This window comes from Mytilus galloprovincialis, chromosome 11 (assembly GCF_965363235.1).
Source record: "Mytilus galloprovincialis chromosome 11, xbMytGall1.hap1.1, whole genome shotgun sequence".
Lineage (NCBI taxonomy): Eukaryota > Metazoa > Mollusca > Bivalvia > Mytilida > Mytilidae > Mytilus > Mytilus galloprovincialis.
The window spans coordinates 8,988,029-9,053,998 of NC_134848.1; the positions used below are offsets into that span (position 1 = coordinate 8,988,029).

At 32.7% G+C, this 65,970-nt stretch overlaps 1 protein-coding gene and 1 long non-coding RNA gene across 2 annotated transcripts; both read right to left on the bottom strand.

Annotated features, from left to right (window-relative positions):
- Positions 1-7,897: 7,897 nt before the first annotated feature.
- On the bottom strand, positions 7,898-11,556 carry LOC143051608 (uncharacterized). Its single transcript, XR_012970850.1, has 3 exons — positions 11,148-11,556; positions 10,478-10,684; positions 7,898-9,008 (listed from the first exon to the last, which is right to left on the bottom strand). It is a non-coding gene; the product is annotated as an uncharacterized LOC143051608 (long non-coding RNA).
- Positions 11,557-25,835: 14,279 nt separating this feature from the next.
- On the bottom strand, positions 25,836-45,348 carry LOC143051595 (uncharacterized). Its single transcript, XM_076224486.1, has 5 exons — positions 45,307-45,348; positions 42,915-43,064; positions 42,299-42,437; positions 41,506-41,670; positions 25,836-27,674 (listed from the first exon to the last, which is right to left on the bottom strand). Exons 2-5 carry the CDS (start codon positions 43,046-43,048, stop codon positions 26,445-26,447), a joined length of 1,668 nt encoding a protein of 555 aa, XP_076080601.1. The 5' UTR covers positions 43,049-43,064; positions 45,307-45,348; the 3' UTR covers positions 25,836-26,444.
- Between the last annotated feature and the right edge of the window lie 20,622 nt (positions 45,349-65,970).

Sequence of the window (65,970 nt, forward strand, 5' to 3'; positions counted from 1 at the left end):
TACGCCAGACGTGCGCCACGTCCACACAAGACTAACCAGCAACGCTCAGATGAAAAAAATTGAAAGCCAAAACAAGTACAAAATTGAAGATCACAGAGGACCAAATGTTCCAAAAACTTGCGGCCAGTGTTATCCGCCTGGGACAAGAACATCATTATTAATAAGAATAATTCAAACTTTTGCAAATAGAAAATTTTATAAAATAACTATATAATAGTTATGCATGATTAAACCTAAGTGGTGACTAGCGACAGAATTAAAACGAATACATTACAAAAATACACAACCGTGCAAAGTGACGTCAAATTTGAATGTCGAAGACTAAAACGAGTTCCGACAATTAAGAAATAATGTGGATGAAATTCAATATTAGATTTGTATAACTTTAAGTTATCTAACATGTACTAATAACAGTGAAAATTACAATACTAATTAGAATCAAATTGTTGTAGTATTTAGATAAATAATTTTATTATACTTCACGTTAAAATGCAATATTTTGATTGGCTAATATAAGGCTGTTAATTTACTCTATCACATGGCTGAGTGGGTGACATTTTTTGTAATGTTACCCTCTCGTCCAGACCAATCAAAAATCGATATTTTAAAGGACAATGAATTGAATTTACACCAAGTAATTAAAACAAGTCTTAAGTTCTACGTTTTTGTTCAGATTTAATTATTTGACTTTCAAAGTAAAAAAAATAAAACATCTTGCTTAACTTTTGTTGTTTTGTCTACCTGTAACGTTGTTGTGTACGTGACGCCATAGGAAATACTTTTAAAATAAAATTGATCTGTAAAAGACAATAATGTATGGACATTCAGTATAATAAATTAAATAACACATAGCTGAGAGGGTGCTAGAGCAGATTGGTACCCCTCGAAAAAGCAATGTCAATGTTTTCTAGGGGTAACAATCTGCTCTATCACCCTCTCAGCTATGTGTTATTTATATAGTATTATCTAGCTATGCCGGTGTTTCTTCTGATCAACTTGTAAACCAAATATATCGTGTAAATATTGTTTATAAAATACCTCAAAACATGTGAAGTTATATAACATGTATAACCAAAATGGACATTAAAAATTCTAATGTGTCAGCAGTATATTAAAAAAAACGCATGCAGTTGGGATTGAAAATCCCTTCATAAAGGCCTATACTTATATATTTTTGCGACAATTGTTACACTGTTTTAGAAATTTAAACAAAATCTGCGTCATGGATTGGACTTGTGCTATATACTAAGGCCTACGATTTCTTTCTGTTGGTCATTCATTTCACAACAATTTTTTAACAGTTCGTAAGTTTTTCTATTTAAAGGAGTTTTAATTTTTCTTCCAAATCCAATAAGATTTTGTTTTTATTCCTTACCTTTATACTTAGCTTTATCTTATCTAGCCTAGGATCCGATCACAGGCACTTGTCTCAGATTCTCCCTGGTATACCATGATATAAACTTATTGTATTAAGGTATATAGGGGAGGGGGGAATCTGACATCAGTTGGAACCCCCTTTTTTGGACGATCAGTGCATTTGAATGGGGACATGTAGTTGCCCCCTCCCCCACACATGTAACGGTTTATTTCTTCCTCTGTGATATTTTATCATGAGGATAAGTTGTCCCGGTAATTTATTTCCAGGCATGGTATTTCACAGGTTGATTTTTTCCAGAGGAGTGAAAATCTATCTGTGTTATGCGGATAGTATGTACCGGTATATTATTTGCCGTACTATATTTCACAGAATCGTGTGAAATAGAGTCCCATTAACTACTATGTAAGTTACTCACAATCAATATATATATACCTGACTATAATTATAAAATGTTTCACAAAGGTAGACCAAATTTGCATAATTTTTCAAAGGGAGGTAATTATGAGCAATTTATATTTTAAAGATATTAAATTATAATATATTTCTGAATCTATTTTATAGTGAAATTTTTCCTTAAATCTTATTTTTTGTATATTCATTTATATAAAAAGATGACTTACAACTTGATTTAATAAGACAGATAATATTTCACAGGTAAAAACTATCCAGCTGTTAAACATGCTTTTGTTCCAATATATTGTTATGCTATGATTTATCAAATTTCCATATAAGACATATAATCAACAACTACATCTCTGTCCCCAGACAAATCTATTTATATAGTTAAAAATATCATCATAATCAAATTCTTCTATTACTGTTAACAGTAGTAATGCAACTACAGAGGCGGATTTAGGGGGGGCAGGGGGCCCGGGCCCCCCTTTTTGGGAAAAAAATTGGTTGCTTATATAGGGAATCACTGAAGCGTGACTGAAGTCACTCATCCTTTTAAAAAGAAAATTATCATAAAACATAGGGAAGAAAACCAGAAGTAATTTCAAAGATCGTAATTGTGAAAATAATATCATGATTAAATAAGGTTAGTGAAATACATGTAAAAGTGAGTTGTTTTCAGATCTCAGTACAAACATAAATTTAAAAGTAAGGTAGAAATATAGATCAGTGGCGGATCCAGAAATTTTCATAAGTGGGGGCCCACTGACTGACCTAAGAGGGGGCCCGCTCCAGTCACGCTTCAGTGATTCCCTATATAAGCAACCAATTTTTTTCCAAAAAAGGGGGCCCGGGCCCCCTGCCCCCCCCTAAATCCGCCTCTGTAGTTGCATTACTACTGTTAACAGTAATAGAAGAATTTGATTATGATGATATTTTAACTATATAAATAGATTTGTCTGGGGACAGAGATGTAGTTGTTGATTATATGTCTTATATGGAAATTTGATAAATCATAGCATAACAATATATTGGAACAAAAGCATGTTTAACAGCTGGATAGTTTTTACCTGTGAAATATTATCTGTCTTATTAAATCAAGTTGTAAGTCATCTTTTTATATAAATGAATATATAAAAAATAAGATTTAAGGAAAAATTTCACTATAAAATAGATTCAGAAATATATTATATTAATATCTTTAAAATATAAATTGCTCATAATTACCTCCCTTTGAAAAATTATGCAAATTTGGTCTACCTTTGTGAAACATTTTATAATTATAGTCAGATATATATATATTGATTGTGAGTAACTTACATAGTAGTTAATGGGACTCTATTTTACACGATTCTGTTAAATATAGTACGGCAAATAAAATACCGGTACATACTATCCGCATAACACAGATAGATTTTCACTCCTCTGGAAAAAATCAACCTGTGAAATACCATGCCTGGAAAAGAATTACCGGGACAACTTATCCTCATGATAAAATATCACAGAGGAAGAAATAAACCGTTACATGTGTGGGGGAGGGGGCAACTACATGTCCCCATTCAAATGCACTGATCGTCCAAAAAAAAGGGGGTTCCAACTGATGTCAGATTCCCCCCTCCCCTATATACCTTAATATACTAAGTTTATATCAAGGTATACCAGGGGGGATCTGAGACAAGTGCCTGTGATCGGATCCTAGGCTAGATAAGATAAAGCTAAGTATAAAGGTTAGGAATAAAAACAAAATCTTATTGGATTTGGAAGAAAAATTAAAACTCCTTTAAATAGAAAAACTTACGAACTGTTAAAAAAATGTTGTGAAATGAATGACGAACAGAAAGAAATCGTAGGCCTTAGTATATAGCACAAGTCCAATCCATGACGCAGATTTTTTTTTAAATTTCTAAAACAGTGTAACAATTGTCGCAAAAATATATAAGTATAGGCCTTTATGAAGGGATTTTCAATCCCAACTGCATGCGTTTTATTTAATATACTGCTGACACATTAGAAATTTTAATGTCCATTTTGGTTATACATGTTATATAACTTCACATGTTTTGTTGTATTTTATAAAAAATATTTACACGATATATTTGGTTTACAAGTTGATCAGAAGAAACACCGGCATAGCTAGATAATACTATATAAATAACACATAGCTGAGAGGGTGCTAGAGCAGATTGTTACCCCGAGAAAACAATGTCAACCGCGGCGAAGCCAAGGTTGACAATGCTTTTTCGAGGGGTACCAATCTGCTCTAGCACCCTCTCAGCTACGTGTTATTTAATTTATTATACTGAATGTCCATACATTATTGTCTTTTACAGATCAATTTTATTTTAAAAGTATTTCCTATGGCGTCACGTACACAACAACGTTACAGGTACTAAGACAAAACAACAAAAGTTAAGCAAGATGTTTTATTTTTTTTTACTTTGGAAGTCAAATAATTAAATCTGAGCAAAAACGTAGAACTTAGACTTGTTTTATTTACTTGGTGTAAATTCAATTCATTGTCCTTTAAAATATCGATTTTTCATTGGTCTGGACGAGAGGGTAACATTACAAAAAATGTAACCCGCTCAGCCATGTGATAGAGTAAATTAACACCCTTGTATTAGCCAATCAAAATATGGCATTTTAACGTGAAGTATAATAAAATTATTCATCTAAATACTTCTACAATTTGATTCTAATTAGTATTGTAATTTTCACTGTTATTAGTACATGTTAGATAACTTAAAGTCATACAAATCTAATATTGAATTTCATCCACATTATTTCTTAATTGTCGGAACTCGTTTTAGTCTTCGACATTCAAATTTTGACGTCACTTTGCATGGGCGTTAAACTGGCTTTGGCTAACACGGCTGTGTATTTTTGTAATGTATTGGTTTTAATTCTGTCGCTAGTCACCACTAAGGTTTAATCATGCATAACTATTATATAGTCATTTTATATAATTTTCTATTTGCAAAAGTTTGAATTATTCTTATTAATAATGATGTTCTTGTCCCAGGCGGATAACACTGGCCGCAATTTTTTGGAACATTTGGTCCTCGGTGATCTTCAACTTTGTACTTGTTTTGGCTTTCAAGTTTTTTCATCTGAGCGTTGCTGGTTAGTCTTGTGTGGACGTGACGCACGTCTGGCGTCTTAAATTTTTAACCTGGTACCTTTTGTTGGCTATCATTCGTTTGTTTACTGATCTGTCCTATATTTTCTCCAATTTATTTATTGTTGTCCTGTCATGTAATGTTGTCATTATAATGTTATAATTAACATTGCCATAAACGCGGGGGGTTGACCTGCCACAAAACCAGGTTTAAACCATATTTTTTTCTTTTTAAAATGCCCTGTAACAAGTCAGGAAAATTACCATTGTTATATTATAGTTCGTTTCTGTATCTGTTACATTTTAATGTTTTGTTTCTGTTGTGCATGTCGTAGTTCTCTTATATTTAATACGTTTCCCTCAGTTTTGGTTTGTAACCCGGATTTGCTTTTTCTCTATCGATTTATGAATTTCGAACAGCGGTATACTACTGTAGCATGCATGTCTTTATTTAATCATATACTTTGGCTTTAGATATTTCTAATAAAACAGTCATAAGGAAATCAAAATATACGCTTTGGGCATAACACCTATTAAGCGATGCCTTCGACACAGTGTAGTATTACATGTGACACACCAACACACACATTATTTCTATCGCTTTGAATATGTATTCATGATCATATCATGCAATAAGTATGATTGCGTTGCTTGTAGCTTATTTTCTCGGTTGTTTTCTTTTTTGCAGGTACCAATGGAAGCGTGTTGTATTTGTGATCAATTATCCATAAATGACAGAAGTCAAGAGCAATTGTCACATTGAGAGAAAAGGGAGCCCGAAATATTAACGAGTTTAGCAAGATGATACCAAATTTGCTAAATCTGAGAACGTAGTACACCAGGATTGTCACAGGGCCTACACAAATGCTAAGTCTGTTAAACAAAAAGAACTAGATTGCATGACTACTAAAAATCATGTTTTAAGATCACAAGAACAGTTCAACTATCAAGATAACTGTCTTTTCTATGGACACATTGCAGATGTTAAGGATAAGAGGAAAGAAACTGGTGTCTCCAGTCCTAACAAACGATTTCCAATGCATTATAGAAAAGTCTGCCGTGAGAGAAACGACGAATGGACTACACATGTATTAACCATAATTTATTATGTTGTACATGATTTGCATGCTGCAGACGCAGTTTACTATCAGCGATGCAGTGCAAATTTTCGAACAGGGAAAGCAAAAATAAAACCGGCAGACCCCAGCATCAACATGCACAAGCAGAATTCCAGAACACTGTCGAATATCTCAGACTCCTACAAACGAGGATGAACAACTAACGGTTACCTTCGTCTCAACTCGGCTGTTTCCGTACCCTCATCTAAGGAGAGTAGCGGATTCTACCGAGGATTGCCGAATGCTTACGGTAATTGAATTAGTAGAAAAAATGAAAGATTACTGCGGATATACTGCTTATTCGACTGTTCATATACAATCAATAATCACTAAGTACTTTGGAGATGATGTATTATACCAGAAATAAATGGAAAAAAATATGTTATTACACTCCGAAAAACTGCAACATCAAAAATTCATGATTTTCATCAGAAGCAAAATGCAAGTGAACCTGAACCTGAATCAGAAAAAAATGAACATTATAAAAGCAGCAGCAAGTCTACTAAAATCTGACATCAAATCAATTGATTGATTGATTGTGTGTTGCTTAAAGCCCGGTGGCAAATATTTCATGCATGTTGAGGACGACATCAAATCAAAAATAGGCACGAAAACTGAGTACCTTTCAGTTTCCGATGTTGAATACTTGGAATGAAATGAACACTACCTACCCGACATTTTACGGTTGGTTCTAACTAGTTTAAAGTACAAGAACCTGTAATCATGTAACAGTAAATATGGTTCGGTATGAAAATTTGTCCGCCGGACATTTTTCCCTAGGTAATCAAGTCCATGGCCATAATTTTACTAGGAATAAAAGTCCTAGGACAAATTCTTCTAGGAAAATAAGTCCATAGCTCGTGAAATAAGTCTGGCATTTATTTTCCTAGTAAAATTTGTCCTAATACATGTTTTTCTAGTAAAATTATGATCATGGACTTGTTTACCAAGAAAAAAATGTCTGTTACCAAATTACATTCTGGAAGCAAAAGAAAATGAACACTTTTTACCGGATAAATACAATGCAATAGATTGACTATGAATAAATACAACTTTTAACAAAATGCATTTTAATTATCAGCTGCAAATTTATATACATTTATCCTGCAATTGGGTGTCCTACTATACAGATACAGCCCTACAGATATCGCTATGCTGTATCTGTATACTATACAGATATCGCTTTAAAGCTCCACCCACTGCCGGACTGAGTATTGTATGAACCTGCGTGACCTCAGAATGTGTATTGCTGTTGCATTCCAATATGACGTACAATTGTCGATTTCAAAACTTGAATGTGTATGATTGTGTAACAAAATCAACCATGTCAATTTCAGCATGCAGGTTTAGTGAATGTCAAATCTGAAGCGTAGGACAACTCGTACACTTCTGTTTCAAATTGGACAATGTTTTGTGATTTGTTTTTACTGTTGAAATTAGTTGTTATGTTAAAATAGATAATTATTTACCTTGAGCGATGTATTATTGTTGACCATTCGAGATTCTTTTTTTGCTAACCCGTCTTCAGCTGAATATGTGATTTTCATGAATATTACTACGCGGGCCTCAAGGGATTTCAAATCGGAAATAAAACAAAATGTGAGTTTTTGTGTCTTTCAAAACTCAAAAGATATACAAAATTAATTGTAGGATAAAGACAATAACTGTTTAGTGTCTTTAAATATCAGCTGTATGTGTACTCGGCTCGAAACAGGAGTAATAGCTCGCTAAGGCTCGCATTACACCTGTTTCTTAGCCTCGTACAAATACAGCTGATATTTAAAGACACCAAACAGTTATTGTCTATATATATGTTTATTTGAAGTCAGAAAATAGATATTTTACCGGTATTCATAAATACTGGAATCACGTCTTTTTCGTTTCCTTTTTTTTCGTGATTTCCTTTATACTTAACGTTCAACTTCGGATTCTGAATTTATACTGGATTGTGACAAATTAAAATTACTTGCAACTGCATTATCATCTGTTGTTTCATCATTTTCCTCCATGAATGTGTTCTGGGTCAGAAACACACTGTCATCTTTATTCTCCGCTCCGGCATCTTCACAATCCACATCCTCCTCATCCTGTTGTGTACTGTTACCAGTCTGGTCATCACCAGTCTGCTAATCCTGTTGTGTACTGTTACCAGTCTGGTCATCCTGTTCATCATCTCCGGTGTTATCATTTTCGCTTTCTGGATTACTTATCCAAAGTTTAAAATTCTTCTGGTTGTGAGGACCGACTGTCTTAGACTGTTCATTGTTCCAAAGAACAAAGTTCTCTTTGCCTTTGTACTGTATTATTTTGTATGGACCAATATATTTCCTCTGTTCTGTAGTAGCCATACCAGCTTTCCTACGAAAAATTTTCAGCAGAACATATTGACCAATTTCATATGATTTAGTGTCAACATTATGCCGTCTGTCATATGCCTCCTTCTGCCTTTTTTGAGCTTTATCTACATTTTGTTTTAATTTTTCACCGACCTCTTGACGAACAACTTCCAGATTTGATATAATATTCTCATCACTATTTTCTACAGCTTCATCCCCTACATTTTCCACATAATTATCTAATGTCTCATTAGGCAGTACCGCCTGTCGTAAATACATGACGTAAAATGGTGTGAATTTGGTTGAATGATGGTAGGATGTTCTGTAATTAAACAAACATTTTTCAATATGTTGATCCCAATCTAGGGAGTGATCTGATATTGTCTTGTTAATCATTCCCTTCAAGGTCTGGTAAAACTTTTCCACCATTCCGTTAGCTTGTGGGTGGTATGGAGAGGTGGTAATGTGCTTAATTTTTAGTGTATCACAAATGTATGTACTAACTTGCTGTTAAATTCTCCACCTTGGTCAAATACAATCTCCCTCATGACCCCAAACCTGCAATTGTACTATATAACTTGCTTCCAACTTCAGCTGTAGATTTTGAGTATATAGGGAAAGCTTCTGGCCATTTTGATTTATAGTCCACACAGGTTAATACATACCTACAAAAGTAAGAAAAAATCAATAAAAACATATGGGAAGGAAACTTATATCTTAAATTATATAAAGTATTTAGCTATACTTAGCCACAGGTAATGTGGCATCAAAAACAAGAAATTATTTGAAGTCAACCGAATCAAGAACTCATAATTCGTCATTCCCATGTTCGTCGGACATCGAGCAAATATAAAAAAGATGCAGTATGATTGCCAATTATACAACTCTACAAGAGACCAAAATATCACAGAAATTAACAACTATAGGTCTCCTTACGGCCCTTGACAATGAAAAAAGCCCATATCGCATAGTAAGCTATAATAGGCCCCATGTACAATGAAAATGTAATGGAATTCAAAAGAGAAAAGTAATGGCATTATTTAAGTACTAACAATAATGCCTCTCACAGTACAGGGATGCCCCATCCACAACATCATTATCTATGTTCATTGGACCGTGACAATTCAGTAAAATCTCTAATTTGGCATCAAAATAAGAAAGATCATAAGATAGGTAACAAGTATTAAGTTTCAATTTGATTGGACTTCAACATCATCAATAACTACCTCGACCAAAAAATTGTATCTGAAGTGGGACAGACGAACGGACGATCGAATGGACGCAAATACCAGAATACTTAATTGGGATTTGATTGTTTAATAAAGTTTTCATACTTAGTCAGGAGGAGACGATTTTTACCCCAAGGGACTTCCCCTATATTTCTTTTTATTTGTTTTATTGACCAATGCATTAATATGTATTAATATTAATATGTATAATTAATTTTATTACTACCACTGGGTCGATGCCTCTGTTGGTGGACTATTAGTCCACAAGGGTATCATCAGCCCAGTAGCCAGTACTTCGGTACTGACACGAATATACGGATTTTTTGTGTTATTAAAATTTGCTGTTACAAAATATTAAAACTTATTATAAATTAAGGAATGTATCTCCCTCATGCAAAGCTCTGATTCCTTTCACGGATTTGGCTATACTTTTTGACCTTTTGGATTATAGCTCTTCATCTTTTATATAAGCTTTGGATTTCAAATATTTTGGCCACGAGCATCACTGAAGGGACATGTATTGTCGAAATGCGCATCTGGTGCAAGAAAATTGGTACCGTTAATTTTATTGAACATTGTTTTATAATTATAGATGTTGAATTTATCAATGTATTTATAATATTAAAGACATTGGACCATAGTCACAAGTAGATGTCTAATTCCAAAATATTAATTTATTAGTCTACGTTTATTTTGTGTCTTAAAGGGGCAATATGTACCAGAGAAAAACATGATTGTGATTTTTTTTTTGGATGGGTAAATCGGAAATAAAGTGAGATAGTCCCATAATATTTCGCATTTAGCAACCAGTTGGGTTCAAATGAATATGTAATCAGACCGTAAGGTTTTTTTTACACAACATTTTAAGATAAATACACATGTTTTAAATATAAATAATAACTTACCGATAACCATTGGCTGATATTGGTTTTTTCTTTGAATTGAGAAACGGCTCAATAAGGTCAATTCCTATTTTCTCCCAAACTCTTTCTGGTACTGGTACTGGTGTCATTTCTGAGACAGACGTCTTTGTTTTTTTATTGTTCCTTTGACACTCCTCACAGCACTTTAAATAATCTCCGACATCCTTAGTAATTGTATATCAGAAATACCTACAAAAATGATACCATTTATAGTAAATAATACTTCCATTATGAACAAGATGAATAACTAGAATTTAGTGAGGTATTAGTTGCATATTATCCATAAATGATTGATTGTTGGTTGCTTAATGTCCAGTGGCAAATATTGCATGCATGTTCTGGACGAGAGACCAACTAGGATGAAGGTCATATAAATTAGTTAGAGAATCAACAAAATGAGGACGTGATCGTGGTTATTATAATATTGATTATCTATTTATCTATCCATAGATTCTATTTGTTGGCTCTATCGTTGTATTCAAGATAATAATGTGATTTTGATTTTGAACACTGTTGTTGGAATGCTGCTTCAATAACGTATATAAGTCTAATTGAATATTTTGGCAAACAACATTTTTTTGGCAAGATGTACAATAAATATTTTCTATTCAATTAATCCTCAAATATACTGATACATATTGTTTATTCTTACCTTTCTTTTACTTTGTGGTATGTCTTGTCACGTCCAAAGTGTGATCCACAATCTACATGGCATAACCTCAACACAGATCTTAGTCTTTCTTTCGTTACAACTTGTTTCTTTCTGCTGTCTTTAATGTAGTACAGATTGTCATGGCTTCCTAACAAAAAGTTCTTTGCTTTTCTTCTTAAAATCCGTTTTTCACTATCATTCTTACCATCAACGTACTTGGTCTCTTTAAGATACAGAAAGATGTCGTCGTATTCGTCTTGTTCCATTTTGTTGAATGATTTACTTTGAAACTTGTGTATCATTTATATTGAACTTGTTAAAAGAGTTCACATAATTTTTGAATTTTTCTAGTATGAGTTCATTATCATGCAATGTGAAGGGTACTAAGTGAGCTTCAGTTATATATAAAACAATAGAATCATGACTGGTGATTTAAACATTGATTATCTTAAAAACAAAAATCTCTACTAGAAAGAATTTTATGATGAAAACTATTGAATAAACTAACCCATCTTAGTTAAGAATTGAAAGTTTTGATAATAATTTCCAATTACGGTACCATAAAGAAAGTGGACCTAATTTCCTATTAAGGAAAATTAGTCTTAGGAAATATTTTATTTTAAATCTCATTACATAACTCTTGATATTAGAACAACACTTGAAAATAACAAACATGGAAGTTTTTACCTAGGAATACAGTGAAACCTGACTAAACCGAACCCTTTCGGGACTTGATATTTTGTTCGGTTTTGGCAGGTATTCGGTTTCATCAGGTTCACAATGCATAAAATGTGATATGATTGGTCTTCAGAACAAGTTTGGATTAGACAGGTTTCCGGTTTATTCAGGGTTCGGTTTAATCAGGTTTCACTGTAATAAGGACATGGACATGATTTCCTAGAAATATTAGTCTGGTGATATTTTTTTTTCATAATATCAATATACAGTTCTAATTGTCAATTGTGTTCTCCAATTTATTTATATTGTAGTCCTGTGTTGTCATTTTGATGTTATATTTCACATGGCCATAAAAGTGCGAGGTTTGGCATGCCACAAAACCAGGTTCAACCCACCATTTTTTCCTTTAAAAATGCCCTGTACCAAGTCAGGAATATGGTCATTGTTATATTATAGTTCGTTTCTGTGTGTATTACATTATAACGTTGTGTCGTTTGTTTTCTCTTATTTTTGAGTGTAAATTCACATTGCGATAAGACGTGTCACGGTACTTGTCTATCCCAAATTCATGTATTTGGTTTTGATGTTATATATATATGTTATATTTGTTATTCTCGTGGGATTTTGTCTATATGTGTTACATTTTAGTGTTATGTCGTTGTTCTCCTCTTATATTTAATGCGTTTCCCTCGGTTTTAGTTTGTTATCCCGATTTTGTTTTTTGTCCATGGATTTTTGAGTTTTGAACAGCGGTATGCTACTGTTGCCTTTATCTAAAACAATATTAAAACAACACAAGCAATGTTAATTAACCTTTAAAAATAATTGATATGGATGTCTTCATCTAGGAATAATAATGACATAAACATGATTTCCTAGGAAAATTAGTCTGGGGACATAAATTAAAAAAATTTTAATACATAACTCTAAAACAATATTAAAACCATTTATGTAAATAAACCTTTGAAATTAAATGATATGGATGTTTTTATCTATGAATAATCATGGCATGGACATGATTTCCTAGGAAAATTTGTCTGGGAACATATTTTTTTTATATATTATTACACAACTCTTTAACAAAATCAACATATAAAAAATACATGAAAGGTACTTGAAATTATAAAAAACATGGACGTTTTGCCCTATTAATATTAATACCACGGACATGATTTCCTAGAAAAGTTAGTCTGGTTACTTACATTTTATCAAAAATATAAAAACACAACTCTTAAAAAAATGTTAATTATGTAAATGAATTATCACTGCTGGTAATCTACACACGCAGAACATTTGGTTCTGCAATGAAAACCGTGAGAGGATTTTCCGGTTGTGCTTGAGTGGAGTAATTGTCACCGCTTCAAAAGGTATGTACATTTCTAAATCTAAATTTTCTTATTCAACTGATCAAAATATTGAAAATCGGAGAATGCTATGCTGTGGTGAATACTTTAACGAAGAGATACATGTATCATTTACTGTTGTACGTAGAGTTGAACTCCTACAAAATCAGTTGCCCCACGAGAAATTGCCTAAAAAAGTGACATTTCAATTTTGAAATGGTTCTATTTACAGACCTACAAGTTTAAATTTAGTTTTTTTTTTCGTGCAATGGGTATGAATGTTGTTTTTGGCGGCGTGTGCGCTGTCCTGTGTTGATAGACGTCTTAATAATTCCAAAAACTACATTTTTTCATGAAGTCATGCGTGAGGTGATCGGTTCTGATTGAGGACATCGTGAATGCGTGAGGGGAAGTACAAACATTTTTTTTTAATCTTTGGCTTTGTGACTTTTGTTGACTCAATGAATAAATGTGATCAAATCAATGCTGATTAAAAAGCACAGATTTATCCTTATACTTTAATAGACGTAAACTGGTCACTGATTCAATGAAATCAAACTATAAATTGTTTGTTCAATTTTAGAAAATGCCATTGTTTAAAGAAAAAAGGAAAAGAGGACTGAAATTGACTCTCTACAAAGAGCCATGGAGATACAAGTTATCCCCGCCCTCGAAGTGACCTAAACCTTCTGGGAACTGTAAAAAACAGTTGAAAAAAGCTTAATGAAAATTCATGTTATACACATTTATGAAAGGAGTTATCTCCCCTAAAATAGTTTATTTAAAAAAAAAAGATGATTCTAAAAACATAAAATTTGATATTTGTTTAAATATTTTGATTTATACAATAAATCACCAAATATATATTCTTTATATGAATAAAGTCTAACTATTGAATTGCAAATCTGTCTCCAAATTTTCAGATGTGGGCAAATAATCGGTCTAGTTTTTACTTGTAGCAAGAAAACAAAATCGTTGACAACATTTTTTGTCTTTATTCTTCGTGAAACATATTATTAAACCTAGGTTCCTACAACTATTTCATAATCCAATCTCATAAACTTTTTTAAGTACACTCACATATGTGTTTTTTCATGAACAATGTAGCCAAATTTAGGTAAGCTTCAACGACTCATAGCTTGAATATAAAGATATGATGTGTACCTCCCCTCACGCATTCACGATGTCCTCAATCAGAACCGATCCCCTCACGCATGACTTCATGAAAAAATGTAGTTTTTGGAATTATTAAGACGTCTATCAACACAGGACAGCGCACACGCCGCTAAAAACAACATTCATATCCATTGCACGAAAAAAAACTAAATTTGAACTTGTAGGTCTGTAAATAGAACCATTTCAAAATTGTAATGTCACTTTTTTAGGCAATTTCTCGTGGGACAACTGATTTTGTAGGAGTTCAGCTCTACGTACAACAGTAAATGATACATGTATCTCTTCGTTAAAGTATTCACCACAGCATAGCATTCTCCGATTTTCAATATTTTGATCAGTGGAATAAGAAAATTGAGATTTAGAAATGTACATACCTTTTAAAGCGGTGACAATTACTCCACTCAAGCACAACCGGAAAATCCTCTCACGGTTTTCATTGCAGAACCAAATGTTCTGCGTGTGTAGATTACCAGCCGTGTTATATGTTTCAGATTTAAAAAAAAAAAAAAAAAAAGACATGGACATTTTTACCTAGGATTATTAATGACATGGACTTAATTTCCTAGGTAAATTAGTCTGGGGACAAAAATTACTAACATCAGACTATATTTACTAGTAAAATTTGTAACCATGGACATTTTATACTAGGAATATGGGTCCGCCTGAACATATTTTACAAGGACAAATTTATCGCTTACATATACACCTTACAATCATTCGATACGCTAAATAAAGGCAACAATGGTATACCCCTGTTCGAAATTCATAAATCGATTGAGAAAAAAAAACCAATCAGGGTTACAAACTAAAGCTAAGGGAACACATCAAATATAAAAAAAAAGCTACGACATTTACAGAAACAATAGTATACCGCTGTTCGAAATTCATAAATCAATTGAGAAAAAAACAATCCGGGCTACAAACTAAAGCTAAGGGAAACATATCAAATGTAAAATGAGAGCAACGACACAACAGAAACGAACTATAATATAATAATGGCAATTTCCTGACTTGGTACAGGACATTAAAAAAAATGATAGGTTGAAAACAGTTAATCTTTTGATTATTATATTAGAAAAACAGATCAAAACACACTGAACCATGAAAATTACATCATGGTCAGATGACACCTGCCAGTTTGGAAAAATCATTTCATACACCAACATAAAGTAGACCTACTCTTTATAGTATCTGAGATATTGCTTTTACCACAAAAAACTTAACCTTGTTCTCTGATCTATTAAATGAGGTCGAGGTCAAGGGAAAACTGTATGACGGGTAATAGGACATTGCAAGATAAGCACATGCAAAACACATTTGTAATATATATGTAGCAGAGTGTTTTTTACGATAATTTTATATATTGTAAAAATCATCTATTCAATTACTATATTTATTATAAAAGCTTAATTACATATTTTAGATATTGTATATTTAGTTTAAATCAGTACTTGCAAACCTTACTTTTATGTATTATAGTAATATTCACGTATTTTCTATGAATATTCATTAGGGATTTACTTGAATCATTGTATTTGATTGGCTGTTAATATTTCGCGGTAAAGTTTAATTTCCTTTGTTTTGTACCTGTACATTTCCACGGGACGATAGCCATGACAGTCCATTGAATTTATGTATGTTTATCTTGACCACATAGTTTACCTGTACACGACCGACACTCGGCTAACCGAGAGATTGGTCGGTTAATCTATATTGAGTATGCGGCTATATCGGCGGTTGGTCTGTTACTCGGGTTGGCTAAATTCTGTTAATCAGGTGTTATCGAGAAAATCTTTGAAAGTTCAGCATGTTTCATTGTATAACTTTCTATATATATTTTCATCATAAAAAGTATTTATGTCTAACAAAACCATTCAATGTACTGAATTCAGTGGTGTAATTATTATTTTTCTAGCTTCGATGTACGATCTATAAAATGAAAAGGCGGGTTACTCATCAATAAATTTATACACATTTTACACACATAAAATGTACACAAAATGACACATTGGTTAAATTTACTTGCATTCAATATTTTGAACATCGAAAAAAGAAAGGCATTATGTTTGTTAACCATATTGATATCATTGTGTGAAAAATCTACACGAAAATCTGTATTTTGGTGACATAAATCAATCTTTATTTAAAACCTGGTCTGTTAATGGCTCGGGTGTATAAAACCCGGTCTGTTAATTGGTCTGTTAAGAGTTATGAATGGCAATTAAAGTCTACTTTTATTGCTATATGGGATGTTATCGGATCAAATGAGTAGGCTCAAGACGAGCGGTTAAAATATACGAAAACAACACATGAGCAATGCAACATAACATATACGGAAACAACACATGAAATTGAAAATTGATAAAAATGGTTTCAAAAAGTGTAATATTAATTTAAAGTAATATTAATTTCATCCAAGAATGATAGCATATATCTTGTTGATTCTGTTTAATTGTCATGGATGACACAAATTTGTCATCTGGTCCGAGACCACAATTGTCGTCCATTGATTTTCGTTGTTCCCAAATATAGTCCCTATAGCTAGTGTTGACAGTGGGTTACTTGCCATTAATTTTTATACCCCTTCCAAATTTATTTCTCCATGTTTAATGCCTCAAATTGCAAGTAGGGGGGTGAAATTACACTGTAAAGAAATGTTGGCCCAGAATTTTAAAGGAAAGTAGTGATTTGGTCCAGCTGAAAAAGGTTTAAAATTAGCACTTCGGAAGCTGTCAAAAGATTTCAAGACGCCCTTAACATAAAATTGTTCAGATTTTGAGTTAGAGCCGATGAAGTTTTCTATAATTTTGATATAATTTGTCCCAAAAGTAGTACAACACACTGTAACAGTTTCTTTTGAGAAAGCGCACGTGGGATTTTTTTTATTTTCATTTACGTTCTAAAAGAAATGCACTACGACATAATTGTGGTCTCGGGCCATCTACATTGGTAACCAGTATGTACTTATATTGGTGACAAATTCTAGAGGTTTACATGCGGACAACTATGGTGGCAGGTTTAGTGCCATTTTGCGTTTTAGCGCTTTAGCGTTTTCGCCTATATGGCGAAAACGCGAAATTGCGAAGTCGAAAATGCGAAACCGATTTCTCTTTTTCGACTTGGCTTTTTGCGTTTTCGACTTCGCGATTTCGCCTTTTCGCGATTTCGCGATTTCGCCTTATAGAATATGAAAGGCGAAATCTCGAAAATGCGAAATTGACTTCACCGGCCACCATAGACAACTGTAGTTCTCCTCTGCACTTATGTAGAAAGGAACTCCTCTCCGTTTACTTCTTTAGAGTGATTTGTAAACAACATATGATTAAGTAATAGAAGAAAAGAAGCAATTTGATGATGCTGACGAATTAGGGTTTAACGCCCAGTGACAAATATCATGTTCATATGTGAACGAGAACACGTTATATGTACCCTGTGTTGTATTAGAAAGACACTTTCAGTCGGAATTGAGAACGTGCCACTTCGAACAGACACAAAAATTAAGGCTGATTGAAAACGTCAATAAAAAATTCATGCATATTCCAGAGGCCAATCCATATCAAGCTATATTGAAGTGACACACCCTCCAATAAAATGCAAAGAAAGTCAAAATAAAAATGCTCTTTATAGGATACTGTAGCACCGTATAGTCATTTTTGTTTACTCAGGAACATCTCATTCTTAATTTTTCAACGGGAAAATATAAAGGTAGCAAAATTATTGTCGTGGCTAAATAACTCTTAACTGACACAATTTCAATTGTGCAACCCATTAACAGACTTTATTCCCATAATTTTCACTAAAACGTGGTATTATTCACGTTATTTTACAATTATGAAATATTTACTATATCAATTTATTTTTTAGAACCACAGTACTATTTTTTGCCCTAAAAATGATATCTAAATTTGTTTGTTTCGCCTTTTATTAAAAAAAATTGCTATGCGTATAAGCATAAATACGGCATACTTGCGACGCCTTTTAGTTTTACTGAAAACTGCGCAGACTAAGAAATGTTTTTACAAGTGCAAAATGTTCTATGATAGATATCATTTTGTCAGACACTTTTCTTTTTTTGATTTGGTTCTTATAACATGCCAAAAATCTGTATATTTAATAGAGTTTAACATTAAATTAAGCGTTTTACTCTTAACAGACGTATAACCAACCCGATTAACAGACCAATCGCCCATATAGCCGCATACTCAATATAGATTAACCGACCAATCTCTCGGTTAGCCGAGTGTCGGCCGTGCTGTAAACCTTATATATTTTGGACAACATTATTATAGAATACTGTAAGTTACTTCTTTATTAACAGTATTTATATTTTTCACGTAAATGATATTCTAGTAAAGTTTCTATTTGTTTTGTAACGTTCTCCTCATAGCGCATGCATGTAACACAAGTACACGAGATGTACAAGAGAGTATTTTATTAAGCTAGAAGTATATGATTTTATAATCTACGGTTTATTTGCCACGGTAGAATTGTATTGTTAATTTGTGTACATTACTATTTGATTATTGTCATGAATTTTATAAATGACGGCTTATTAAGTGAAAGACGGAAAAGTGTTTACATTTATATAAAGTAATAGTTTTGTAGTAAATAGTTTTTATCAAGTACAAATATGAATGATTCAATGAGTAAAGAATATTTGTTACGTTGTATATTTTTATAATTAGAGTCCGAGTATTTATGTTTGTATTTTGGTTTCAGGACTCCATGTAATGTAATTATAGATTTCAAGATTTCAAGATTTATTAGGAAAACACTCAGACACATTTACAATGTGTTACAAGAGGTCATTATTGATAACATATATACATTAAATATGACAGAAACAAGTGATTAACAAATTAATACAAACAAAATTTACAGAAGAGAAGACAGTTTTCTGAAAAACATTGACAATTTCTTATATAATTCAATATTGCAAAGTGACAAAAGACCTTCCATTTTACAATGTTTGGATTATTTCTATAATACTGTGGTAAATATTTGTTTCTCAAATCTACTATCTCTGCATTTTTACAAATAAATAATACATGATACTCATCACCAATATCCTCTTTGCATAAATTACATTTTCTTTCTGATTTTGGTATATTGTACCATCTACCAGTTTCTATAGGCAATCGTAAGTTTGCAGTTCTGAATTTTGAAATCCACATTCTAGATGACTCTGGTAAATTAATAAGGTATCTTTCTATTTCAAATCTCTTTTTGAACAGTGAATAAAATTGTCCACGTGATGTGGTGTGTAAATCACTATACCATTTTTGTATGAACTGGTCACACAAAATTTGTTTTACTAAAGCCTTTTCGTATACAGCAAACTGGTTTAAAAAAATAAAGCTCATGCCTAGCTCATTAAATATAGATTCTATGTGGTTTATCCACTTGAAATTCACACCATGATTGCTTTTTAAACATAGCATTAACTTGTATAAAGTACTGCTAAGTTTATTTTCATTTAATACTAATTTACTCCAAAAAGAAATCATCCTCAATTTGACCCGAATTTCGAGTGGAGACCTCCCAAGTTCTCCATAAACCATAAATGATGCAGTTGAATTTCGAACTTTCAAAATTCTCTTACAGAATTTCAAGTGGATTTGTTCAATAATTTTAAGGTTTTCAAAACCCTACACTTCTGAACCGTACAATAAAATTGGTTCAATCATAGAATCAAACATTTTTAATTGTATATCTATAGGTATTGATTCATTACGAAATAGTTTGTAAATGCAATATAACGCTTTTTGTGCTTGCTCAACAAGTTTTTTCCTTGTGTTAATAAATGCTCCATTATATTTGAAAATAACCCCTAGGTATGAATATGTATCAACAATTTCAAGGTTACAATCTTGCAAAGTAAAAATAAAATTCTGTCTCGTTTTTCTTTTACAAAAAATCATAACTTTTTTAATTGTTTTATTAACATTAACCTGTAGTTTCCATATTTCACAATATGATTGAAAAATGTCTAGAGCTCTTTGCATACAATCCATACTTTCAGACAGAATGACAGTGTCATCTGCATATAAAATAACAAATAATTTATAAAAAATGTGCAACTCACTTTCGAGCTTCTCTTTAATAATATTAAGAGGTTCACCGTCTAACTGGCTGAAATAACTTTCTAGATCATTAAGAAATATAGAAAAAAGAAACGGTGATAAATTTTTCCCCTGCCTTACACCAGTAAGACAAGGGAAAAATTCAGACTGGTCACCATTATACTGAACGCAAGATTTAATATCATGGTACATGTTAAAGATAACCTTAAAACATTTACTTTTAATCTCACAATTTTGTAATTTTGTCCATAGCCCCGATCGCCAGACAGTGTCGAACGCCTTCCGAAAGTCGACAAAAGTACAATAAAGCTTCTTGTCAAACGAAAAATATAACTCAATTAGAGTATGCAATACAAAAATGTTGTCAACTGTTGAATATCCTTTCCTGAAACCAGCTTGGTTTTCGGAAATGAGACTCAACTCGTTAGCAAAAATATTTAATCTAGAATTTATAACAGACGTTAATAATTTCCCTAGGCAACTGATAAGTGTGATTGCCCTGAAATTATCAGGGTCAGACGAGTTACCCTTGTTTTTAAAAACAGGTTTTATAATTCCACTGGTCCAGCTTTCTGGAATAATACCAGTATCTAACACTACATTAAAAAGCTCACAATATATAGAAATTAACAATGGAGTTGAATATTTCAAATATTCATTTAAAATTTTATCTGTACCTGGAGCTTTGTTATTTTTCAGCTCCTTTATTGCATCAGATATTTCTAACTCTGTTATTTTTCCATTTAATAATTCATCACATACAGGATTTTCACAAATACTATCAATATTCAAACTAAAATCTCCCTCATCATCTTTACTTGCATTTAAATTTTTAAAATATTCAAAAAAAGTGTCAATCTCTACCTGTGGGTTATCTTTTCTTTTACTTGAACATTTGTGAAGTGTATTCCAAAATGCTTTTGTGTTTGTTTTTGATAGTGATCGAAGCTCGTTTGCGCAATTTTCTTGGTATTTTTTATAACTCTTATTAAGGAGTTGTCGGTATTCTTTAGCCTTCATATTCATCAGTGTTTTGTTATCAGCAGTCTTATTTTTTTTGTATTTCCTTCTTGCTCTGTGAAACTCATCACGCATAATCTTGCATTCTTTTTTAAACCATGGTTTGTTTTGAGTTGATCTTTGGCGCTGTTTGCCCGTTGGTCCAAATGCAGTTGAAGCCGTATCTAAGAGTACATTTCCGAGTTCACTAATTAGGTCATTGACCTGTAGTGGTGTAACGGATTCCGTTTGAAAATTTTCGAGGGTGTGTTTGATTAAATTCAATGCATCCGTGTCATCGCTGAGTACCTGTGTAAACTCGTGTGCCTTGTTTGTGTTCCATCGAACGTAAGTGTTGTTTTTCTTATTTTGTTGATCAGTGTAATTTTTGTGTGTAATGCATAAAGAAAAATGCATCTGATTATGAACATCAGATAGTGTAGGGTCAAAGTCAAATATTTCAAATTCCATAACTAGGTCAAACATATCAGGTGACAAAATAAGGTAATCAACAAGACTTGCGTCTTTGCAAGTGTTTTTTCCAATAAATTTATCCTGATGCAATCTGCCATTTGCAAAACATAATGAACATCGTTTGCATAACTCTATTAATTTTCTGCCGTAATTGTTAACAATAATTTTGTCCTCATTATACCTTTCAAGGGGAATACCCTTTTTAATAAAGTTATTTACACACAATGTATTTTCATTCATAATTTCAGATGCATTAACAATATCTAACATATCGAACAGATTCTCGTCTATTTCTACAATATCACTCATATGTCCTGTTCTTGAGTTAAAATCACTAACAAGAGCAATATTATTTATATCATGAGAAAAAAATAGAAGTTCTTCTTCTATCTCAGTGAATGCTTCTTCTCAAGAATACTTCGAATTTTCAGGAGGGATGTAAATACATCCAAATAGAAATTTATTGCTCATCAAAGTTTTAGTACAATTTTATGAAAATTCCACCCACTGAACAAATTCTGAGTCTGACTTCAAAAATTTCAGGCAGTCAGAAAGTGATTTTTTAAATACAACGACTATACCCTCTGACTTTTTCACAAATTTTGTTCTATTTTTTGCAAAGTAGCTGTAACCATCTGGTAATTTTAACTCGTCAAACTCATCAATTTTAGTTTCAACAAATATCAGAATATCATAATTTTTAATCAATACATCAAAATCTGGATTTAAAAGTTTTGATTTGATACCACATACATTTAAAAAGGTTATTTTCAAAGTATTATGAATGTCAGTTAAATGACCGTAATCAATGTCTGATGCGTTGTCCTAATAATCTCCATCATTATTGGGTAACGGTTGACCTGGAATTGTACGCGGGGCTTCACAACGGGCGTCAAGGTTGTATACTTCACCATCTACCAGGAGTTTATCGTACACTAGCTTTGCGTGTCGTCTTTGCCTTTTGAATTCCTTCATTTTCGGAATGAGTTTTTTACGCCTCTCATTTATTTCACGCGGGTATTGCTGGTATATAGAAAATTGTGGTTTGTTCTTTAATTTACTCGCAGCTGCTCTGTTAACACGTTCATGGTCACTGAATCTATTAAAACGGGCAATAATGCTTCGTTCCTTGCCGTCAGACCGCTCACCAAGTCTGTGCAAATTTTGGAATTGTATATCTCCAACATTAGGAATTTCCATTTCTTCCAAAAGAAAAGACCTCAATACATCTTCTGTATTTTCCTCATAGCCATCTTGATTTCGTATACCACCAAAAGTTAAGTTGTACTTCATGGAATGAGATTGTAGTTCTAGAAATTTTTCTTTCAACTCGAAATTTTCACTTTCCAATTTTCTGTTTGATCTTTCAAGATTCCTCACTCTATCTTCGATCTGATGATGATGATTTTCTTGTTTACTTATTGTTTGTAAGTGTTTCTGCTGAACATTTCTGATATCATTCATTTCATTGCTCATTTTGGATATGTGGTTTTCAAATTTCTCAAATTTCTCAGCAAACATATCAAGCAGATCTAATTTAGACAGTTTGTCGTTCATTACGTGTTTTAGGCGTTGTGATCTGTGGTTTGTGTCGTTGATATTGCTGTATATCATTTGTGGTGTGATGTTAAGGATAGGCATAAGGCTTTCAGTTTGGACGGATGATGGAACAGAGGGTGGTAAAAACTGCATCGGAACAGGTGCCGATTGTTGATAATTAACAGAAGATTGAACTGGTAGGGGGGTGCTCTGCAGAACTGGCCGAGTACAACTTTGTTGAAGTTGGTTAGTCTGATTTGGACTGCATGTAAATGTCTGATTATTGTTCACATTGTTGTTTATAGGGACTTCAGTATAGGATCCATGTAAAGATTCATGGGCTTGTGTTAGAACTTGAGATATGTTCATATTGTTTTGATTGTTTTGGTTCGTCGCCATCTTGGAACCTGTTTTATAAGGTGGAGTCAGACCTGATTTCGTATTATTACTATTTTTTCGCTTCTTTCCTTCCATCAAAAATCATATCATTCGTTCTATTGTTCATTTAAGTTCACCATCATTATCAATTTGGTTAAGTTAAATACTTTTAGACACCTTTACTTGCATTTTTTTCGGGAGCTATCCCACAGTCAACTTGTTCATTCCGCCATATTTGATACGTTTATTAGATATATAGAATTATATAGAACACATGATTGTGTGGTGTGCATATGATGTGCCATTAACTTTTATCAGTACAACTCACTCCACAAGTGGTAAGAGTATATTTATTTATAGTTTAGCATTGTTTATATTATATTGTAAACATGACTTACCTCCCGTTAATTTGGAGCTTTTAACGAATCAATAATATTGACATCATAAGTCTTTATGATTATTATATTTGCAACTTTATGATTGTTGCATGATATTATGTAGTTAATTATTATACGTATTATATATTTTAATGAAGTCATTATTAATAAATCATGTAGAATTCAGAGCTCCAGATAAGCTGCGTATTTGCGTGATCACGCAATACAAATAATAAAAAACCCAATGCAATTGCTCATTGCAGGGTTCAATAACCCATTTAATTCAAAGGAAACCCCAATTATATTCCAAAACCATGAGTTCTCAACCCTTTTATTGGCTACCATTTGCGTTGTTTACCCTTATCTGTTTACAGTCGTCGCGTAAACTATTTTTATTTTTTATAATATTTATATTTGGAAAATTCTTTTCGTTCTAAAAATAGATCCCTGCATCAAGTAGCTGAAATGGGTCCCTGTTAGAGTTTGCTGTTGCTCAATAGGTACACGTGTTTTTGAAAACATTTCGATCTTCTCGACGTCTATCCAATTAGCGTGTGTCATGTAGTCATATTTTTTTCGCATTGCTCGGGATTTATCATAACATACATTGAATTAAAACGAAAGTGAATGTTCGGTTAAAATATTGAATAGAAGCATGTTGTCTGCTTCTTTTGAAAAGCTGAGGGAAAGTTATGATGATAACAAGACTCAGCCAGTGTTTTTAGGAAGCCGTCGAGCACGGGCGTGTGTGTGTACCTTAACAAGAACATTGCTAATAAAAACAGGGTTTCCTCAAAAAGACATCAGTTGGAAAAAGTGAAAGGCCAAACACTTGAGGCCAAATCAATTATGACATGATCAAGCATCAGTAACCAAAAGTTCTAATAAAAGACAACTAAACCCAGATTTATGAAAATTGGAATAAAACAAAAACATTCAAGTATAATTAAAGTTTATAAACTATTTTTTGTTTCATTTTACACTGGTCTCAGAATTTATTATATAAAGGTATAAGACGAGTGCCTGTGAATACACATATCCGTTTTATACAGTATATATGAGATAATACAAAACTGGCAGAAAGTTTGAAACGGAACAAAAATTAAACCTACAATTGCTCCTCAGTGAATAAACCAAATAAAACAGCTAGCAAATAACCCTAACCATAAACCAAATAAAACAGCTAAACAAAGAAAGAAACATATTTAAGACGGAAAAAAATCTGGGGTTGATATTGCCTAAATATTCAATATTGTGTTGATGAAAAAACCCAATACAATAAGGAGCTTGGTGGTGAAAAACCCAATTTGATATTAACATGAGGGGTGAATTGGAATTGATAATGCAATCAAAAAACTTTATCACCCGATTATATAAGAAAATGGTGGGTAAAAAACCCAATTTGTGAATTCTTATCTGGAGCTCTGGTAGATGTAACATTTATTATATACCGTTTGTAAGGTAAACCAGTATTGAATACAAATACACAGATACACGTAAATTACTTATTAAATTCCGATTTGGTGTATAGTCAAAGGTCAAGCAGTTGTAATATTACACGTGACACCCGATGATAATTTCATAGAATGTAAACATTGAACAATTTCTACTTGCAATACATTTTACTTGCTACTGAGTTGATAACGGTTAAAGGTATTATTTATTATAATTCTGTATTATATATAAATCTGTGATATTTTGTAAAAATATATATTTATGTTTATACGAAATAGCTTGTTATTTATATATGTTGTATTGCTATTTCAGACTTGTTATTTTATCTACTGGTACAATAAAGCATCTGAACCCTAAGCTCTTGTCGGGGTTATTCTTTAGCATAGAAAACCACCTACTACATATATATAAGAAAATAAGAATATTAAACGAATATCTTAGCTTTTTTTCAAGAAGTCACTGAACCTTGAAACTGAGGTAAGTGGCAGTGCACATATGACGGAGAAAATCTTCACAATACTAGGCTTCTTTATTCAACAAGTACATAGTATGAAGTCCCAAGTCTTCTACGTACTGAAATATTACGTTTTTAGCAGTTTGTTAAAGCTGCAGTGACTGTCACTGCTAGATCACTATTCCTTTGTCAAGCTTTTTGAATCAAAAGTTGCAGATTCGACAAAAATGTGAATTTAGATTTCAGTTTTCAGGTTTAATATACAATTGAATGATCTTATATCCTTTTATATGAAATAGTTTTTTTCTCAGCATTTGTTCATGCATCATATCCAACATTTCCTAATGCGGTTGAATACATATATGTGTCTGTAAACTCATTAACAAACTAAATCCTCTATCACAAACATCACATTTATAAGGTTTTTCACCGGTGTGTGTTCTCATGTGTTTTCTTATGCTCTGTACACTAATAAATCCTTTACCACATACACCACATTTATAAGGTTTTTCACCGTTGTGTGTTCTCATATGGGTCCTTGTGATCTGTACACTACTAAATCCTTTACCACATACACCACATTTATAAGGTTTTTCACCGTTGTGTGTTCTCATGTGTTTTCTTATGCTCTGTACACGACTAAATCCTTTACCACATACACCACATTTATAAGGTCTATCAGCAGTGTGTATTCTCATGTGTTTCTGTAAGCTTTGACTATGAGGGTAACTTTTACTGCATTGGTCACATTCATACTTTTTGTCACCAGTATGCAAAGTACTATGTCTCTGTAAGTGACCATTCTGCCTAAACCCTTTACCACATACATCACATTTGTAAGGTTTATCTCCAGTATGAGTTCTCATGTGTGTTTGTAAGGTACCATTCTGCCCAAACCCTTTACCACATACATTACATTTATAAGGTTTATCACCAGTGTGTGTTCTCATGTGTTTCTGTAAGTTACCATTCAGCCCAAACCCCTTACCACATACATCACATGTATAACATGTATAAGGTTTATCACCGGTGTGTGTTCTCATATGGGTCCTCATGCTCTGTCCAACACTAAATTCTCTGCCGCATACGTCACATTTATAAGGTTTATCACCAGTGTGTGTTCTCATGTGTTTCTGTAAGTTACCATTCTCCCCAAACACTTTACCACATACATCACATTTATAAGGTTTATCTCCAGTATGAGTTCTTATGTGTCTCTTTAAACCATCATTTGTACTCAGTTCTTTATTACATGTATCACATTTAAATATGTTGAAAATCTTTTTATCAATGTGTGATCTCATATGCGCCTTCAGATTTGTGCCATTACTGCAACGTTCACCACACACTTTACATTCAGAGTCGTTTTCGGCAGCATTTAAAATGGAGTGTTCCTTTGACTTGCCTGTTGTCTTAACCTCACATGAGTTTGAGATGGAGTGTTCCTTTGACCTATCTGTTATCTTATCAAGGGAGATTATCATGGAATCAGCTGTATTTACGTTGTTAGACATTTTATTTGTATCTTTTCTTTCTCGTCCACTTCTTACATTTTCTGAGTGAACTGGAGTCTGATGAATAAATAAAACACATTTAACATAGCTGTATATAAATCAATTTATCCTGCAATCAACCAACTAGTGTACAAATAAACTCATCATAAATACCAGGATTAAAATTTTATATATACGCCAGACACGCGTTTCGTCTACAAAAGACTCATCAGCGAAGCTCAGATCAAAATAAGTTAAAAAGGCAAAATAAAATACGAAGTTGATGAGCATTGAGGACCAAAATTAAGTTTTGCCAAATACAGCTAAGGTAATCTATTCCTCAGTTAAAAAAAAACCTTAATATTTCAAAAATTCGACATAGAAATAGTTACTTAAATATAACCATATCAATGATAATTCATGTCAACACAAAAGTGCAGACTACTGGGCTGGTAATACCCTCGGGAAAATAAATCTCCACCAGCAGTGGCATCGACAAAGTGGTTGTAAATAAACTCATCATCGATACCAGGACTAAATTTTGTATACACGCCAGATGCGCGTTTCGTCTACAAAAGATTCATCGGTGTTACACTTGAATCAAAAAAGTAAAAAAAAGGCAAAATAAAGCACAATTTGTACAAATAAAGCTGTTGTGCGAAAACCAAGAAAATTGTTTGTGTGTGCCCCTTTTTGGCCTTTTATTCCTATACTGTTGGGACCAAAAACCCCAAAATCAAATAAACTCATCATAGATACCAGCATGAACATTTTATATTTACGCCTGACGCACGTTTCTCTTACAAAAGACTCATCAGTGGCGCTCAAATAAAAACAATGTTTAAAAGGCCAAATAAAGTTCGAAGTTGAAGACCATTGAGGAACAAAAATTCCTAAAAGTTTTGCCAAATACAGCTAAGGTAATCTATTCCTGAGGTACAAAAGCTAACTTTTTCAAAAATTCAAAGTTTCAAAGAGGTTACATGTATAAACCTTGTGTTAAAATTTTGATTGACTTCTATTTACTTAATATTCTCAATTTATTATCCGGAAATCATCTGCTTCGGACGCCCATGAGGACCACAACGACGACATGAAACCAATATAGTACCAAAATGTTTTGAATATTTGCGGTCGTATAAAAAGTACTCAAAAAAAATAGGGGTTGATAATTTCTATCAAAATAAATAAATAATTGCAATTGTATTAAAGACCTACAAGAGTTTTAGTATTCTTTTCCTCATAAAATTAATCAAAACATAAACAAATCTCATTTTGGTGCCCTTGAAATATACTAAACTAGTTACAAAACCAGATGCTCCACGGTTAGGGCAAGTATAGACATAACATTCAAAATGGATTCAGTTCTAACTTTGGATTGTGATTAAATAGTTGACACAGCATAGGTTTCTGACACAGAATGAATGTGGTCTAATGAACTTTAAAATGTTTTGGCCTTTGAGCAATTCACTATGTTGTTGAATATTAATCCTCTCAAAAAACATGTTTGAAGAAATTTTCTTTTTATTTATGAAATCTGAAATGAGAACAATTGAACAACCCCCTACCCAACCCATACCCCCCCCCCCCCCCCCCCCTGTTCCCCGATTTTTTTTTCACATCCCCCTTTCCTTTATTCCAAAACTGATCTCAATTCAAATTTCTAATGGAGTTTGCAACAATTACTAATAACTACTCATTTAAATGCATCATAAAATATTAAAATGTAAAAAAAAAGTGCTTGTCATCACTGAATGGTAAAGATTGTTTTAATTTATCAGTTGGTAGTAAAGGTGAATATACATGTACATTGTATGCGTATTGTATAAAACAATGATTAAAGTTGATTCAGTTACTATTCTGGACAAAGAAAGATAACTCCAATACAGTAGTTCAGGGAAAGCTTGTTCGCGACCTAGAATTCTGAGTGGGTCAAGCGTTTAATTAAAACTCATGCGAGAATATACGAGATTTGGTTGAACTGGGGGCAAAGTCATATATGGTACACATCAATATTCGGTGTTTAATAGGCGTTTATTAGGACGCCTGCCGCTTTCCCGTTTACCTGTGAAGTCGTTGAGTGTCGTCTGTTTTTTGTTTGTTTATGTTTATGTGTAATAAAGTAAAATAAGTAATATTTTGAAAAATTTCGGGACATAGTGTTTAAAAATTACGGGAGAAAATTGGAAAAGAAAATTGAAATTACTGCTTGCAAAAAGCCAAAACGAAATGTTTGATAAAGAAGGAACGAGGTCCTTCAAGTCCCTGGAAGCTGTTAAGAACTTTGAAGAAGTTTATGTGCAGAAATATAATTTTTTGTTGATTGAGAATAATTTCCAGAAACATGCTGGCGTAATGGCATTAATTGCCAAAACAGTATAGCATACAATGGTGACACTTCATAATTTATTCTCTTTAGCCTTTTTTCGGGAGAATATAGATAAACAATCTAAACCATATGATTGTCATGTAAGACAGAGCTTTTTGAAAAGTTGTTGCTGGTCATAACACATAGTCGTCATGAATGATATTATGCGATGCATTCAATAAAAAATAAACATCATGGCCTCATAAATGTTATGTTTTCAATATCATATAAATAATCTGACCGTTAAACCTTGGTACAGTATATACGTTCCTTGTTCAAACCATAATAAAAATATAAAGTTCCCATAAAATCAAACAGCTACAGCTGGCGTTATATGGAATTAAAATCTTAGCAAAAAAGCCGCACCCACTTATAAGATATATAAATGTCTTTACTCTGACTGTTGCATTTTGAACACACGAGTTAAAGTCCAGCGCAATATAGAACAAAATAGTTTCAACATTCATATATCATTATCATGATCTTGACCAGCATGGATATGCATTTAACTTGCAATTGGACGATTAAAACAAACGGTTATTGACGACTGCACGAAAACCTTCACTTCAGACAAAACATGAAATTAACTGTTCAGGAAAAACGAAGTCCATCTAGTAGTAAACTACGGAAAAGTGAAAATCAATATTTGCAAAATTTTGCCCTGGATACTGTATTTTGGACAGAAAGAAGCTCCCAATTTCCCGAAATTCCATTATATATATATATTGGAATTAACTAGATGTTCTGTATACAATATTATGTATGCTTCACAATATATCAAAATAAAATGCTGAACGACCCATCTCCCCCTCCTTTCAAAAATTGTCAATATCCGATGCATTTGAATTAAGCACAAAACATTTATGTAAATACACGCATGCAATCAGGGCTAGCATTTTGAACATATATTTTAATGGTACCTAACTGTCAGAATATGATTACGATTATTAAGGGTATATAAATTGTCTCTAACTGTCGCCTGGTGAGATTAATAGTTTAAGGTAAAACTTTATGATACCATATGGCCTAGGTGTTGATTGACTTTTATTTTTATGACCTAAGATCAGTTCCTCAGATATGGTAATGAAATAGCACCTGTACCTTCTTGAATATACAGACGATCTGCTAAGTGAACATCACAGCATGAATCTGTCCATTTTTGCGTGAAGGTAACATTCAAAGTCAGGTGACATATATCTAACCGTTCCTTTTGTCATTAAGATTAATCAACATAACGGTCAAAATAATCTGTTTTAATATGTCAGTGCAATCTTCAGCTTTAGAAGAATGTAACAAACTTTGTATTTATAAACGATATAAAGTAGTATTTGGTTTTGAAAGATACTTAGATTTTCATTGTAATGTATCTATATTAACAAAATTGCATAGCGGCACACTTAGATTAAATGTTGAAGTTGGTCGTTATCTGAATACTCAAAGAGAAAATAGAATTTGTATATGTTGCAATATGAATGTTTTGGAAGACGAATATCATTTTGTTTTATCATGTCCAACGTATAGATCTGTGCGCATAGAATTTTATATTTATTCTACTATTCTTGGCCAAATCGGCACAAGTGAGATAATTTATTCTAAATCTCTGACAGTAAAACTATGCATTTATTCAAATGCAGCCGCTTGGAAAATTAGATCACATATAATGTCATAATATTATTGTATACTCTGTAACTTCTGTTCTCTGCAACTTTTATTTGTTATATGTTGTTTATATTTTCGTTTGCCATAGCATGTGAAAATAAGTTATGCATATGACTACAGTAATAACGATGCCGATCTGGTAAATCAATAAACTGATAATGCCCCCAGTTTATCAAATCTCGTATCTAATTAGTCGATAACGCAAAATCACGATCGATCTTGCACATGCGCATTGCTTCCCTGAACTAGAGTATTGAAAGTCTTGCTATTACACAATATTGTGCAATTGAAAATACTTGCTATTGCACAATATTGTGCAATTGATGATTTCTTGCAATTGCTGAATACTGTGCATTTGAAAATTTCTTGCTATTGTACAATACTTAATGTAATAATTTTGGATCCTGATTTGGATCAACTTGAAAACTGGGCCCAAATCAAAAATCTAAGAACATGTTTAGATTCAGCATATCAAAGAAGCCCAAGATTTCAATTTTTGTTAAAATCAAACTTAATTTAATGTTGGACCCTTTGGACCTAAATGTAGACCAATTGGAAAACGGGTATCAAAATTTAGAACCTATATACACAGTTAGATTTGGCATATCAAAAGACCCCAATTATTCAATTTTTGATGAAATAAAACAAAGTTTAGTTTTGGACCCCGCTTTTGACCAACTTGAAAACTGGGCAAATAATAAAAAATCTAAGTACATTTTTAGATTTAGCATATCAAAGTTCCCCAAGGACTCAATTTTTGTTAAAATCAAACTAAGTTTAATTTTGGATCCTTTGGACCTTAATGTAGACCAATTTGAAAACGGGACCAAAAATTAAAAATCTACATACACAGTTGGATTCGGCATATCAAAGAACCCCAATTATTCAATTTTTAATGAAATCAAACAACGTTTAATTTTGGACCCTTTGGGTCCCTTATTCCTAAACCCCCAAAATCAATCCTTACCTTCCTTTTTTTGTCATAAACCTTGTGTTTAAATTTCATAGATTTCTATTTACTTATACTATTAAAAGTTATACATGTTATACCTGGCCACATCCACTTATATTTGTTGTCTATCTTATAGGTTAAGGAATGTATCTCCCTCATGCAAAGCTCTGATTTCTTTCACGGATTTGGCTATACTTTTTGGACCTTTTGGATTATAGCTCTTCATCTTTTATATTAGCTTTGGATTTCAAATATTTTGGCCACGAGCATCACTGAAGAGACATTTATTGTCGAAATGCGCATCTGGTGCAAGAAAATTGGTACCGTTAATTTTATTACTACCACTGGGTCGATGCCTCTGCTGGTGGACTATTAGTCCCCAAGGGTATCACTAGCCCAGTAGCCAGTACTTCGGTACTGGCATGAAAATACTGATTTTTTTGTGTTATTAAAATTTGCTGTTACAAAATATTTGAAATTATTATAAATTAAGGAATGTATCTCCCTCATGCATGTCATGTAAAGATTGAATGAAAAATCATGTAACTAGTATGCACTATGATGGGACCTTGTTCCATGTTGTAAATTGTATCATCTATATAACAAATTTGTAAAACCAAGTGTTTTATTTTGTTACCAGTTTACTGAAGGAAATTGCCTCTTCAATATTTTGTTGTTGAATTGAGCTCTTATGATGCCTTGAAACATTTTTTTACTTAATTGAAAACTTCTGATATTAACTCCGATTTCATATAAGTTTACCTAATATTTTTACATAACTACATGGAAATTCAAATGCAAAAAACATTTAGTTCCAATTTGACTTTGATGGATGACATAAATAAATGAGCCCAATTAAATTCAAAATAGAAGTTAAAATCAGATTTATTTATTGACAAATTGAATAAATTTTGTTTTCCATAAATTTGTGTATAAAATATGTGCTTTCTATATTTAATTCTTTATTAACTTTGAGCCTTATGGCTCATCAGTATAAACAAGTACATGTTCAGTGTAAAAACATACGGCATAATATTACAAACAATATGCATAGTACACATCAGGTGATGTCATAAGTTTCATCAATACAAAATATCTTTTATTACAATAAACTTAATCTAAAGAGAAATGTATATACTTTCCTAAGTTACAGAGCTGTTTTGTGTTTTCATCTGACAATAATTCTATTACAATGTAGTTTTTAATTAGATCAAGTATGAGGGCCCTCATGGGGTTTTTGATTATGTGATTACTTGGCCGTTTTTTTAATGATTATTTGATTATTAAGCCAAATATTTCATGATTATTTGATTACCATGATTACCTAGGACTGTATTTTTAGTTTATGATTATTTGATAACTAAAGATAAGCAAATATTCAATGATTATGTGATTATATTGGCAAAAAAATGGTGATTATGTGATTACTAGGACCCCCCCATGAGGGGCCTCAAGTATTAAAAAATTTACAAATATATAATGACAATCAACCACTTTTAACTTTATTGATATTGTTATCAAGACACCTATTGTTTATTAAAATAAATGGAATAGGCCGGAAAGACGAACTATGGCTCTGTTTCGGTCCAGTGCACTACCCCTTGCCTACGAGATCGGCAGGTACTCCAGGCCGCCTATTCCGATAGAAGAAAGACTCTGTGTGTTTTGTTACCTTGGTTATGTAGAAAATGAAAAACACTTCCTTCTTGAATGTGAACTTTATAGTGACTTACGGTATAATTTATTTTCCGAATGCTCTAAATATATTGATCACTTTAGCAATCTTGATATGGACGATAAATTTATACAAATCATGAACTGTTCAAGTATCCAACACTATTTGTGTAAAATATTACATAAGTTTTTTATTCGAAGAAAATTATTTTCATAACAAATGTATTTTAATCAGAATTTACGTTCTTTAACGTAAATATTTTTACCAGTAGAAAATTTTAATACAGGCAATAATTTTTAAGCTTTATATTACATTGTATACGTCAATTTTAATCATAGTCCAGAAATTATTATATATTCAGATTTTTAATTTGTTTTTAAAAACTTTGATATAAGAAACAATTTTAATGAGTAATGTTTAGTTGTTTTAACTATTGATCAGTAATTGTATAAAGTTTTATAATGTTAGTGTCTCATAAGTCAGTATTTATGGCTGGATATTGATTGTTTTATGTGTAAATATTATAATTGTTTTATATGTTTTATGGCAATCAATATGTGACACTTTAATAAACAAATTTATTTATTTATTTATTTAATGGAAGTAGTGATTAACACCTGTAAAAACATTAATGGATGTGTCAATTATGTCCAAACAGAAAATAAAATTATACCTAATTAATTTGTCCTTTTTTGTTCAGATTTTTTGTTAATTAGGCAGTTGTTTAAAATTTGTAGAAAAAAATAAAGATATATCTTTTACATAGGGAAAGGGCACTTGTCTATAGATAGCTATTTTATCAAATAACACATGTTACACTGTACTTGTCTATAAATTATTTAAATAAGATAAATAAATTAAGGCTTTTTAAAAAACAATCACCAAAATTAGCTTTTTTATGAGGATAAAAGGTTAGAAAAAAACTTTGATATTGCAATATACAATGTAATCATAAGTAATCTAAAGTAATCATGATAACTTTAAAGAAAAATAATCTAATGTAATCGATTACATATGAAATAGGGTGTAATTGTAATGTAATCGATTACATTTTATTAGCAAAGTAATTGTAATTTAATCGATTACATTTTAAAGTAATCAACCCCATCTCTGCCCAAGTCAGGAGCCTGTAATTCAGTGGTTGTCGTTTGTTTATGTGTTACATATTTGTTTTTCGTTCATTTTTTTACATAAATAAGGCCGTTAGTTTTCTCGTTTGAATTGTTTTACATTGTCTTATCGGGGCCTTTTATAGCTGACTATGCAGTATGGGCTTTGCTCATTGTTGAAGGCCCTACGGTGACCTATAGTTGTTAATGTTTTTGTCATTTGGTCTTTTGTGGATAGTTGTCTCATTGGCAATCATACCACATCTTCTTTTTTATATTATGGTGCAAAAACCAAGAAAAATGCTTATTTGGGTCCCTTTTTGGCCCCTAATTCCTAAACTGTTGGGACCTCAACTCCTCATATCAATCCCAACCTTCCTTTTGTGGTCATAAACCTTATGTTTAAATTTCATTCATTTCTATTTACTTATACTAAAATTATTGTGCGAAAACCAAGAATAATGCTTATTTTGGCCCTTTTTTGGCCCCTAATTCCGAAACTGTTGGGAACAAAACTCCCAAAATCAATCCCAACCTTCCTTTTGTGGCCATACACCTTGCGTCAAAATTTCATAGATTTCTATTAACTTAAACTAAAGTTATAGTGCAAAAACCAAGAAAAATGCTTATTTGGGTCCCTTTTTGGCCCCTAATTCCTAAACTGTTGGGTCCAAAACTCCCAAAATCAATCCCAACTTTTCTTTTGTGATCATAAACCTTGTGTTTAAATTTCATTAATTTCTATTTACTTATACTAAAGTTATAATGCGAAAACCGTAAGTCTTCGGACGACAACGACGACAATGAAGACGACGCCAACGTGATAACAATATATTACGATCAAAAAAATTTCAATTTTTGCGGTCGTATAAAAACACTGAATCATTCTATATCAAATGAAGAAAAATTATCAGTTTAAAGAATGCAACCGATATTTTGTATTGTATTTTCTCTGGTATACTTTTAATTTCTAATGAAAAACAGCATATATTAATGAAGAACGTCAAATACAAAAATTCAATGTCGGTCAATAATTTCCATTAAAATGAAGAAATGGTTGCATTCTTTTACAATTATAGTTTATGTATTTTTAAAAGAAAATAAGAGTTTTGATATTATTAGTTACATAGGGTCCTATTGACCTAATACGGTATATATGGGGTCAGTAAATTCCATATATATATCGTATTACGTCACTAGCACACTATGTAACGAATTCATCTTACGGACTATCTCAATGTGTAAAATTTAGACTTGTGATCTATCATAATGAGCAACCCAGTCTTAAATACTGTTAGCATTAAGAAACTTCTTCCATTGATCCTACAAGAATAACCAACAATAACAACTTGTTAGGAGGTGATACCTAAGGCCGTGTTCACATTGACCTAAACTCGGTGTTGTGTTAGTGTAACTCACACATAAACTAAACATAATTACGTTCCCATTGATAAAACTCAATGTTTACATGTAGTTTAAATCATGTTTTGTCTACATGCAGTCGATAGTCGATGTAGGCCTTATGTAGGTTAAGTGTACACAAATTAAACTATGCATTCAGAACTTAAATTTTCCCGTGTATATTTAAAAAAAGATACGATTGTTATATAAAATTGATACTTACAACACTTATTTATATAGTTCTTTATAGAAAATTTGTCGAAACTTGATATGTTTATTTGTTCTAAAAACACCTCACGTAGATAAACCCTAATATCAAGACCATCACCATTGCCGAACACATAATTAATTTGAAAAGATCTTCCCGAATCAACTGGACGTACACACTGACAGAAATATTTGTCACTGGTCTTCACTCAAACAACGATCATAAATGCATTACTAAACTAGAGGCTCTAAAGAGCCTGTGTCGCTCACCTTGGTCTATGTGAATATTAAACAAAGGAAGCAGATGGATTCATGACAAAATTGTGTTTTGGTGATGGTGATGTGTTTGTACATCTTACTTTACTAAACAGTCTTGCTGCTTACAATTATCTCTATCTATAATGAACTTGGCCCAGTAGTTTCAGGGGAAAATGTTAATAAAAATTTACAAATTTTATGAAAATTGTTAATAATTGACTAGAAAAGGACAATAACTCCTTAGGGGGTCAATTGACCATTTCGGTCATGTTGACTTATTTGTAAATCTTACTTTGCTGAACATTATTGCTGTTTACAGTTTATCTCTATCTATAATAATATTCAAGATAACCAAAAACAGCAAAATTTCCTTAAAATACCTATTCAGGGGCAGCAACCCAACAACGGGTTGTCTGATTCATCTGAAAATTTCAGGGCAGATAGATCTTGACCTGATAAACAATTTTATCCCATGTCAGATTTGCTCTAAATGCTTTGGTTTTTGAGTTATAAGCCAAAAACTGCATTTTACCCCTATGTTCTATTTTTAGCCATGGCGGCCATCTTGATTTGATGGCCGGGTCACGGGACACATTTTTTAAATTATATACCCCAAAGATGATTGTGGCCAAGTTTGGATTAATTTGGCCCAGTAGTTTCAGAGGAGAAGATTTCTGTCAAAGATAACTAAGATTTACGAAAAATGGTTAAAAATTGACTATAAAGGGCAATAACTCCTAAAGGGGTCAACTGACCATTTCGGTCAAGTTGACTTATTTGTAAATCTTACTTTGCTGAACATTATTGCTGTCTACAGTTTATCTATATCTATAAAAATATTCAAGATAATAACCAAAAACAGCAAAATTTCCTTAAAATTACTGATTCAGGGGCAGTAACCCAATAACGGGTTGTATGATTCATCTGAAAATTTCAGGGCAGATAGATCCTGACCTGATAAACAATTTTACTCATGTCAGATTTGCTCTAAATGCTTTGGTTTTTGAGTTATAAGCCAAAAACTGCATTTTACCCCTATGTTCTATTTTTAGCCATGGCGGCCATCTTGGTTGGTTGGCCGGGTCACGCCACACATTTTTTAAACTAGATACCCCAATGATGATTTTGGCCAAGTTTGGATTAATTTGGCCCAGTAGATTCAGAGGAGAAGATTTTTGTAAAAGTTAACGACGACGGACGACGACAGACGCCGACGGACGACGGACGATGGACGCCGGACGCAAAGTGATGGGAAAAGCTCACTTGGCCCTTCGGGCCAGGTGAGCTAAAAAGAGTGAGGTTAATTCTTTGTTTGTGTAGTATTTAAGATCCGTTAAAATACAGTTAGAAATAAAAAAACAAAAAAACAAAAAAACTCCCCCTCCTTTTGCCAAATACTCCTACGAGAAAAAAATACCATTTGAAACAAACAGAAAAGATCGAAATGTAGTGATCCTTAACATCACAATTCTTTTTCTTCGTCTGTATGCACGCTGTCGCAGCCTCCGTTTTTGATGCATAATCGAGACATCTTTAGACTACTGCAAATCATCAAAAATGACTTTCTGAAAGGAGCATCCACTTTATTTCAAAAAAGGGGGGGGGGTTCCGAGTCAAAAATTTTCTCGCGCGAAAGTTTATATTTAGTTTTTTTTTCGATGGTACCAATTCAATATTTGACACTAATAATGTATGCGGAAACTTTTGATTCAGAATATTTGTTCATTCTAATCTTATGTTTGACCCGATTTTTAATAATCAAATTGTGGAAAAATCCCCCCCCCCTTTTTTTTTAAAGTCAAATAGTCGTTCCCAAACTGCTAAAAAAAGTTGTTCAAAAATTTGAATTCTGTTCTGCATGTTCTACTACGTAATGAACATTTAAAGGACATATAGTTTACAATTGTGAACAAAACTTATGTACAGGTAGCTAAACAAGGTGTATAGATGTAAACAAATTTAATGTGAAACTAGTGTGCATTACATTAAACCAAATGTAAACATTTTTACTGTACACGGCGTTTGGTGTGAACACGGCCTAACACTTTCACTAAAATTAAATTGGCTCGTTTAATTCTCATAAAATTTTGACAAAGTATTTACTTTGACCCTTTGTCAAAAATATAAAAATTTCAAAAAAATTGAATCAACCGTTTTGTCAGAAAAATTACACTGGTTATATAGCGGTTTGATATACACCAATTTTGATCATTGAGAAGCTTAATATTCCCTTAACAACACAATGTAATTTAAACGTTCAGCTGACTTTACAGAGTTATCTCCCTGTAGTGTTAGGTACCACCTTAATGAATTTATTTCAATCCTAATCATCAATTTTTTTTGTATGTTGAAACCTTTAAGATTTTTTTCAGTTCCGTTTTGTTTTTATAAAGGGACGTAACACCACTACTTACCATGTATGAAATAAACCCCGCCTCCCTACTTCCTAATATGGAATATAAAGGAACGTAACTCAACTACTAACCATGTATGAAATAAGCCCCGCCTCCCTACTAACCTAATATCAAATATACACGGTCTTCACATGAACGCTTTTAACCAATCTCATTCTTAGAAATGTATAGGAGGTAAGATATATATATTTATCATATGTTTAGTACAAAATACAGCAATTTTGTATATCTTATAAAGGTTCTTTTTTCCAGTCTGTATCACCTACCCTGTATCGCATACTCCGTTTCGCATGGCTAAACCTGTATCGCATACCCCATATCGCATAGCAAAACCCTTATCGCATACCTGGCATGACGTCACAATTCGAATGACATCATCGTTTGACCTATGACATTCAGTTGCTGTATTTCCTTACTAAAATCCGTATTTTTTCCAAAAATTAATACCCGTGGTCTTTAACATATATTGAGATTGAAAAAACCCAACCATAGAGCAGACAATAGCTGATGTCCACCAATGCTAGCTTATAATTTCAGACGATTTTAAAAATAAATGGATATCCCAAAAATCTGATTCTATTAAAATATATGATAAACAGAATAATACATGGCAAAATCCGTATGGCATGCCGTATCACCACTCGACCAATATCAGCCCTCGGGACTGAAATTGGTTTTTCATTGTGATACAGCATGCGATACGGATTTTGCCATGTATTATTCTATATGTATCCGTCCAATTGGTGTATATGTATTTTCAATTTCGCTGTCAAAGTAACTCTCACATAGCTTATTTGATGTCTTTGACAGATTCTATGGTTCATCAATCACAGATCAGTCATTGATCAGTAAAGCATCCATCACATTAAACAGTTACGACAGTGGTAAATCCAGAAATTTTCATAAAAAGGGGGGTGTATTGACTACATAAGAGGGGACTCGTTCCCGTCATACTTCAGTGGTGACCCTATGTAATCAACAAAATTTTATCCAAGAAAAAAGTAACAAAACAGAAGATTGCCCGGCCTCATGAAAACCTGCTTAATCCGCCTCTAAACGCCTCATGTACATGACATATTTAAAGATGATTTTACACTGTAAGCAGGATACAGGAATCTGATAAAACAGTAAGCCAGGATCTGAACCAGAGTTCACGAAAACTTTCAAAAGTGTCAGTCCTCAGGATTTCACCACCAAATTTTGCATAGGACTGACACAATTTTAGTATTTTTAAATAGATTGATAGTGAGGACCAGCAGATTTTCTTCAAGGACAACAATGGAAAAAAAGATTTCGCGAACTCTGTGGGAATTATAGTTAACCAGTACCATTGTAAACTCGTACCAACGTCAACTCTTACCACTAAAAAAAAAACTTGTACCAATGTAAACTCCTACCACTGCTAACTTGTACCAACTTATTTAAATGCATTTGATCATGTTGATTGGTGTTTAATTATGAATATATACTGTTATTTTTCTCAATACCTCTTAAGTCTGTAAAATATAAAAACAAATTGGAATGTGTATTTTGTTAGGCATAAAAACATTATAATCTTAGGGAGCTACCATTTGATTTTTATGGGGGGGGGGGGGGGTGCTAGGATGAAAAATTTTGTCCTGCATTTTTTTTTAGCTGTAATCTCTGTCCTGCCTTTTTATTTTTCACTCTGTTTGGTCCCGCCTTTTTTTTTTAGTTTATCCAGACTTTTTTTTACCTAAATTGTCTTCCTGACTTTTTTTTTTTGCAAGTGTCTCATCCTGCCTTTTTTTTTTACTCAAAACTCCTGTCCTGCCTATTTTTTTCAAATTTCATCCTAGCACCCCCCCCCCCCCCCCCATAAAAATCAAATGGTAGCTCCCTTACCGTCACTTTGATTTTCGTAGCTGTCAGGGTACCAGGTGCAGCTGTGTGGTTGTGCTGTATGGAAGGAGGAATGAAGACACCGTCTTTCTCATGTACTATAACACCACAGTGTGTAGTCTTGTTCCTGACAGAACACTGCCAGGTTCTAGCACCATTCTTCTCGCTCTAAAAGTAACAGAAAATATTTTATTAAACATATATAATACCATATATAGTTGACAAATAAACTTTGTGTTACATTGTATGGTCATTTATATATGTAATTTAATGTATTTATGAATATTGACATATTTATTCCAAATGCATAAAAATCTTAGTTATTCCAATTATCTATTTATCTAATTATCAATATTTAAGGATAATTCAAAACACAAATGTATTTCTTTGTTTACTCAAGCCAGGCGCGGATCCAGAGGGGGGGGGGGTTCTGGGGGTTGGAACCCCCCTTTTTTTTGGACGATCAATGCATTTGAATGGGGACATGTAATTGGAACCCCCCCTTTTTCCTGGGTTAGGAACCCCCCCTTTTTAAAATGGCTGGATCTGCCCCTGCATGCCATCTCATTTAATCCAATTATCAGATTATAGTAATTAAATAATTCAATTAAAAAGATCAAAGTATAATTATATCTTGTATAATAATTCTACAAACATAAAATAAAACATGTAATAGACATCAAAATTAAATAGTTAAAAAAAATGTTAATGAATTTCAAAGCATATACAATAAATAAATTTGATGTTCCTTTCTTAATGTTATTCAAATATACTCAAATAAATATAAATTCATTACCTTCAATGTGTATGAAAACCCAATGTTGTCCACCAATTTGGGCTTCCCTCGCTGTGTTGCATTGTCAATGACAGTGTATGTGACTGGGCCAGCTTGAACATCTTCATCATCGTCGTAAACTGAGTCATCTGCAATGTTTCTGTAAAAAAAATTCAATCAAATTACATGCTGTATATTTTAAAAATACTTTGATACAAACTGAACATGGTATACAAATTAATAAATAATTGATGATTATATAATCTTAAACAGTATAAATATATGAACATAATAAATCTCTTTTGTAATAATCTTGAACCGTACAAATACAAATTTGATGTAGAGTTGTGTCATTCAGCAATCATACCACATCCTCCTATATCTAACAAATTCTTAAACGATATCAAACTTAGGTACGACGGATAATAAAGCAAGTTACACTAATCATTTTTCAAGCCGATATAAATGATAAAATCAGGCGTGGATCCAGAGGGGGGGTTCCGGGGGTTGGAACCCCCCATTTTTTTGGACGATCAATGCATTTGAACGGGGACATGTAATTGGAACCCCCCTTTGTCCTGGGTTAGGAACCCCCCCTTTTTAAAATGGCTGGATCCGCCCCTGGAAATTAACTTACTCTTCTTCAACGTCAGAAGGAATATCAAAGGGCAGTTCTACGTTGAATGAAGCATGGAGACTGTCATCTTCTTTCTCTGTTTGCATAGGTTCTTCTGGCAGGTTTGGTTGCTGACATTGTCTGTTTTTAACCATCTGGCGGTAGTTATACCTTAAAAAAATAGCTTAGCGTAAAAAAACATCTATATGTATGTTATAAATATATTCTCAGATCCGGACATCCTGGCATTTAAATTTTTCAAGAGGTGATGCAGATAGGATTTCTCTAGATTTTTCATCTATTTGAAGGTTATAACTGATTATTTATATTGCTGATTACAGGGCCGTAACTACATGTACATTGAGGCAAATGAGGCAAATGCCTCATGTTTGAAATTTCAAAAAAAAAAAACTGAAACAAAAAGATTGTCAAATTGTTTTGACGGAAAGTGTCTTGCGAGAAGCCAGTTCTCTGTACTCTTCACTCTCTGGTGTAGCCCTTCATGTTTTTCGTGATCCATGTTTCTATTTTACTTTTAGTTATCAGAGTTGATGGTCTATTGTTTGTACTTCTATGTCCCGGGTTTGTCTTTTGTTAATTTATTGTCCTACTTAATGACTATAGTCTGAGTGTTGATTTTCATTTGTAAAAGTGTGGTTTTGCAATGTTGCATGCCAACCAATGTCCAGACAATGTGCGAGAAAATATTTTAAGAATATACGATGCTACAAGACACAGAAATGAATCGTCGTTTCTGCATGGAGAATTGAACTTGATATCAAAGAGAACAAAACTGGCTTTTTTCGTAGATAAAACTAGAAAGCTGACATGGTTTAAATTGAAATATGGTCACCAATTCCACAGTATAAAAAAAAATTAAAAAAAAACAACAACAATGTATTGCCATATGACCTTTTACATTGAAGGGTTACCCTTGCATTAAGTCATGTTCAGACTCTTTTAACAGAAAAAAAGGAATATTGAGTACACGTGCAAAGAACCTAATCATACACAAAGTCAAAGTATAGAAAAATACGAATGATCAATAATTATTGTTAAAGTTTAATTCCTGTTCTTCATCTTGATAGTTGCTGGATGGTCTCCAACAATAAAAGAATCATTAATATCGTAAAACAAGATTAAGATGGTCCCTAATGTCGACTTTAACAGTACTAGTACTTAAAGTATAATACTGCACTGTCACTATATTTAAATCTAGTCATAACAAAATCACCAAAGTCTAAGTACAATACAAGTCAAGAACAGACAGACAGACATATTCGGTATATTAAGGATTATGAGAATTACGATTTTTGCTTTATCCATCATATATATATATATATCGATCTTTTTTAATGTTATCCCTAAAACCTGAAAGTCTTAAAATGCAATGATTTTTTTTATTGCTATGAGACCAGAATATTGTTGAAAAAATAGCTCAGAATGCACGATTTTGCATTATTTTTCTCAGAGCGTCTGGGGGGACCTTCAGCGCCCCGCCCCCCAGACCCCTCATCAAAATATTTTCGCCTCGCTACGCTCGGCGAATATTTTGCCTCATTTTAAAAGAGGCTAGTTATACGGCCCTGGATTATTTTTTAACCAGAGGATATAGTATGATAAAAATCAAAATAGAGACATTATATAGTGTCTTTAACAATATTAAGTGGGTAAAAGTACTGGATTCAACTGGTGTCAATATATATCAATTAAATTAATTTGCATTGAAGTCTATGGAAAATCTAGAGGATTCTTATCCGCATCATCTCTCAACATTGTTTACATAACACAAATGCTAAATCATTGATTGGTCAGTTACATGTTGTGATGTCACTGCAGATCTGAGAATATTCTGCACAAAGATAAATGGAAAAAAATTGGAGACAGAACAAACTAAACAAGAATAAATAATGTTTTAAAAATCTATCTATTAAAATAAAACATCACTTTAAAGTGGTGAATATTGTTATTTACAATTAAACGGCTCTATCAACATCTTAAAATAGAAAGGAACACTTTGAAAAATTGTCTAAAGATCGAAAATTAATGCTATTATAATGTTAATATATTGTTCTTAAATTGTTTAATTGACGTTCCATAGAAACATAAATTTTCTTTAATTTACATTGTTAAAACAAACTTATCTTATTTTAATACATGAAAAGTGTCTCAGATTTAAATAATCTTCCAAAGAATTTAGACATAATCAACATTGATAAACGTTATTGATCGGTCTGATATGTAAGCGTTAGCGAGTGTAAGGTTTGGATAACTTGAACTTCATAATTTTATGATCATAAATTTTTGTTGAGAACGTAGTGCAGATTTCGGAAATTCCTCAGTAAAAAAATGTTATTTGCGGTGAAGTTTTTGTATAAAGTTTGAAATTATTATATAAAGTAACAATGCTTACTTATAAGACTTGAAGTTTAGTGTAGACTGGTGACTGTGTGTATAAATAAAATCAAAATAATACAGGCATGAAATCAATGGGAGATAACCACAAATTAATTTCTATGGAACGCCCATACAAATAAAAATCTTGCTGTGTTACTCTATCACTGTGTATCATCGCCACCGGAAGTTGGGTACTAACGAAGCGGAGAGAAATAGAAAAAAACTAAACAAGTTAAGAATTCATTCAATTTAAAGCATTTCCACTCATTGGATGAGGGTGCCGCTTGAGAAATGATTTTCTGATATATAATTCTTTAAATTATTAGGCAGATAAGTACAAAATTGGTACAAGATTGTGTTTTATACTCCAAAACTTGCCACTTAGTACCGGAAAATATCGAGGTCGATCGTCCTCTGTCGCCCCATTCTCAAGATATCGAACTGTTTTTCATTATTTTTTCAGACACGTTTTTAGATTATTATAGTGTGGCATCATAGCCAGAAATTACTAACGCTTTTGCTAATAAATATTCATAATATGTAAATGAGAATTGTACCACGTGTTAATAGTTTGAACCAGACTGGCTTGATATCAATAAAATCTTTAAAACACGGATATTATAAGTTGCCCGTCACACAGTCCTTGATTATAATCACTCTGGTATTTCCGTGAAGTTGTCAGGCGGTCAAAATCAAAACAATGAACGCGAATTTAGTCAATTGTTCGTGTTTTCGTGAGTTAATTCTTCATGAAATAGGGCCATTTTCACTTTACGTGGGAACCTAGAGTTTAACGACTACACATACAAGGTTTGGACTTGCTTATTCTTTGGACATTCAAGTTTTAAATTTCACCCCGGCAACCTGTTTTTCTAATGACCTTGTTAGCCAATTTTCGACACTAAGTTTGCAAATTTGACGTTTAAGCCATTTTAGCCTGTATTTTATACTGCAATGTTAAAAGCCTCTCGCTTCGATTTTTAAAATAGCTCAGGAACCTGTATTTTTGCAACAGCAGTCATTATGTTTCGTTTCAATGGTGTACGCTCAGGACGTTGGGTGTGCTAGTCTTCTTTAGTCGTAATATTACTTTTTAGTTGATATTATAATTAATCCACGCTCAGAACGTTGGATGTGCCAGTCTTTTATCGCCATAATATGACTCTTTTTTTAGCATAATATTACTTTTCAATCTACATTAGAATTAATCCACGCTCAGGACGTTGGACGTGCCAATCTTCTATGACCATAATATTACTTTTCAATGTACATTAGAAATAATCCACGCTCAGGACGGTGGATGTGCCAGTTTTCTAAAGTCGTAATCTTACTTTTTAGTTGATATTATAATTAATCCATGCTCAGGACGTTGGGTGTGCAAGTCTTTTATCGCCATAATATGACAATTTAGATGACAACAGAATTAATCCACGCTCAGGAAGTTGGATGTGCCACTCTTTTTTTTACCATAATATTTCTTTTCAATGTACATTAAAATTTAATCCACGCTCAGGACGTTGGATGTGACAATCTTCTATGACCATAATATTACTTTTCGATGTACATAAGAAATAATCCACGCTCAGGACGTTGGATGTCCTAGTCTTCTTTAGTCGTAATATTACTTTTTAGTTGATATTATAATTAATCCACGCTCAGGACGTTGGATGTGCCAGTATTTTATCGCCATAATATTAATTTTCAATGTACATTAGAATTAATCCACGCTCAGGACGTTGGATGTGCCGATCTTCTATGACCATAATATTACTTTTCAATGTACATTAGAAATAATCCACGCTCAGGACGTTGGATGTGCCAATCTTCTATAGTCGTAATCTTACTTTTTAGTTGATATTATAATTAATCCACTCTCAGGACGTTGGATGTGCAAGTCTTTTACCGCCATAATTTGACAATTTAGATGACAACAGAATTGATCCACGCTCAGGAAGTTGGCTGTGCCACTCTTTTTTTTTACCATAATATTACTTTTCAATGTACATTTAAATTTAATCCACGCTCAGGACGTTGGATGTGCCAATCTTCTATGACCATAATATTACTTTTCAATGTACATAAGAAATAATCCACGCTCAGGACGTTGGATGTGCTAGTCTTCTTTAGTCGTAATATTACTTTTTAGTTGATATTATAATTAATCCACGCTCAGGACGTTGGATGTGCCAGTCTTTGATCGCCATAATATGAACTTTTTTTACCATAATATTACTTTTCAATGTACATTAGAATTAATCCACGCTCAGGACGTTGGATGTGCCGATCTTCTATGACCATAATATTACTTTTCAATGTACATTAGAAATAATCCACGCTCAGGACGTTGGATGTGCCAATCTTCTATAGTCGTAATCTTACTTTTTAGTTGATACTATAATTAATCCACGCTCAGGACGTTGGATGTGCAACTGTTCTTTAACCATAATGTTACGTTTCGATGTACATTACAACTAATTAATACTAGTACTCAGGACGTTAGACGTGCCAGTCTTTTATGGCCATAACATCCCTATTTACATGACATCAGAATTAATTTACGCCCAGGACGTTGAATGTGCCAGTTTTCTATGACCATAATCCTTCTTTTAACTGTACATTAGAATTAATCCACGCTCAGGACGTTGGATGTGCAAGTCTTTTACCGCCATAATATGACAATTTAGATGACAACAGAATTGATCCACGCTCAGGAAGTTGGCTGTGCCACTCTTTTTTTTTTACCATAATATTACTTTTCAATGTAAATTAAAATCTAATCCACCCTCAGGACGTTGGATGTGCCAATCTTCTATGACCATAATATTACTTTTCAATGTACATAAGATATAATCCACGCTCAGGACGTTGGAAGTCCTAGTCTTCTTTAGTCGTAATATTACTTTTTAGTTGATATTATAATTAATCCACGCTCAGGACGTTGGATGTGCCAGTATTTTATCGCCATAATATTAATTTTCAATGTACATTAGAATTAATCCACGCTCAGGACGTTGGATGTGCCGATCTTCTATGACCATAATATTACTTTTCAATGTACATTAGAAATAATCCACGCTCAGGACGTTGGATGTGCCAATCTTCTATAGTCGTAATCTTACTTTTTAGTTGATATTATAATTAATCCACGCTCAGGACGTGGGATGTGCCACTGTTCTTTAACCATAATGTTACGTTTCGATGTACATTACAACTAATTAATACTAGTACTCAGGACGTTGGACGTGCCAGTCTTTTATGGCCATAACATGCCTATTTACATGACATCAGAATTAATTTACGCCCAGGACGTTGAATGTGCCAGTTTTCTATGACCATAATCCTTCTTTTAACTGTACATTAGAATTAATCCACGCTCAGGACGTTGGATGTGCAAGTCTTTTACCGCCATAATATGACAATTTAGATGACAACAGAATTGATCCACGCTCAGGAAGTTGGCTGTGCCACTCTTTTTTTTTTACCATAATATTACTTTTCAATGTACATTAAAATTTAATCCCACTCAGGACGTTGGATGTGCCAATCTTCTATGACCATAATATTACTTTTCAATGTACATAAGAAATAATCCACGCTCAGGACGTTGGATGTCCTAGTCTTCTTTAGTCGTAATATTACTTTTTAGTTGATATTATAATTAATCCACGCTCAGGACGTTGGATGTGCCAATATTTTATCGCCATAATATGAACTTTTTTTTACCATAATATTATTTTTCAATGTACATTAGAATTAATCCACGCTCAGGACGTTGGATGTGCCGATCTTCTATGACCATAATATTACTTTTCAATGTACATTAGAAATAATCCACGCTCAGGACGTTGGATGTGCCAATCTTCTATAGTCGTAATCTTACTTTTTAGTTGATATTATAATTAATCCACGCTCAGAACGTTGGATGTGCCACTGCTCTTTGACCATAATGTTACGTTTCGATGTACATTACAACTAATTAATACTAGTACTCAGGACGTTGGACGTGCCAGTCTTTTATGGCCATAACATGCCTATTTACATGACATCAGAATTAATTTACGCCCAGGACGTTGAATGTGCCAGTTTTCTATGACCATAATCCTTCTTTTAACTGTACATTAGAATTAATCCACGCTCAGGACGTTGGATGTGCTAGTCTTCTATGGTCATAATATTACGTTTCAATTGATATTATAATTAATTCACGCTCAGGACGTTGGATTTGCCAATCATCTATGACCATTATATTACTTTTCGATGTACATTAGAATTAATCCACGCTCAGGACGTTGAATGTGCCAGTCTTCTATAGTTTTAATATTATTTTTTAGTTGATAATATAATTAATCCACGCTCAGGACGTTGGATGTGCCACTCTTTTTTTTACCATAATATTACTTTTTAATGTATATTAAAATTTAATCCACGCTCAGGACGTTGGATGTGCCAATCTTCTATGACCATAATACTACTTTTCAATGTACATTAGAAATCATCCACGCTCAGGACGTTGAATGTGCCAATCTTCTATGACCATAATATTACTTTACAATGTACATAAGAAATAATCCACGCTCAGGACGTTGAATGTGCCAGTCTTCTATAGTCGTAATCTTACTTTTTTGTTGATATTATAAATAATCCATGCTTAAGACGTTGGATGTGCCAGTCTCGTATCGCCATACTATTACTTTTCAATTGATATTATAATTAATTCACGCTCAGGACGTTGGATTTGCCAATCATCTATGACCATTATATTACTTTTCGATGTACATTAGAATTAATCCACGCTCAGGACGTTGAATGTGCCAGTCTTCTATAGTTGTAATATTATTTTTTAGTTGATATTATAAATAATCCACGCTCAGGACGTTGGATGTGCCAGTCTTTTATGCCAATACTATGACTGTTTAGATGACACCAGAATTAATCAACGCTCAGGACGTTGGATGTGGTAGTCTTCTATGGTCATATTAATACTTTTTAATTGATATTAGAATTAATCCACGCTCAGAACGTTAGATTTGCGTGTCTTCTATGGTCATAATATGACTTTTAAATTGATATTAGAAGTAATCCACGCTCAGGACGCTGGATGTGCCGCTCTTTTTTTACCATAATATTAATTTTCAATGTACATAAGAATTAATCCACGCTCAGGACGTTGGATGTGTGAGTCTTCTATAGTTGTAATATTATTTTTTAATTGATATTAGAATTAATCCACGCTCAGGACGTTGGATGTGCTAGTCTTCTATGGTCATAATGTTACTTTTGAATTGATATTAGAAATAATCCACGCTCAGGACTTTGGGTGTGCCAGTCTTTTATCGCCATAATATGACAATTTAGATGATATCAGAAATAATCCACGCTCAGGAGGCTGGATGTGCCACCCTTTTTTTTACCATAATATTACTTTTCAATGTACATTAGAATTAATCCACGCTCAGAACGTTGGATGTGACAATCTTCTTTGACCATAATGTTACTTTTCGATGTACATTAGAATTACTTAATACGCAGGACGTTGGACGTGCCAGTCTTTTATGGCCATAACATGCCTATTTACATGGCATCAGAAATAATTACGCCCAGGACGTTGAATGTGCCAGTCTTCTATGACCATAATCCTTCCTTTAACTGTACATTATAATTAATCCACGCTCAGGACGTTGGATGTGCCACTCTTTTTTTACCATAATATTACTTTTTAATGTATATTAAAATTTAATCCACGCTCAGGACGTTGGATGTGCCAATCTTCTATGACCATAATACTACTTTTCAATGTACATTAGAAATCATCCACGCTCAGGACGTTGAATGTGCCAATCTTCTATGACCATAATATTACTTTTCAATGTACATAAGAAATAATCCACGCTCAGGACGTTGGATGTGCCAGTCTTCTATAGTCGTAATCGTACTTTTTAGTTGATATTATAATTAATCCATGCTTAAGACGTTGGATGTGCCAGTCATGTATCGCCATACTATTACTTTTCAATGCACATAATAATTAATCCACGCTCAGGACGCTGGATGTTCCACTCTTTTTTTTATTATGACATTACTGTTCATTGTACATTAGAATTAATCAACGCTCAGGACGTTGGATGTGCCACTCTTTTTTTTATTATAATATTACTTTTCAATGTACATTAGAATTAATCCACGCTCAGGACATTGGATGTGACAATCTTCTATGACCATAATATTACTTTTCGATGTACATTAGAATTAATCCACGCTCAGGACGTTGGATGTGCCAGTCTTCTATGACCATAATATTACTTTTCGATGTACATTAGAATTAATCCACGCTCAGTGACTAATTTGGAAATTAGTATGGCGTTCATTATCACTGAACTGGTATAAATTTGTTTAGGGGCCAGCTGAAGGACGCCTCCGGGTGTGGGAATTTCTCGTTACATTGAAGACCTGTTGGTGACCTTCTGCTGTTGTTTTTGCTATGGTCGGGTTGTTGTCTCTTTGACACATTCCCCATTTCCATTCTCAATTTTATTCTATATATAGTCGTAATATCACTTTTTAGTTGATATTATAATGAATCCACGCTCAGGACGTTTGATGGGCCAATCTTCAACGACTTGACCATTATATTACTTTTCAATGTACATAAGAAATAATCCACGCTCAGGACGTTGGATGTACCAGTCTTCTATAGTCGTAATCTTACTTTTTAGTTGATATTATAATTAATCCATGCTTAAGACGTTGGATGTGCCAGTCTTTTATCGCCATACTATTACTTTTCAATGTACATAAGAATTAATCCACGCTCAGGACACTGGATGTTCCACTCTTTTTATATTATAACATTACTTTTCATTGTACATTAGAATTAATCAACGCTCAGGACGTTGGATGTGCCACTCTTTTTTTTTTATTATAATATTACTTTTCAATGTACATTAGAATTAATCCACGATCAGGACGTTGGATGTGCCACTGTTTTTTACCATAATATTACTTTTCGATGTACATTAGAATTAATCCACGCTCTGGACGTTGGATGTGCCAGTCTTCTATGACCATAATATTACTTTTCTATGTACATTAGAATTAATCCACGCTCAGTGACTAATTTGGAAATTAGTATGGCGTTCATTATCACTGAACTAGTATATATTTGTTTAGGGGCCAGCTGAAGGACGCCTCCGGGTACGGGAATTTCTCGTTACATTGAAGACCTGTTGGTGACCTTCTGCTGTTGTTTTTGCTGTGGCCGGGTTGTTGTCTCTTTGACACATTCCCCATTTCCATTCTCAATTTTATTCTATATATAGTCGTACTATCACTTTTTAGTTGATATTATAATTAATCCACGCTTAGGACGTTTGATGTGCCAATCTTCAACGACTTAACCATCATATTACTTTTCAATGTACATTATAATTATTCCACACTCAGGGCGTTGGATGTGTCAATCTTCAATGACCATAACATAATATTTCAATGCTAGTTTTAATTAATCCACGCACAGGACGTTGGATGTGCTAGTCTTTTATGGTCGTAATATTACTTTTGAGTTGATGTTATAATTTTTCCACATTCAGGACGTTGGATGTGGCAATCTTAAATGACCATAGTATAACATTTCAATGTACATTTAACAGGTCGAGAACTCTAGATTTCCTGACGTCAGAATATATTTGCATAGTAATTACCCAAAACACAAGGCCAATATGGCCTTGAAAAACTGACCAATCGGGTCAATGAACTTCAATGCATTGTGGGCTACTACGAGTATACTACTACTTGAAAACACGTGGAATTAGTGGAAAAACTGTCAAATAATACAGTGTCTGGGACTTTTTAAATAAATGTTTTTGCTATGCGAATATGTTTATTATAAAATATATAACATAATCTTCAATTTGCATGCTCAGATTAAAAAAGTATTGTTTACGGGCTTCACATTTCGACTTTCTTTTTCGCCTTGTTAAAGTAGTTGAACAGGTTTTTTCCATTGTTATGCATTGTACCTGTGCAATAATTTCACGGCGTGATACAGTGATATTTCGTATGAAGTGACCACTGTCCAATATGAACATTGTTTTAGCTCTTTTAAACCTGTATGAGTCTTTCCGAAATATTTCTGCCTCGAAAAACACGAAAACTGGCACTAAAACACTTCCAGCTGTACTGGCTGGGTGCGTACACTTTTTATCAGGACCTGAACTAAAAGTAAGAACATCATAATATTCAGTATTCTAAAAATAAATGTTTAAAAATGGGGACGATAAATAGTTTCATATATTTTGTATAGTTTCATCCATCGATAAAGTCCGTCTGTTGCTAATTTTATCCCAAAATATACCTCACAGGTATTTTTATCGTTCGGCTGCTGTCCTATTGAATAACTGACGTATGTGCAATATCTCCTATTATTTAAATCCACTGGGTCATAGTGGGTCCAAATTACCTATTAGTTTTTTCTAGAACGTGCTTTGTATATAGAAATAAGAAGATGAGGTATGAGTGCCAAATGAGACATCTTTCCATCCAAGACACATTCTAGTAGAGTAAGCAATCATAGATTCAATGCTGAAAAGTAAGCTATACACAGCTACTTTTGCATAGGTACTATTTCTGTACTAAAAATTTGTACTACTGGAAATTTACTTTAATATTTAGTACTATTTCTTTACTTTAAAACTATTGTAATATTTAGGTACTTGTATTTTACAGTACTTGATTTGTACTAAATATTTTAAGAGATTTGAAATAGAAAAACGCTGAAAATGTAATAACCAAAAATCTGTAGTACCTAAATTTCAAGTACAAATAAAGTACTGTAAAATACAGGTACCTAAATATTACAATAATTTTAGAGTAACAAAATAGTACTGAATATTAAAAGCAGATTTCCAGTACTACAAATTTTTAGTACAGAAATAGTACCTATGCAAAAGTAGCTGTGTATAAAGGGACCACGAGTGCAAAACAATCCAAACAGCAACAAAAAAACCAACAAAACAACGGCCTTATTTTATATACTCAAGGAGAAGAAATTTATCCAATAAATAAAAAAAAATGCAATAGGTTTAGACCCAACGCTGCAATTTTCACAAAACATATCAAAGTTCCCACTTTGTCGCACATAAACATGGATAACACCATTAATAATAATAAACTTTATTGCCAAATAAAAAAAAAATAAACATGTTTGTGACAAACTGCAGAAAAAAACGAACAAAAACACTCATATTAATGATTTGATTAAGGTTGGCAAAAGTCCGAGTCCGTTAAAAAAAATCAAAAAAATCCAATATCTCCATCAGAAAAAAAAAGAACTTTGCAAAGACGAAAACAAAATGAAACTACAGTTGCTTGCTTCACTACCTTCAGAACAAGGCCTTAGGGGAACAGTTTGAAAGTCCCGAATACTGAAATATGTCAAAAACTTAACTTATAGGTTTTGTTAACACTGTCAGACAAGAATTTAAAAAGGTCTTGTGGTGCAGTTTTGATGAAATATGAAAGATGATATGGCTTTGTGTATGTTCTGTACCCGTCAAATTCTGATTAGGGAAATATTACTTAGTGTTCTACAGACGTCCGTAAATATTTCATAATTGAAAACCGCACCTTCTGAAAGACGTTTGTATACAAAAATAAGGAAATGGGATATGATTGCCAACGGGACAATTATCTACTTAAGCTCAAATGAAGTGGATGAAACTAATGACATGCAATCGTAATACCTTCAACAATGAGAAAAACTCATACCGTATAATTCAAACACTTGTTTCTTCGCATAGAAACAACTCTTCGTTAATCTGAGCATGGAACGAATACTTTATATTACGAACTATAAATGTGTTTTACTAACCCTCTATGGATCCGTAGGGGGTCAGTAGTGAACCTTATAATTTATATTATCGGGAAAATACGCTTAGGACGTTTGATGTAGCTAACCGTATAACGAATTTATCGGACGCTGGACTTTGTAAACCATTATTTGACTTTTTAGTAGACAACAGAGTTAATCCACGCACAAGACGTTGTCTATCTTTCAATTTTCATATTATCACTTTTAAAGGACATCAGAATAAACGCTTAGAACTTTGTAGTTGCGTTCAATTCAGTTATAGCCATATTGCCATATTTATGGCCATAACAGGATATTTCAAAGTTAATTTAAAACTTAGGGTGTTGAATTTGCATCCCTGATATGAACATTTTATTAGTACGTAAAAATGTGTAAAAAAATGTCGTCCTGTCAATAAATCTATTCATAGGACATTCGGCGAGTATGCATCTTATGAACATTTATTTGAACAATAAGTGATAATCAAAGTAAATTTCTGCTTAAGACGTAAAGGTGTATACCTTCTATTAGTAAGTAGAAATTGAAATATTAAATCAAGCTCAGGAATGTTTCAAACGTATTTATTTTGACTATTCTGTATGATTAATGATCATTTTTTTAAATAAAATTGAGAATGGAAATGGGGAATGTGTCAAAGAGACAACAACCCGCCCAAAAAAAAAAACAACAGCAGAGGGTCACCAACAGGTCTTCAATGTAGCGAGAAATTCCCGCACCCGGAGGCGTCCTTCAGCTGGCCCCTAAACAAATATATACTAGTCCAGTGATAATGAACGCCATACTAATTTCCAAATTGTACACAAGAAACTAAAATTAAAATAATACAAGACTAACAAAGGCCAGAGGCGCCTGACTTGGGACAGGCGCAAAAATGCGGCGGGGTTAAACATGTTTGTGAGATCTCAACACTCCCCCTATACCTCTAACCAATGTAGTAAAGTAAACGCATAACAATACGCACATTAAAATTCAGTTCAAGGGAAATCCGAGTCTGATGTCAGAAGATGTAACCAAAGAAAATAAACACAATGACAATAATACATAAATAACAACAGACTACTAGCAGTTAACTGACATGCCAGCTCCAGACTTCAACTAAACTGACTGAAAGATTATGATTTCATCATATGAACATCAGGCACAATCCTTCCCGTTAGGGGTTAGTATCATACCATCACAACATATATGAGAAGAACATAACCCGTGTCATGCCAACAACTGTTTTTAGAATAAATGTGTTTAGTTCCGATGCAAAGACCTTATCAGTGACTCAATATTAACGCCAAAATATGCAATCTTTAATGACTTGACAACAGTATCGTAATTATATCCCTTCTTAATAAGTCTATTCAAAGGTTTTGTAAGTTTCTGAGGTGAATACTGACACCTTTGTGCTTTATAAAGAATATTACCATAAAAAATTGGATGTGAAATACCTGAACGTATTAGAAGTCTGCATGTTGAGCTATATTTACGAATGATGTCTGTATACCGATGATAAAATTTAGTAAATGTTTTGACTAGTTTGTGATATCGAAAACCCTGGTGTAATAATTTTTCAGTAATACATAAATTTCTCTCGTTAAAATCTAAAACATTGTTACATACACGAGCGAATCGTACAAGTTGAGATATATAAACACCGTAAGATGGTGACAAGGGAACGTCACCATCTAAAAACGGATAATTAACGATAGGAAATGAAAAATCATCCCTTTTGTCATAAATTGTAGTATTCAGCTTTCCATTAGTGATATAGATATCAAGATCGAGAAAAGGGCAGTGGTCATTGTTAGTATTAGCTTTATTTAAAGTAAGTTCAACAGGATAAATTTCATTAATATACATACTGAAGTCGTCATTATTGAGAGCCAAAATATCATCCAAATATCTAAAAGTATTATTAAATTTGTTTATCAGATGTTGTTTCGATGGGTCTTTGCTTATTTTTGTCATAAATTGTAACTCATAACAATACAAAAACAGGTCCGCAATAAGTGGTGCACAGTTAGTCCCCATTGGAATTCCGATAATCTGACGATATACGGAATCCCCAAAGCGAACAAAAATGTTATCTAGTAAAAATTCAAGGGCATATATAGTATCAAAGCATGTCCAATTAACATAGTTTTTTTTTATTGCTACTAAAAATGACCTGAAAGAGTTTGAACATATATATTCACATTCTGATTTTTTGAATGCCCATTTAATTAGGTGTGTGAATTTTTTCTTAATGAGAATGTGAGGCAATGTGGTATACAGGGTAGAAAAATCAAAACTCTGAACAGATTCAAAATCAATATAAGCATGCAATTTATCAAGTACTTCCAACGAGTTCTTGACACTCCAAAAGTCATTTATTCCACTATTTTCGAAGGCCTTATTTGAACAATTTATTATCAGGTTTTTAATTGTACCAAGAGTGCTGGTAAGAAGAATAGACAATTTAGTAGTTGAACAATGGCTTGAAGACGAAATAAATCTATATTTGTAAGGGGTTTTATGTAGCTTCGGAAGCCAATACATAGTTGGGACTTTCATTGTATTTGGCTCTGCTTGTAAAGCGGTGCCTAAAAGTTTATGTTTGTTACAGATTTCGTTTTCTGAAAATGGAGTAAGTTGGAATGTTGGTGAATTGGTGATTTCCTTTTTCAGAACCTCAATGTAAAATTTACGTCAAACAATAATAATATTATTAGCAGCTTTATCTGCCGGGACAAAAACAAATTCCTTGGCTAGTTCTTTTAGTTTATGTTTGATACGAGAAATAGGTTTATTGTTGTTATTGTTTATAGTAAAATCTTCTTTAAAATGTTGAATACGTATATCAACTATCTTCACTACTGAATTAAAAAAAGAGTCCAAAGATTTTTTGTCAGCTTTTTCCCGTTTTATCCATTTCATACAGTAAGTATGGAGTGAGTCGTGGATGATATTACGACACTCATTCCAATTAATAATTGACGGGGGACGATATTTAGGTCCTTTACTGAGGAATGATTTTAACTCTCGGTCTTGAACGATGTTAAGATCTCCTGTTATAACATGGGAAATGGGTCCATAAATATATTCGGAATTACTGCAATTACATGAAGTAGGTGTATTTTCACTGATATTAAATCTTTACACAATTGACTATAGTTAAACACAAATTTCCGGGTAGATTTCTTGTAAATATAACAAATAAGAGGTAGCTCAGTATTGTCAAAATATCCAGAAATTTGTTCTTTAACAGAATGGTCGTTAAATATACCGGCAATATTTACAAAATCAAAGCCTTTATTGACATACTTAATTTTAATAAAATGTTTTTTATGATCTTCAGGGCGATCAATTTTGGGAAATAATTTAGAATAACAATATGCCATAATAATTTGAACAATTTCATACTTAGGACTGCTATATGAAATTGTGTTGCAATCCTCCAAAATTTTATCTAACTTATTAACCGGTAACGAACAGAGTTTTGTTAACAGATAATGTCTGCTGTTGTTTTTTGAAATAGAAATTAGGTCCGAAATATTGGTATGATTGGCCCGAAATTTTCTTTGATTGCGATTTGTTCTACGACCGTGAGAACGTTTTTTACGAACAGTTTTAGAAACTATATCCAAAATGTTAACGGAATTTGTTCTAGATATATTACCAATTCCCATGATATTATCATTTAGACCGAGAGGGTAAACTGTCTGTAATTTTTTAATCAAATTTAATTCAATTATTTTCCGTGATCGTACAAACTTTGAATGCGATTCACCAGGCTGCTTATTTACTTCTTCTAAAGGTTGAACTGCTAAATATTTAAAAGGATGGTTGTGCTTCTTAAGGTGTTGGTAAATAATACTTTTGAATTTATTGGGTCTTTTAAAACGATACAGATGTTCTTGAGTGCGTTTAGATAACTATCGTCCAGTTTCTCCTACGTACTGAATACCACACCCCGGTTTGTTTCATGTGAGTAAATAAATAATACTGTTTGTTCTTCAAGTTATATCAGTTTCAAAATTTAAAGAAAATGTGCGACCATTAAACGTGGACCTTACCGTATTGTTGGTGGAAAGACGGGGACATGTAAGTCATTTTTTGGCATGACACTAATCGATAGAAGGGTAACCACGATTTTTATTGTTAAAAATAGATAAATAGATCAGCGCGCAGGTCGTTTTTGTACATTATATAAGGTATATTAGGTAAATACTATAAGATTTTTCAGATATATTTACCATGGACGTTTTTAAAAATTACTTTTACAAATTATATTGGGATTCACAATTATTCTTATGATTATGTACTCGTGAATGCAAACAAATACAGATAACATTGGTAGTTTCTCTTTTTACCGGAATAAAGAATGCACATACGAATTAGGTACGATTTAGTTACCTAATAAAGATTATAATGACCATAAAAATTATACTAATATTTATTATAATAATAAGAGCATTTGATGAAGATATAAAGAATTAAACGCAGTATATATTTTGGTTTTTTTTCTTTGAATTTTCATATTACATAACATCTTTTTCGATTCATGCAAGTTACTTTAAATATGTTAAAAGTTTTTGTTATGATCAGTCAATCTTTGGAAACTAATTTAAAGCGAGATAACTATGACACATTTCAAATATATAATACAGACACAGTTATCTTTCCTTAGCGTCCTCTCCGTGGACTAACGTTCTCAGCGATGATTACGCTGTTGACCCCTTATCTAATACAGAGAGGATACAAGGAGATTGAAATCGAAAAGTACATAACTGAGGCATTATCATGTAATAGATCTGATGTAATAAGAAAAAAGGCCAAACAAAACACAAAGGAAATTCCTTTAGTATTGGCAACGAAATGTAATCCATGCATTCATAAATTTAAACAATGCATTAGTAAACATTGGGACCTACTAAAACAGGATGCAGGTTGCAACGAAATATTTTCAAGCAAACCAATAATAGCTTATAAAAAGCATAAAAATATTGCAGATCTATTGACAACGACAAAATTAAAATAAATTGATATAGGTAAATCCCTGATGATGGCGGGCCTACAATGCTTAAAACCTTTCATAAATGTTATACATTTATCAATAGCATATAATACAAAAACCGCCGAAACATTATATTAATGTCGGATTGATGAAAAGCAATTGAAAGTCTAGTAATACTAGCATCATGTGATCAATATTTTGTAATTTAATTACAATAAAGTACTAATAGTATGTATACGGAGTCTTCCGAATAAGATTTTTTGCTATCGGAATTCAGACTGATGTTGGAATACGTGGATGTTAGGTGTCACTTTTATACAAAGATGAAAAGCATTTGAAAGTCTAGTAATACTAGCATCATGTGATCAATATTTTGTAATTTAATTACAATAAAGTACTAATAGTATGTATACGGAGTCTTCCGAATAAGATTTTTTGCTATCGGAATTCAGACTGATGTTGGATGCTGGGATGTTAGGTGTCACTTTTATACAAAGATTGTCACTTTTATACAAAGTAAACAAATGAATGATAGCCAACAAAAGGTACCAGATTAAAAATTTAATACGCCAGACGTGCGCCACGTCCACACAAGACTAACCAGCAACGCTCAGATGAAAAAAATTGAAAGCCAAAACAAGTACAAAATTGAAGATCACCGAGGACCAAATGTTCCAAAAACTTGCGGCCAGTGTTATCCGCCTTGGACAAGAACATCATTATTAATAAGAATAATTCAAACTTTTGCAAATAGAAAATTTTATAAAATAACTATATAATAGTTATGCATGATTAAACCTAAGTGGTGACTAGCGACAGAATTAAAACGAATACATTACAAAAATACACAACCGTGCAAAGTGACGTCAAATTTGAATGTCGAAGACTAAAACGAGTTCCGACAATTAAGAAATAATGTGGATGAAATTCAATATTAGATTTGTATGACTTTAAGTTATCTAACATGTACTAATAACAGTGAAAATTACAATACTAATTAGAATCAAATTGTAGTAGTATTTAGATAAATAATTTTATTATACTTCACGTTAAAATGCAATATTTTGATTGGCTAATATAAGGGTGTTAATTTACTCTATCACATGGCTGAGTGGGTGACATTTTTTGTAATGTTACCCTCTCGTCCAGACCAATCAAAAATCGATATTTTAAAGGACAATAAATTGAATTTACACCAAGTAATTAAAACAAGTCTTAAGTTCTTCGTTTTTGTTCAGATTTAATTATTTGACTTTCAAAGTAAAAAAAATAAAACATCTTGCTTAACTTTTGTTGTTTTGTCTACCTGTAACGTTGTTGTGTACGTGACGCCATAGGAAATACTTTTAAAATAAAATTGATCTGTAAAAGACAATAATGTATCGACATTCAGTATAATAAATTAAATAACACATAGCTGAGAGGGTGCTAGAGCAGATTGGTACCCCTCGAAAAAGCAATGTCAACCTTGGCTTCGCCGCGGTTGACAATGTTTTCTAGGGGTAACAATCTGCTCTATCACCCTCTCAGCTATGTGTTATTTATATAGTATTATCTAGCTATGTCGGTGTTTCTTCTGATCAACTTGTAAACCAAATATATCGTGTAAATATTGTTTATAAAATACCTCAAAACATGTGAAGTTATATAACATGTATAACCAAAATGGACATTAAAAATTCTAATGTGTCAGCAGTATATTAAAAAAAACGCATGCAGTTGGGATTGAAAATCCCTTCATAAAGGCCTATACTTATATATTTTTGCGACAATTGTTACACTGTTTTAGAAATTTTAAAAAAATCTGCGTCATGGATTGGACTTGTGCTATATACTAAGGCCTACGATTTCTTTCTGTTGGTCATTCATTTCACAACAATTTTTTAACAGTTCGTAAGTTTTTCTATTTAAAGGAGTTTTAATTTTTCTTCCAAATCCAATAAGATTTTGTTTTTATTCCTTACCTTTATACTTAGCTTTATCTTATCTAGCCTAGGATCCGATCACAGGCACTTGTCTCAGATCCCCCCTGGTATACCATGATATAAACTTAGTATATTAAGGTATATAGGGGAGGGGGGAATCTGACATCAGTTTGAACCCCCTTTTTTGAACGATCAGTGCATTTGAATGGGGACATGTAGTTGCCCCCTCCCCCACACATGTAACGGTTTATTTCTTCCTCTGTGATATTTTATCATGAGGATAAGTTGTCCCGGTAATTTATTTCCATGCATGGTATTTCACAGGTTGATTTTTTCCAGAGGAGTTAAAATCTATCTGTGTTATGCGGATAGTATGTACCGGTATATTATTTGCCGTACTATATTTCACAGAATCGTGTAAAATAGAGTCCCATTAACTACTATGTAAGTTACTCACAATCAATATATATATACCTGACTATAATTATAAAATGTTTCACAAAGGTAGACCAAATTTGCATAATTTTTCAAAGGGAGGTAATTATGAGCAATTTATATTTTAAAGATATTAAATTATAATATATTTCTGAATCTATTTTATAGTGAAATTTTTCCTTAAATCTTATTTTTTATATATTCATTTATATAAAAAGATGACTTATAACTTGATTTAATAAGACAGATAATATTTCACAGGTAAAAACTATCCAGCTGTTAAACATGCTTTTGTTCCAATATATTGTTATGCTATGATTTATCAAATTTCCATATAAGACATATAATCAACAACTACATCTCTGTCCCCAGACAAATCTATTTATATAGTTAAAAATATCATCATAATCAAATTCTTCTATTACTGTTAACAGTAGTAATGCAACTACAGAGGCGGATTTAGGGGGGGGGGGCAGGGGGCCTGGGTCCCCCTTTTTGGGAAAAAAATTGGTTGCTTATATAGGGAATCACTGAAGCGTGACTGGAGCGGGCCCCCTCTTAGGTCAGTCAGTGGGCCCCCACTTATGACAATTTCTGGAACCGCCACTGAACTATATTTCTACCTTACTTTTAAATTTATATTTGTACTGAGATCTGAAAACAACTCACTTTTACATGTATTTCACTAACCTTATTTAATCATGATATTATTTTCACAATTACGATCTTTGAAATTACTTCTGGTTTTCTTCCCTATGTTTTATGATAATTTTCTTTTTAAAAGGATGATTGACATGAATATTTCAGGAAATTTTTTCAAGGATAATTTGTGAAATTATTTTCCATTATAATACATTTTTTTCGCTTTATTTCAAATACACTATTATTATTTCATAGTATTTTTAAAGGATAAGTTTTTTCTAATAACTATTCAATAAGTTAACTACCCAGATAGAATTTCACGGCAAAGAAAAAATATCCCAGGGAAATATTTTCCTCCGGATAGAAAAATAGCAACAACTACTGTGACATTTTTTCCTCCGGATCAAATTTCAACCGGATATAATAAAGCAAAATTATATCCGGGTGAAATTTGATCCGGAGGAAAAAATGTCACAGTAGTTGTTGCTATTTTTCTATCCGGAGGAAAATATTTCCCTGGGATATTTTTTCCTTTGCCGTGAAATTCTATCTGGGTAGTTAACTTATTGAATAGTTATTAGAAAAAACGTTTTACAAATTATCCTTGAAAAAATTTCCTGAAATATTAAAGTCACTCATCCTTTTAAAAAGAAAATTATCATAAAACATAGGGAAGAAAACCAGAAGTAATTTCAAAGATCGTAATTGTGAAAATAATATCATGATTAAATAATGTTAGTGAAATACATGTAAAAGTGAGTTGTTTTCAGATCTCAGTACAAACATAAATTTAAAAGTAAGGTAGAAATATAGTTCAGTGGCGGATCCAGAAATTTTCATAAGTGGGGGCCCACTGACTGACCTAAGAGGGGTCCCGCTCCAGTCACGCTTCAGTGATTCCCTATATAAGCAACCAATTTTTTTCCAAAAAAGGGGGCCCGGGCCCCCTGCCCCCCTAAATCCGCCTCTGTAGTTGCATTACTACTGTTAACAGTAATAGAAGAATTTGATTATGATGATATTTTAACTATATAAATAGATTTGTCTGGGGACAGAGCTGTAGTTGTTGATTATATGTCTTATATGGAAATTTGATAAATCATAGCATAACAATATATTGGAACAAAAGCATGTTTAACAGCTGGATAGTTTTTACCTGTGAAATATTATCTGTCTTATTAAATCAAGTTGTAAGTCATCTTTTTATATAAATGAATATATAAAAAATAAGATTTAAGGAAAAATTTCACTATAAAATAGATTCAGAAATATATTATATTAATATCTTTAAAATATAAATTGCTCATAATTACCTCCCTTTGAAAAATTATGCAAATTTGGTCTACCTTTGTGAAACATTTTATAATTATAGTCAGGTATATATATATTGATTGTGAGTAACTTACATAGTAGTTAATGGGACTCTATTTTACACGATTCTGTGAAATATAGTACGGCAAATAAAATACCGGTACATACTATCCGCATAACACAGATAGATTTTCACTCCTCTGGAAAAAATCAACCTGTGAAATACCATGCCTGGAACAAAATTACCGGGACAACTTATCCTCATGATAAAATATCACAGAGGAAGAAATAAACCGTTACATGTGTGGGGGAGGTGGCAACTACATGTCCCCATTCAAATGCACTGATCGTCCATAAAAGGGGGTTCCAACTGATGTCAGATTCCCCCCTCCCCTACATACCTTAATATACTAAGTTTATATCAAGGTATACCAGGGGGGATCTGAGACAAGTGCCTGTGATCGGATCCTAGGCTAGATAAGATAAAGCTAAGTATAAAGGTTAGGAATAAAAACAAAATCTTATTGGATTTGGAAGAAAAATTAAAACTCCTTTAAATAGAAAAACTTACAAACTGTTAAAAAAATGTTGTGAAATGAATGACCAACAGAAAGAAATCGTAGGCCTTAGTATATAGCACAAGTCCAATCCATGACGCAGATTTTTTTTTAAATTTCTAAAACAGTGTAACAATTGTCGCAAAAATATATAAGTATAGGCCTTTATGAAGGGATTTTCAATCCCAACTGCATGCGTTTTATTTAATATACTGCTGACACATTAGAAATTTTAATGTCCATTTTGGTTATACATGTTATATAACTTCACATGTTTTGTTGTATTTTATAAAAAATATTTACACAATATATTTGGTTTACAAGTTGATCAGAAGAAACACCGGCATAGCTAGATAATACTATATAAATAACCAGAGCTGAGAGGGTGATAGAGCAGATTGTTACCCCGAGAAAACAATGTCAACCGCGGCGAAGCCAAGGTTGACAATGCTTTTTCGAGGGGTACCAATCTGCTCTAGCACCCTCTCAGCTATGTGTTATTTAATTTATTATACTGAATGTCCATACATTATTGTCTTTTACAGATCAATTTTATTTTAAAAGTATTGCCTATGGCGTCACGTACACAACAACGTTGCAGGTATTAAGACAAAACAACAAAAGTTAAGCAAGATGTTTTATTGTTTTTTACTTTGGAAGTCAAATAATTAAATCTGAGCAAAAACGTAGAACTTAGACTTGTTTTAATTACTTGGTGTAAATTCAATTCATTGTCCTTTAAAATATCGATTTTTCATTGGTCTGGACGAGAGGGTAACATTACAAAAAATGTAACCCGCTCAGCCATGTGATAGAGTAAATTAACACCCTTGTATTAGCCAATCAAAATATTGCATTTTAACGTATAAAATTATTTATCTAAATACTACTACAATTTGATTCTAATTAGTATTGTAATTGTCACTGTTATTAGTACATGTTAGATAACTTAAAGTCATAC

What these genes read in the sequence shown, in the direction of transcription:
- LOC143051595 (XM_076224486.1), bottom strand. Translation starts at nt 43,048, where the DNA reads ATGGTTAAAAACAGACAATGTCAGCAACCAAACCTGCCAGAAGAACCT. An exon ending in CCTTCTGACGTTGAAGAAGA is followed by an intron (nt 42,438 to 42,914) that starts GTAAGTTAATTT and finishes TTTTTTTTACAG; the next exon opens with AAACATTGCAGATGACTCAG. An exon ending in CTACGAAAATCAAAGTGACG is followed by an intron (nt 27,675 to 41,505) that starts GTAAGGGAGCTA and finishes TTTATTCATCAG; the next exon opens with ACTCCAGTTCACTCAGAAAA.